Source organism: Dioscorea cayenensis, chromosome 15 (genome assembly GCF_009730915.1).
Source record: "Dioscorea cayenensis subsp. rotundata cultivar TDr96_F1 chromosome 15, TDr96_F1_v2_PseudoChromosome.rev07_lg8_w22 25.fasta, whole genome shotgun sequence".
Lineage (NCBI taxonomy): Eukaryota > Viridiplantae > Streptophyta > Magnoliopsida > Dioscoreales > Dioscoreaceae > Dioscorea > Dioscorea cayenensis.
Window position 1 is genome coordinate 21,921,747 of NC_052485.1, and position 63,129 is coordinate 21,984,875.

A 63,129-nucleotide genomic window follows, 5' to 3' on the forward strand; every position below is an offset into this window, starting at 1 on the left:
TTACATTTGTTTACAATTTTATAAAATTTTATAATGTTCATTAAAATAATTTTTTTTCTTATTTGAGATTCGTTGTAATTCTTTTCTACTGTAGTGTAAAGGCCAAATGAAACCCCTAAATTGAAAAAAATTGACAGTTTTAAAAATTACTTGAATTATTAAATAATTTTAAAATTCTGTTAGATAAAATGTTGATAAAATGAAAAAGATTTTACAAAAGGATTTTAAAAAGTCATACTAGAACATTAAACTTAGAAAAAAAAAAAAAGTTTAAAAGACTAGACCTCAATAAATTATTCTTTTTTCTATATCACTTCCTCCACTTTTTTTCCTTTCGCCAATTGAATATATATGGAATCATTATTGGTACATATTCAATTTTTCTAGTTACCCTATGTTATCAGGTGAACTGTGGGAGTCTTGAGGAACAATCAGGATCATGTGATCTAGGCACCTAAGATATTATCTTAAGCTATTATATGGAATATTTGATTGAGATAAAATCCTTACATTTTCAATTCTGAATTACTTACACCAATTTTGATTTTCAATAAAACTAATTACATCTTTATGCTATGGGTCTCTACGAAGCAAAAATAGCCCAATTTGAGGACTGAATATGCCCGTAATTCATAAGGTCCCATGTGAGCGATCCTAGGAATCTGACGAGTGACTAGTTCCGGCTAATCCCTGACATATTATTGCCTAGTTGTGCCATTTGGATGAGTAACGCCTTTTGGCCTCCTTGTTTATTCTCTAGGACACCACTGATGTCCTTGTTAGTGCAACCATACTATTTAAATTGGCATGATTTGACACCAAGGCAAGATGACGTGGCAACCATGGTGACAAGGCATAATTGATGACATGAAAATCTTGGTGACATGGCAAAAAGACTTGGGGTGCAAGGCAAATCATCCTAAATATGGTGGAGCTATTTTTAGTAAGTCGATAACATGGAGGAAAATATCTTGAAGATCTTGGTGGTATTATTCTTGGTAACTTGTTTAAAGACAAGATCATATCAAGACCATACTTAGAGAGATATGAGTGAAGACTAAATATAGTGGAGCTTATTTGAAGAAATATCTATTCATGGTATGAATGAAGGAGATATGATTTGAAGAATCCTTGATGATTAATTGAAGATCTATTATTGGGAAGATTTGAGGACCAAACTTGGGTTAATTGAAGATCAAGTTTGGAGAATCTTTGAAGATGGAATAAGCGCTCTTGGAGGCCATGAAACAGTAACCAGAACTCAGTCAAGTCAGCAGTCAGGGCCATGTTGCAACTTATGTTACAACAGGAGTTGCAACAGCTAATTTCGGAAGGTTTTTAAATTAATAGCCGCGGAGATTCTAAAAGAGGTATGTGCTATATTTGGGACGTTGAGGCGTCTATATAAGCTACCTTGCTCGTAGATTGTATGTGTGACTCTTGGAGGAGAGTGGGTGAGCACTAGACAATCTCGAGAGGGTAGTGTTCTTTATTGTTGAGTGAGTAAGTGACAAGTGTTTGTACTCATCTATTTTTACCTCTTTTAGTGGATTGTTTATCTCCGGGCTTGGCCCCCTAGACGTAGGCGAGTTGACGCCGAACTGGGTTACCAATGTCGTGTGTCTCTTTCTTTGTTGGTTTGTGTGAGATTTTTATGAATGCTTGAGTGTTCCCTAAAACCCACAAACCACACCGGCGGAACTAACAGTCCTGTTGCTGCTCCTAGTTGGACTTCATGCCCAATGGATGATGACGATGTATCTCTTCTTTGTATTTCCTTTTGTCTTATCAGTTGAAGTTTGGGTATTACAAGTATTACAAACCTTAAGACAATCAAGATAGACATAATGGCTGAGAATGCCTTTAAATATTTGAATTTTGATAACAAATATTGTGTTGAAATCACGAACTCCAAGTATGGGAAATATGGGCCTTGAACTAATGCTATTCTTGCTGCTTGTTCCCGGCTTTTAGAGCTTTGTATAAAACAGCTGATATTATTAAATTGCATATGAGGATCAGGTGTATTAACCCTAGTTACACCAGTTTGATTGATGATCCATAGTGCTTTGATATTCTTTTGGCTTTTAAACTAATAGTCATCAATATAGATGTTGATAATTACAACCTGGTTTTTCTAATTTTATAAATGATTATAGTTCTGACAATGCTAATTTGGTGTTTTTTGCTTGGCCCTGTTTGAACTCCCTTATTCTTGAGCAAGTAACAATTGATGCAGCTTGCAACTATCATTGGGTTTGGTTCCCTTTCTTAAACAGTAATAATCTTGCATCAGATATTTACAGTTATTTTTTTAAATGGCAATCAAGAACATGGATTCATTAAATTGACCTGGTTTGCTATATTTGTGGAATTTGAAGGTGGCATCAAGAGCCAAATTTTTTTTGCTTGGCTACTGTTGCACAGTAGAGTTAAAACATGCCTATTTCTCTATTCTCTTAACATTGGTCCTATTTCCTGTGTGTGTTCTATGGTCTTGAGGGGGAAGATTCTGAGCACCTTTTCCACACCTATCCAAAGTCTAGATTAATATGGAATTCAGTTAATAACCTTCTTGGGTTTACTATCAATTTTGGTAATGGGCTGTCCTCTGGGTATTAGTTATGTAACAATAGTTGCTCTAATCCCAAATTTATTACCTCTTATAACTGCAACCATTTAGTTCATCTACAATGTTAGATGTAATCTTGTTTTCAAAGACATGAATCTGGTTTTCATGCTAGACGTGGAGCATGCAATGGAATTAAGAGATGCAAGGAATTCCCAAATGAGATAGTTCTTTTTAAACATTAGAACCCAAACGTAAGGGGCCTCAGCCTGTATATATACAAATGCATCTTGGTTATCTTACACTACTGCAGGAGGTCCTATCACATTCATGCTGCTTCATAGCTTGATTGCTGAGGCTGTGGCAATGAGGTTGGCATTGTTTGTGTTGTGCATGGCTTATATACACAAGTACAAGAGCAGATGTGGGAACATAGTAGAGTGGCGCAACAACATTTGTCATATTGGGGGAGCATCAGTTTGATAGGTTGGTGGTGCAGGGGAAATGCCCCTGCGGTAGGATACAAGAGTAATTTGTATCTGGTTAGAATTATGATTTGATAATCTTGTAAATTGTATCCGGATAGGTTTAGAATCTGGATATGTTTAGGATCCAGATAGGGTTAGGATCCAGATAGGTTTGTATCTGGATAAGTTTAGGTTTTTACCTATAAATACTTGTAACCTTGGTATTTTGTCTCAATTGAAAAGGAGAGACGAGTGAATAAGAGGAATACGGCCGCTCCACTCCAGAAGACGCAGGTACATTATTGAACCTCGTAAATTGTGTGTGTTTTTTTATTGTCTCATTGCTCTCTTTATTTCCCATGCGGATCCTCTATTTTTCTAACAAATGGTATCAGAGAGAGGTTTCGCTGGCAAGATGAACTCTATTACAAAATTCAATGTGGAAAAGTTTGATGGAACTGGGAATTTTGGATTGTGGCAGTAGAGGGTAAAGGATTTGCTAGTGCAGTAGGGGATGTTGAAAGCATTGGAAGAGACAAAGCCCCAAGGTTTGGAAGACCAAGTCTGGTTGGATTTACAAACAAGAGCGGCGGCACTTATTCGGTTGTGTTTGGTGGATGATGTTATGTATCACGTCATGGATCTCTCGTCTCCGGTGGAGGTCTGGAGGAAATTGGAGAGTCGATATATGTCGAAATCTCTGACAAAAAAGTTGTATCTGAAGCAGAAACTGTATGGCTCAAAGATGCAGGAAGGTGTAGATTTGGTACAACATATCAATTTCTTCAATCATACAATCAGTAATTTGCAGAAAATTGAGGTAAGGATTGAAGATGAAGACAAAGCTATGATTTTGTTGTGCTCTTTGCCGCCTTCATATGAGCATCTGGTGACTACACTCACGTGGGGGGAAGATACGCTCAAAGTAGATGAGATCACTATGGCATTGTTGGCCCATAATCAGCGGAAGCAAAATAATGCTGAAGGTTCTCAAACGGAAGCATTGTATGTGAAAGGGAACCAGGAAACTGGGAGAAGGCAAGGGAAAGATGGTTTTAGTAAAAGGAATCCCAGAGTCAGAAGGTCTATCAAATGTTATAAGTGCCAACAGATGGAACATATTAGAAAAGATTGTCCGAACAGGAAGCAACAGATTGATGAAAGGAACAGTAATTCATCACAGTTTGCTAATGTGATCTAGCGCGGTGATTCAAATTGTAGTGATGGGATCTGCTTTCAGTTTCATCATGTCAAACCTCAGATTCATGGATTTTGGATACAGGATGTTTGTTTCACATGACATGGAACAAGGACTGGTTTGATTCAAACAAATCATGGGATTTTGATTTTGTCTACATGGGCAATGGTAAAGCGTGTGATATTGCTGGAAAAGGGCAGATCAAGATTCGGATGCATAATGGTGTTGATCAGACTTTGTGTGATGTTCGACATGTTTCAGAATTAAAGAAGAATTTGGGTACTTTACATGGAAACGGTTTTGGCTATAAAACCGAAAAAGATTGCATTGCGATGAGTAAGGATGGTTTGATAGTAATGAAAGGAGAAAGGAGTGCAAGGAATATCTACACGCTGATGAGAAATACAGTTGTAGGTGGAGTTGTTGTTGCAGTTACAAAATCAGATTAAGGCAATCACTACAGGAAAGTTCAAGCTTTGCTTGGACTTGTTCAATGTCTCTAATGCTAATGAGACATGTCACTCAACCTATCTAGATGATGAAGAGTTCCCTGGTTTATATCTTCATGAGGTATATTCGCCAAGGTGGAGATTGTTGTGTATGGCTCATATACACAAGTAAACGAGCAGATGTGGGAACGGAGTGGAGTGGCGTGACAACATCTGTCATATTGGGGGAGCATCAGTTTGTTAGGTTGGTGGTGCAGGGGAAACACCCCGCAGTAGGATACAAGGGTAATTTGTATCTGGTTAGGATTATGATTTGATAATCTTGTAAATTGTATCCGGATAGGTTTAGAATCTGGATATGTTTAGGATCCAGATAGATTTGTATCTGGATAATTTTAGATTTTTACCTATAAATACTTGTAACCCTGGTATTTTGTCTCAACTAAAAAGAAGAGACGAGTGAATAAGAGGAATACGGCCGCTCCACTCCCGAGGACCTAGGCACATTGCCGAACCTCATAAATCTTGTGTGTTTTTTATTGTCTCATTACTCTCTTTATTTCCCCTGCGGATCCTCTATTTTTCTAACAATTTGAAGCCGGCAAGTTGCAGCTGATGAAAACTGAGTGGGTGTTCACTGACTACGCAAGATTGAACCAAGCCTTAAATCATATTGATGCTTTGCGCTAACTTGCGACTGAATCAATTAAGAGCTCAAGTGTATTCATCATTTCCCTTTAAAAGTTGGCAATGCAAATATTCAATCAATCACAAGATAATGGAATGATTAGCAGACAAACTTGCAAATTACAATAGATGTTTTCCTAGCTAGCGCTCATCCCTATTTTAATCAATCATGAGGTCCCAGATCACTGTGGGTTCTGGTCCTAACTAAGGATTTGTTATGTAATTTGTTTTCTTTAAAATAAAAAAAATAAACCAACTTGAGAGGCCATTTTAAATTGCAAGTTCAACAGAGCACAAGGGATGAGAATATAATATATCATCAGATTAGTGGCTGCCAAGTAAATCTTAAAAGCCGTAATTAATTAAGTATTAGAATCAAATAAATAAATAATTAAATAATTAGAAATCTATAAGTTCTGAAATAAGGATAGATACAAGATCTTAATTAAAACCTGTGGGCTTTTTTTTTTCACCCCGGCCTTTGATTAGGGTCGACTGGATAAAAATAATGGATCACAAATCAAATTTAATTTTTTTTTATAACTTTAAGAGATTATTGGTTCTTGACTTCCATTAGGGGCAATCCTTTAATATTAATTACCCTGGACATTGTCGCAGGAACCTCCGATTAAGAAATAAGTGTGAACAAGGAAAAAAGTTGTGACAATCAATTTCATTTATTTCCATAAATATGAATTCATAGATTTCATTGAAAATACAAGAAATTTGAAATCATCTTGACTTATGGACTTGTATCCGAACTTGTGTCTTGGACGTTTTGCATTTTGGATTTGATTTGCATCTTGAGTTTGATTTGAATTCTTGACTTATGGACTTGTATCCAAACTTGTGTCTTGGACGTTTTGCATTTTGGATTTGATTTGCATCTTGAGTTTGATTTGAATTCTTGTTATGACTTCTCCATGTTGATGAACCATAGACTTGATTTTGACTTTTCATAAGCTTCGGCTTTTATGCTTGTGAAGCTCTTTTCTTGACTTGTGAAACTCTTTAGCTTTTTGACTTCTAATGTCTTGAAACTACTGAGTTCAACTATAAATTTATATGGATTTTTAAATATTGACTTGCGAAGCTCTTTGAGTCCTTGAATTTTGATGTCTTGAGACCATTGAGTTCAGTTGTCGATTTATATGGGTTTTCAAATATTGACTTATAAAATTTTTTGGGTCTTTGACTTTTGATGTCTTAAGACCATTGAGTTCAATTGTCGATTTATATGATTTTTTAAATATTGACTTGTGAAACTCTTTGGGTCTTTGACTTTTGATGCTTTGAGACCATTGAGTTCAATTGTTGATTTAAATGATTTTTTTAAATATTGACTTGTGAAACTCTTTGGGTCTTTGACTTTTGATGCCTTGAGACTGCTGAGTCCAATTGTTGATTTATATTGATTTTTAAGTCTTGACTCTTTTCATATTTTAAGTCTTGACTTGGCTGCTTTGGTTTTGATTTTATATATCCATACATACATTTTTATCACATCATATATATTTGAACATAACCACTGTATATGCCTCGTCACTGCGTTGCGTGCCTCATTGACGCCTTGAAATAAATATTTCATGACCGCCTTAAAATTTATAATTTTTGTTGCCGTTTTGAAATGAATAAGTCACTACTGTTTGTACCTTATCACTATGTTGCATGCTTTGCTGTTGTATGTGATATGCATCTCGTTATCGCTTTGAAATTTGTCATTGCCTTTGGGACGGTAATTTTAATCATTGACTAACCCATGGTACTTCTTTGGATCGAAAGAAATGTTGTTTAAATACCAAACCTGATATATATCCATACTTATATTGTCCCTCTTATGATGGGCCATGCACTTTTGAATTTATATATAATTGTGTGTGTGTGTGTGTGTGTGTGTGTGTGTGTGTGTGTGTGTGTGTGTGTCTATTTTATACTTTCCAAATGACAATGAATGCACAAATGAAAAGTGCACGTGCATGCATGCATGCATCTCTTAAGATTTATTCATTCTCATATGCATGGTGATCCTGCCTTTTAGATGTGTGAGCATGTATGCATACATTCTTCTCATTTTGAGAGCTCCATGTGTACCTCTTGTGTAATGGGACCCATTTTTTTCCTAATAAACCATGTACGTATGCATATATACCATTGCACTCTTTTCAAATTATTATTATCATTTTTTTTATTTTCTCTCTTTTTTTATACCATACAACATCACGTTCTCAATGAGACACGTGAATTGAGATTTTTTTTAATACTAAAAGGATGGCATATTCCAATTGGTTTCCAAGCTTGATAAAACCAGTGACTATCAATAAATATATTAAAATATATGTTAAAGCTTTCATTGCTCCATTTGGATTCATAGTAGCAACTGATAGACTCCAGAAATTTTAAATATGAAAATTACAATCAACCCAAAGCTTGCACAGAAGCCAAGTAATATGCAGCTTTTGCATGCTATCTCAATTCATATATATATATATATATATATATATATATATATATATATATATATATATATTCTCTTCTGAAATGCCTGGAACTATCCACTCATTTTATTTTATATTTTTTTAAAATGGTGTACCCGCCTTTAAATATATACTCCCTCCGTTCCTTTTTATCTGTCGTGAATAACCGAATCTCATATACCAATAAATTTAGTTATTTCACAAATTTTTATAAAAGGTTTGTTATCTTTCCAAAATTACCCATATTTTATATTTTCACATTTCTCTTTCATATTTAATTCCAAGAAGAGAATTGAATAAAGTATTAGGGTAGTTTTGGAAAAAAATAATAATAAATGCTTCTTGATAATAGAAAATGACAGATAAAAAGGAACATGGGTTTATGACAGATAAAAAGGAACGGGGGAGTATATTTTTATGCACTTGAGCATTTTTCTCATTTTTTTACTTTTATTTATCTTCTTTTATTTTTTTTATGTCATGCATGCTTCTCATTTTTTTCAATTTTTTTTATTTCTATTTTTGCATGCTTCTCATTTTTTCTATTTTTTTTATATCATGCATGCTTCTTATTTTATGAAGGTTATCATTCTGAAGGAGATCCAGACATTGTTCCTCGTAGTGCAAATCCTCCAGAATCAGATGATGATGCTAGATCCTATACTTATTCTTTAGACTGGATGGGAAGTCATCATAATTCATCAAGCTCGGCCTGCATACATCTCATTATTTATTAATATTTATTAATATCAATGTGCATGATGGTCCTGGCCTTTAGGTGCGTGAGCATGCCATTACATGCATCTCAGTTTTTTTATTTCTTTAATGTTTATTCATTTCCATGTGGTGGGACCCATTTGAATCTTTTTTTTTAGTCAAGTGAATCATGCACGTGAATTCATATGGATGGTAGTGTGTACATGCTTGCATACATGCATGTAGTGCATGTTATGCATAGCCATAAAGACCACAGCTTGTGCATGAATGCAACTGACTATGAAAAGAACTTTCTGTAAACAAAGATTCATTAATGCCAAACCATTGAAAATCTTAACAGAAATTAAAAGGGACATTATCAATAATCACAATATTCATATCTTTATGCTCCTTTATATGATAAAATATCATCTAAAGCAAATAGGAGTGGCCAGGGACGGAATCAGGACTTGATGGTGGGGGGGCTGGAGTCTAAAAACAAAACAAAAATAAAAAATAAAAAATAAAAAACAATCCAACAAAATAATTATTTTAAATGAATAATAATGTGCTAATATAACCAAAATTTGAATACACATATTAAAAAAATATAAAGTATAATTTAAAATTTTGTTATTACCGATAGCAAATATATGAGATTTTCAATAATTCAACTAATAAAAACTCACACAATGGCATCACAGATGATCCAGAGCTACCGTAGCGGTGCTGAGATATACAATGGTGATGTTCTCTGCAAGAAGAAATCCATTCAACTGCTCGAAGAGATTGGCCTTCCAAATGGTTTGTTTCCATTGGATGACATATAAGAGTTTGGATACAACCGTGAGGCGGGGTTTGTCTGGTTGATTCAAAAGAAGAAGAAGGACCATACATTCAAAAAAATCAAAAGGGGAGTGTCATATGCTCCTGAGGTGACGGCATTTGTTGAGAATGGGAAGATGAGGAAGATGACTGGAGTGAAGACCAAAGAACTCATGCTTTGGCTCTCTGTAGTTGAGATGTACATTGAGGATCCTTCTTTAAAGAAGATCACTTTCAAGACTGGTACTGGTCTTTCAGATAGCTTTCCCGTGTCTGCATTTGAGCTTGACATGTATTGAGTCTATAGACAGAAGAGTTCCAGTGCTATCAAAGTTTGCATCTCAAAATTCCATTGTTCTTTTATTATAATAGCTTTATGTTTGGTGAGGTGGTGTCATGCAATGTTGAAATGTATCTAATGTAATGTAATAATTGGTCATAGATGAATAATATAAGCTGCATTTTCTTCAAGACCAGGATGTACATTTGGGTGCATTATTTACATTATATATGCATGGTAGACTTCATGGAAGTAAAATCGACAAACAATAATGAAGACATCAGTTTCTAATTGGTATTGACCATTGTAAGTACCACAAATAATGGTGAAATCAATGCAAGTGGAAAATATGTACAAATAAGCAGGTCCATAGCAAGGCAGAGAGTTGTGGCATTGATGCAGTCTGAAATTGCAATCAATCTTCAGCAAGCTTGATTATACTGCAACACAAGGCGGCAGAGCATCATATCGTGGTCCAGAAATCCAAATTGCAGTATAACAACATTTACTTTTGAAGATGATAAGACACTCGTTGGATCAATGAACAAAACATACTCGACAAAGAATAAAACATCAAGATGTAGAAAAAGGAGAAGAAAAATAAAAATGACAAAAACAAAAACAGAAATATGTACTCTGCAGATTACAATCACGATTAGTTTATCATCAAAATCATCATTGTCTGAGAAAAGACAACCCTTTATTTGGACCTTTAGTTTATCATCAAAACCAATGCTTAACCATGATGTCCTGTTAAATTTCAGACAAGCATCAACAGATATTTATATTGTCATAAGAAGAAGCATTGTTTAGAAGTTGTTACCAACATTGCAATGTGACTAGTCTTACACCGCCATCTTCTTCAGTGAAATATTTTTTATGGCATTCAAATCAGTAAGATTTTCTTAAAAACACGAAGTTCTTAAGTGAAAATCTGAGAAAAATTGGCTGGCAAGGCAGGTCTACAAATATGCAAACAAGCAGCGAGAGAACAGAGCATATTTAACAAGATCTATTATTAAAGCAATTTAAGTCACATAATCGGAAACCAAGAGATAAAAAATGGGAATTTTTTTATTGACTTTAATTAGTTTTCATCAGTTTTTTATAATAAAAGTATATCTACCCAAAGAGCCATACAATTGAAGTTCTTAGCATTTGGGTTACTTGAGTTATAGAATAAATTTTTTTTAAACTTTGCGTTTAACCCCCCTACCAGAGGATCCTGGTTCCACCACTAGTTGTGGTGGAAATGGTCACATTTAAACACCAAAAATCACTGAATGATGGGTATGATTTTATGTTATATCAGTTGTGCACGCAATGTGTTTGATATAATGTCTGAGTGAATGTGCCTTTATTTTTCTGATTGTTTTTCTACTTGAATTGTGAAATAGAGTGTCTCTGTAAGAGAGGATTCCACCACCATGACTACGAGTCTTTGGATGTCCAAGCATCAGAGATTTCAGATCCAGAAATTACAACGCTCCAAGTTAGAAAATGAGCAAAGAAAGATGTGTTGTTTGCTTCCTTTTAACAAATGGGTTCGAGTGACAAATGCATGACAGGCAATAGAAAACCCACCAAACATGGGTAAAGTAAAAAGCCTGAAGGCCAAAGAATCCAGCGCCCTCGTAATATGCAAATATGGATAAGAAATACAAATGAAGATATAGAAGATTTTCACATGATCATAATCTATTATATCAGTGTAAAAAAATCAAATATTCTTAAAAACTACAAACAAAAATATCATTATTATTTCTCAGTGTTATTATTTATAAAAAATAGCTTACTTGATCATCGTTATTATTTATACATTTCTCCCTCGCTGCATCATTTAAAACTGCAACTAAAAAATGTGAAACTACGACCAGAAAATATAAAGATGAAAATGTGCAATATTTTTTAATTCGCTTTTATTTATAGGGGTATGTATATCAACAAATAGAACTATGTTGTCGGCATATATAAACAAATATGCCAATCATAAATGTATACAAATGTATCTTAGCGATTACTTGTTTTCATATGGAAAATGAAAGAAATCTCCAAGAGTACATGACATCATAAGGTTAATATTGTATACACAATTAAATTAACACAATAAAGTTGGGTATTTGGATTTTTTAATGATGCTACTATCTACCTATTTGCTCTGTGAGTGAGATATCATTAAAAGTATGCGAGTCATTTTGATTTGAAACCGCATCATGCTTAGTGGAAAAAATAGCTTTAAACCCCGGTTCTTTAGGCTCTAGTAATGGGGCATCATCGTTGCTTAACATGACAACTACTGATGCCATGGATGGTCTATCCTTTGGTTTTTCTTGAACACACAAGAGACCTATATTTATACATCTCATAACTTGAGTTATTGAAAATGAGTTGCCGATTAATGGATCTAATAAATCCAAGACCTTCCCTTCATTCCATAATCTCCAAGCCTGCAATGATTGCTTAATTATTAGCCACACTAATGATCTTTTTTTTCCTGGTAAACAATGGCTAAAATTTAATATATTAAAATAAATAGTTCAATATATACATATATTGCACTACTTACTTTCCCAAGAAGGTAAAGGTGTGGATTTGAGAGTAAAATCCTATTTCTTTGGCCACTTATGATTTCCAAGATTAACACCCCAAAGCTAAACACATCTGACTTCATTGAGAAAACTCCATCCAATGTATACTCCGGGGCCATATATCCACTGCATTATTGTCATTTATAATCATTGATACATATAAATTTTGATTAATATAAGAAAATATAGAAATTGTGAAAGTGGACTTACTATGTTCCAACTACTTTTCTTGTCTTTATCATTGTTACAGATTCTCCAAAATTTCTGGCTAAACCAAAGTCTGAGATTTTAGAATTCATTTCAATGTCTAGAAGGATGTTACTTGCTTTGAGATCCCTATGTATAATTCTTAATCTCGAGTCCTGATGAAGGTATAAAAGACCTCGAGCAATACCCTCAATGATGTGGAAGCGTGTTTGCCAGTCCAAATGATCTCCCTTTTCTTTGCCTAATAAAGTGCAAACAAAAAATCAGGGGATGCAAGCTTGTGGCTATTGTAATGAAGAATATTGATATTTCAAGAGAAGCATATTAAAACTAACCAAATAGACATGCATCCAAGCTTCCATTGGGCATATACTCGTAGACAAGAATCTTTTCATCTCCTTTAATGCAGTATCCTAAAAGTCGCACAAGGTTACGGTGTTGAAGCTTTGCAATAAAAGTAACTTCATTTTCAAACTCATCAATGCCTTGAGTTGAATTCCTTGAGAGTCTCTTAACTGCAATTTCATGTCCCTCAGCCATTTTCCCCTGTAGGCAGTCAATGTTTTAATCACAAGTTCTTATATTATAAATCATTTAATCTGAACTATATATACATGGATACCTTATAGACAAGGCCAAAACCACCTTTTCCGAGAATATTTATCTTAGCAAAGTTCTGTGTAGCCGCCATTAAAGTACTCCATTGAAGTTGTGCTAGTTCAAATTCACCATTTCCTCTAATGTCTTTCTCAAATTGATTATGTGAAACAAATGCTTAATGTAAGGATAGGTAAAGGAAGAGATGAATATATATATATATATATATTACAATAATGGCATTTGATTTAATTTCTAGGAGAATATAATTAGTTTACATACCTTTGTGTATCATCTTCTTCCTTCCCCATGGATAGAAGTATATTAATGGAATTATCAATGGCACCGTTGAGAAAAACTATGATCAATACCACTCGATTTGGATCGACTTTTTCTTACTAGACTTGTTTGAGATTGAGGCTGTTGAATCATTGGAACATAATCAAATACACTGCTACTTTTCAGATGAGAAATTATTGTTTGTGATTGAGAACAATGAGATCGATCAGAAAAAAAAAAATTGATTTTTCCAATGCAAGATGTGCTCAAAGAATTCAAATTTTGAATTTACCACCAAAGAATGTATAAGATGGCTATATTTTTTATTTTCTAATAAATACATAGTTTACCCACTTTATTAAAGAGAAAAAATATATATCACATGAAAAAATTATTTAAGAGTTATGTCATAAAGCCCAAATAATTTCTGAAAAGGACGTAATGTTTATAAAAAAAAAAATTGGAGTCACCAACCATTGAGTTCATTATCTAATGATAATTTAATTCATTTATTTTTATAATAAAATTAAATTCAGTAATAATTATTGCGGAAATGATTAGGACATCTAAACCAAGCATTCAACCTATTATACGTCAATTCTCCTCATTACATCATCAACAATCAAGAAACTTAACCAAATTTGCTGTAGTTACCCTCAACATCCAAACACGTATTCTAAATTTTCCAATTTTCGCTCGTTAGATTCGCTTTTATTGCTCCAATTAGTCGATGGCAATTAATGACTGAAGTGGTGTATTTTTATGGAAAGAAATGGTCAAAAACGCCGGCAAGATCTAATCCACATATAAATAATAATAATAATAATAATAATATAATGACCTGAGCTTAATCCAGCAATCAAACTTTTCATTCGCGTACTGTCAGATGATCCCTATGGTGTTCTAACTCAAGTTTAACAGTGGACTAGCACAATATTAGCAGATACTTAGTTGGTGAGGGAGCTTAATTACCTAGATCAGCAGCGGCAAGCCGGACAAAGACATCCTGTGTAGGATTAAGGGACATCCTCAGGTCTATGATCTCCGTCACCCAAATAACGCACCCGAGTCCTGCACCATTGATGTTGGCTGTGGCATAGGCTGTGCACAAGCAATTATTCAAACACCTTGCGCCGCATTCATTCAGGCTGATGTTTGGGTAAAGGATGGCATGTGACGTTTCTGGCAGCGCCGCAAGGGTGATGGTCATGAACCCGTCGGACATATTCTTGCAGTCAAGCTCCGTGAGGCGCTCACAACCGGACGAGGCATCCCTGAGAGCCCACTCCTGTGGCAGCTTTTGCTTGAACCCTTGCATGCAGCTGCATATGGGCCAGACATTCATGTCGCACAAACCGCAAGGCCCGCATTTTGAGTACTCCTCGCACTGTTTTCCAGGGTAGTTCAAGATGTTCTTCCACATGCCAGCGCTCTTAATCCATGTAAGCCGTTTCACCATGCCCGACTGGTCCACCTTCGTCCGCGTCACAAGATTTGCCTCTGTTGTGTTATACGTGAAGCAAACCTCATCTTTGTTGCTAACAAAATCAAAGCTGACACCACTGATGCGGGGTTGTTCTACGTTACTGAAAGTGGTGCTCATTCCATGGCCCAGAGCGCCACATTTTAGCCGAACCAGACCATAAAATTAATTGAGGAATCCCTTCATGGTCCATGGATAGGACGTAGCGCCCTGGAGATGGATCGTCGTAGCTCAGCCAAGAGGTCAGATTGCGGTTAAGACCAGTTCTCAAGTCCCATCCAAGCTTCATGCCCGAAAGATGAGTGTCTGTCGGGTAGTCAAAGCTCTGCCAAGCAAACTCGCTGCTGTTGGCTTCTCTGATAACAAGGTTGCCGTCATCTAAGATCTGTGCCACCGGATTAGTAAGGGTCACCGTGGGCATGGGCAAGAAAAACTCATGGAGTTGATGGTGAGAGTTCCATTGCCATTCAGTTCCAAGCTTCCATTGGTGCCTGATACTGACTGCGGCGGTTGGCAACCCATACTATTGTTTTTTTGCCCCTGCTGGTCGTAGCTTGTTGTACCATATCCCGACGTATCGGTTCTTTGATGATCCGCCGGGGCTGAAGAAGCCTAAGGCAAAGTTTTCTTTGGCTGAAACTAAGATTTGGTCATCACGAAGAGGTTGATTAGGGTTCAAAGTGTCGGCTGCGATGGAATAATGGAAGATAACCAAGAGGAAGAGAAGGCGGGTAACTAACTCGATGCTATTACCATGGAACTTATCAGACTACTAGTCTTCAAGTAACTTGACGAACAAATGGATTGGTATTCATGTTACTTACACAAGAAAGAGAGAGAGAAACAAAGAACGATAACATGAATTTTCCTGAGAAAAAGCAAAATAAAGAACTTGACTTTTGACGGAGAAAAGTAGTGCATTAGTTTGAACAGATTTTTTTCAACCTCACGACTTCATTCTCTCTCTCTCTCTCTCTCTCTCTTCTATATATATATATATATATATTAATTGATAAATAAATTAAAAAAATGAAAAAAAATTTAATTGCAAAAACAGTCTCTGTATTTTTCTCACAGGGGCTGCACTTTTAAGACGGGTTAAATCAAGTCCAAATTGTTACTATTTTAGTTGGAATGGTTTTTTTATAAATAAAATATTAAAAAATTATTAAAAAATCAATAAAAACATAATTAAAAGAACTTAAATTTCAGATTTAGACCCAAATTCGAATCCAAAAATCAAGTTTCTTGTTTCCACCTTTTCTCTGCCCTTCTCAGTCACAACAACCATCCTCTCATCTTTCACCATGACACCTCATCCTTTTTGACGACGACCATCCATTGTTTCATCTTTTTCCACAAAATCATTTAGTCAAGCAATAAGCCAAAAAAAAAAAAAAAGTTTCAAAGGCATTGGCATGTCAACAAACAATTTGTGGGTATAAATAAAAAACTAAGCAATTAGACAACTTGGCAAATAAAACACATGCTATCAATACAAACCAACATCTCTTACTAGGTAAGCAAACATGAACTAACAAACTGGGCTAATAATAAGAAACTAGTATCTGTTAGGTGGAAAAGATTAATTAATTTTCATTACTCAAAATCTACAATGTACAAGGTATATATAGATACACAGGTATATAAATAAGGTAGCTATACAAATATAGATATACAGCTGTATACACAGCTGTATTCCCTAACACACCCCCCCCCAACAAACTCACGGGGGATCAAACATCGAGAGGTTGGACAAGAGAAAATCATGTTGTGCCCGTGTCTGAGATTTAGTAAACAGATCCGCAAGCTCGACGCCGTAAGGAACAAACCGGGGAACCGTAATGTCTTTGGTCAGATCGATCACGCAAGAAGAAAGCATCAACACCAATATGCTTGAGAGGGAATGTTTGACATGATTCAAAGTGATCTCGAATGGCACCGTGTTGTCACAATGTAGAGGAGTAGGAGCATGCGAGACAACACCAAGATTATGCAAAAAGCCAACGCAACCAAACAATCTCCTCAAGCAGAGTAGCTATAGCGCCAAGCTCGCTCAGCATAGATCGAGAACACTCAATTTGCTTCTTGGACTTCCAAGCAATGAGAGAAGAGCCCAAGAACAAACATGTAAGCCAAGAATGTAATCGATGATCGATCGATCACTAGCCCAAGTAGCATCAGAATAAGAACGAAGCTCCAGAGAACTGTGTTGAGAAAAAAGAAGGCCTCGAGACGGAGTTGCCCGAAGATAGCGCAAAAGCGTCAAAAGATGAGCATAGTGAACAGAAGTAGGTGCACTAACAAACTAACTCAAAACATGCACAACATAAGCAATGTCTGGACGAGTGAGGGTAAGATAGACCGCACTCTCAACTAAGTGACGATAGCGTGGTTTGGATCGTATAAGGGAGTCCCCTCATCAAGACGCGAATCAAGATGTAGCTCCATAGGAGTGGTTACAAAGACAAGAGTCGAGAGACGCCTGCGCGAGGATATCCGATGTGTAACGCTGCTGGGACAACAGAAAACCAGTAGAAGTAGAAGTGACCTCAATACCCAAAAAATAGCTCAATCGACCAAGATCAATCATCTGGAAATGTTGCTCAAGGCGATGCTTGACAAAAATCCATACGAGCAGTAATCATCACCAAAGTGATGATCATATCATCCACATAAAGCAACAACAAAGTCCCGACCACGAGAGGAGGAGTGCACAAACAAAGCGGATCATGCGGACTAGGCCGAAAACCAAAGCAGAACTACAGAGGGAACTAAAAACGCTCAAACCAAGCCCGAGGAGCCTGCTTTGAGACCATAGAGAGCCTCCGAAGGCGATGCATCAAAACCGTAAGGAGAAAAACCGTGGGGAAGCATGTAAACCTCCTGCTGAAGATCCCCGTGAAGAAAAGCATTCTTCACATCAAGCTGAAAGAGGGACCATCGTCGAACAACAGCTACAGCAATGAGAGCTCGAATGGTAGTCATATGAGCGACGGGAGCAAAAGTCTCATCATATTTTGCCTCGCTCATGCTAAAAGCATGAGCCACAAGGCGAGCCTCTGTACCGCTCTACGTAACTGCCGAGCGAGTCTTGACTTTATAGACCCACTTGCGGTGTAATGGGAACAACACCTGGAGGAAGGGGAACCAAATCCCTATGTAGAGGTGCGCCGAGCGCCCAACTCAGCAGACATAGCTAGCCTGCCACTGTATTTTGACAGCCTCTCAGTAAGAAGATGGCTCGAGGGCCATTGAGGGAGAAATAGGTAGGTCAAGAAGTCGAGAGGCAAGATTAAGGCGATCGTGGGGATGACGATCTACCGAAGAGGATAGCGACGCGCTGGGGATCATCCAGCTGGGAACACATCGAGGAAGCCGCTGCGCCGGGGTGACCGCCTGGAAGAGGAGGAGCGGGAATAGAAACATGGGATCAGGAGGGTCAACAACGTGAAACAGATGGAGGAGAGGATGGATGAGATACGGTGGAGGTGGGGGATGAGGAGGTGGTGAGGACACAATGAGAAATCAACATCGGGTCGATGTAGTGAGAGGAGTGAGAAGAAGAGGAAGGGGAAGGGACAAAGAAAGGACGATCATCAACAAAAGAGACATCACGCGAGATACGGAGGCGACGCGGTAACTAGATCATAACACCGATAGCCTTTTGTGCTCGTGACTATAACCAAGGAAGACATAAGGAACAGATCGAGTAGAAAGTTTAGTCCGCTTCCCGAGGCATACAAGGAGGACATAACACAAACAACCAAACACACGAAAATGAGAATAACGTGGTGGGTCGGAGAAAAACATTCTCCCGACTACAACCCTCAAGAAAGGGAAGAGGGTTGAAGATTGATGAGGTAAAATGCTAGAGATGCACCTCACCTCAAAAAGTGAGGGGAACATGGGAGGCAATGAGAAGAGTACTGAGCGGTTTCAAGAATATGACGATAGTTCTTTCAAAGATTGCCATTCCGAGCATGGGCACCGTGACAAGAGAGTCGAGGAAGAGTGGTGTAGGAGGCAAGAACCTCACTAAACTCATGAGAAAGATATTCCTCCCGAATCGTAACTGAAAGTACGTAATGGTGGCGTAAAAATCGATACGCACTCATATTAGAGAAATCAATATAAACCTTTAAATACTGAACAAGAACGATAAAATAAATCCAAGTGTAACGGGAGAAATCATCAACAAAATAACATAATAACGATGTCCACCTTTTGAAACAAACGGGCAGACCCCAAACATCCCGAATAAACCATTCAAACGGAGACCCCGCACTCCAGACACACTGAGGATACGGAGTAGTAGCTATTTGCCAAGCTTACAACCCGAACAAGAATGAGAATTATCAACTAAAACACGACCTAAAACGCTCCTGATGAATAAGAGAAGATAGACAAGAACCACTAGGATGGCTAAGCCGACGATGCCACGATGGAAACCAATAAAGAGAAAAACAATCAACAGAGGTCGCTAGTAATGTAGAAGAGGATGGAAGACGAAGATGATCGAGCACATACACCCCACTATGGCGATGGCCAACTCCAATGAGGGTCCCTGTAAGACGAGCCTGCACACGACAACCAAACTCATCAAAAATAACAAGATAGCCAAGAGAAGCGAGTTGGCTAGCGTAAATAAGGTTCATGGAGAGCTCAGGTACAAAGGCAACATCATGAATATGAAATGAGTGGTGTGTAAGAGGCCACCATCACTAGGATTAGGGAGTGTCGCGCTATTAGCAATAATGACACGAAGATCGGAAGAAAAAGTGCGTGAAGAGAGTGAAGGTGGGTAGCATCATAGGTCATATGAAAAGAAGCTCCAGAGTCAAGTAACTAAGAGGATGAAGAAATACCTGTAGGGGCGGAGGCGACTGATGGGTGAGTGGAGACGCTGCGAGGTATCCCGAGTGAGTATCAACAAGAAAGAGATATCCGACTCGAAAGCCGCCAATAAGTTGTCAAACCGCCAGCAGACAACGGACCACTTTGAGTAGCCGAGGTGGGGTAGGGGCCGTGCCGCTGCAGGCTCGCCATCTCGAGCCCACCGTAGCTTCAGTGACACCAGCACGTAATATGGCCAGAGCATGGCAAGAATGACACCGAATCCACCGCCGAGGAGGTGCACTAGAAACCGTACCGAGACCGAGATAGAGGACTGACAGACGCTCAGCTGTAAGACCAGAGACGCAGATCAAAGGGAGCAATGGCTCAGACCGGTCTCCGACTGGGAGTAGCAAGAACAAAGTGAGAGGAGCAAGCAGTGGTGGAACCACATCTAAGGACCGAAGACGCAGTCTCCCTCAAGAAGTACATATGCCGAGTATCACCAGCGCATTTTGAGGTGTAACCTGCAGTGAGTCGAGCTCCCGAACGGGCCTCAAACTCGTAGCTAAGACGCATGAAAACTCATAAATGCGAAGATAATCACGATCTCGAGCAATGGCAAGACACTGGGCACAGGTCGGAGAAGGAGAGGGTGTCATCTCATCACACTGACGCCATAAATCACTGAGCACGGCAAAGAAATCCGAGACAGAGGTCTCACACTGATAGGTAGATATGAGAGTCTGTAGCAAGAAGTAGCGCAATGCCTGACTGGAAGGAAGATAGAGTGCGCGCAAATGATCCCAAATCACCTTGGCTGGAGAAAGATCACAAACAGCCAAACGAATAGGAAGCTCACAGGATCGAGCGGATGATAGCACAATGGTACGAAAGATCATCCTCAGGGCCCACTTGAGCAAGTCGAGACGTGGAAGAGGACGCGCTACCGGTAATCAGAGACGAAGAGGAGCCGTAAGAGGCGACTAGAAGAACATGGAGGCGGATCGGGTACCATCAACATAACCCCAAAGATTAAGTCCGCTGAAGGAGCACACGAAGTGGGACGCACTATGCTTTTATAATTTTCGCCATTGAAAGCATGACGCCCGCCTTTTTGCGAGCAGAAACCCGGGCGTAGGCTATGGAAAACACACCGCTGGTCGAGGGGCGCGCGGCTGGCTAAGGGCAACACCGCGCGCGGCGCTTAGGGCCGAGGACGGCGCAAGCGGCGCCGCGGCTGGGGCGGCATCGCCTGGTACGCTACTGGCGGCGGGCGGCTCGGTGCGCGGGGCGAGACGCTACTGGGCGGCCGGGGCGGAGGCCGAGGGCGGGCGCGGCGGTGGTCGAGGTCGGCGCGGGCGGCGCCAGCCAGAAAAGCCGAGAGGGGGCGCGAGGGCGGCGCGCGCAGAGACCGAGGGGCGGCGGGTAGCGCTGGGTCACGCATGTGAGCGCGGCTGCCGAGGACGGCGCGCGCGGATCGAGAAGGCACACGCGGATCGAGGACGGCGGCGCGGAAAAATTAGGTTTAGAAAAACCTCTCTGATACCATGTTAGGTGGAAAAAGATTAATCAATTTCTCATTACTCAAAAACCCATAAATGTACAAGTGTATATATAGATACTTGTATATAAATAAGGTAGTTATACAATATAGATATACAACAGTACACAACAGATTCTCTAACAAAGATCAACACATCATAATACCCACAAGCTTAGTAGCTAAACCACAGAACAAGAAGAATCCACCAAACAAAAACCTTACATGGCTAGATGTAGCAAATTCACCGAACAACAAGCCTTGATGCCGTATACTTTTGATGCCCTAAAAGTTCGAGCTGAGCCGGTGGTGTGGCATGTGGAGAGGGGAAGCATGGGCTTTTAGGTGGGAGAAGGTGAAAGGTAAGGGAGAAAATAGAAAAAATTGCTCACGGTATATTAATGAAGAATGATGGTGTGTCGGTGGGGGTCCATAATCTTGCACTCTCCACGAGGTTGGCATCATGTAAAGCCTCGAGCCGCAATCAAGATCGAGATCAAGAAGGTTAGTCGACATCATACTATCACTTATTTCCTCGAAAACAATGAAGTAACTAGTAATTAGTACGTGAGTCCGAGACAACATCGATAGATTACGTAAAGACTTGGTCTAAGGAACTCACTGCTTTTGACAATGTCCAAAAAGTCGCAATTCCATTTGATACTAAATAAATCAATGCACTTGTTCTAAAGCCTGTCTCCGTTGACATTTTCCATTGATTCCATACAACACCTTATTGCAAAGGAGTACCAGGTCAAAGTCTTTTTATGTGCCTCATCTCATCACGAACCTTATGTAACTATAAATATTTCCATTCCATCAAAGACCCAAGGCACCCATTCTCCAAAAACCTCTCTCACTTTGCTTCGCTTCTATCGCCTCGTGAATCACTCATATAAAACTCACACAATGGCATCACAGATGATACAGAGCTACCGCAATGGTGTGAGATATACAATGGTGATGCTCGCAAGAAGAAATCCATTCAACCGTCAAGAGATTGGCCTTCCAAATGGTTTGTTTCCATTGATGACATAGAAGAGTTTGGATACAACCGTGAGGCGGGTTTGTCTCACGTTGATTCAGTATGAAGAAGAAGGACCATACATTCACTGCAAAAGGGAGTGTCATATGCTCCCCGAGGTGACTCGCATTTGTTGAGAATGGGAAAAATGAGGAAGATGACCGGAGTGAAGACCAAAGAACTCCATGCTTTGGCTCTCAGAGTTGAGATGTCGACATTGAGGATCCTCTTTAAAGAAGATCACTTTCAAGACTCGGGTAATCGGGGTCTTCGCGATAGCTTTCCCATTTCATCTGATTCGAGCTTGACATGTAGTGAGTCCAAGACCAAAGGGTTCCAAAGTATATCAAAGTTTGCATCTCAAAAATTCCATTGTTCTTTTTATTATAGTAGCTTTTATGTTTCATGTGAGGTGTTGTCATGCAATGTTGAAACGTATCTAATGGGAATGTAATCGAGTCATAGATGAATAATATAAGCTACATTTTCTTCAAGACCGTGATGTACGTATATTTGGGTGCATTATTTACATTATATATGCGGTAGACTACATGGAAGTAAATTTGACAAAACACAATGAAGACATCGGCTTTAATTGGTATTGAGCATTGTAAGGGCAACCGCAAAAGCTTATCACAACAATGTCAAACGCAATGCAAGTGGAAAATATGTACAAATAAGAAGGTCCATAGCAAGGCGTAGAGTTGTGGCATCTGACGCACTCGAAATTGCAATCAATCTTCAAAGAAGTTGATATATCATCGCAACACTAGGGCAACAGAGCATCATATCGTGGTCCGTAAAATCCAAATTGCAGAGATAACAACCTTTACTTTGAAGATGATAAGACAACGTCTGGATCAATGAACAACATACATCGACAAAGAATAAACATCAAGATGTAGACAAGGAGAACAAAATAAAAATGACAAAACAAAAATAGAAAGTACCGCAGATTAGAATCACGATTAGTTTATCATCAAAATCATCATATGTCCGAGAAAAAGACAACCCTTTATTTGACCTTAAAAACAGCAGGCATGCCAACCAATTTTTAACCATGATGTCCTCCGTTAAATTTCTGATAAGCATCAATGCAGACATCATTGTCATAAGAAGATAGCATTGTTTTGTAGAAATTGTTACCAAGATCACAACGCGATTAGTCGCATATGTTGGAGATTGAAAGTGATCGTGAGTATCAATGATACAGGTTCATCTCCGTGCCAATTATCCAGTTATGTTTGATTGTGTTTGTTTGTTAGTTACTTGTTTAGATGCTTAAACGATAGTAGACCGTATTAGAGTTTGTTTGTTTCAAGATGTATGCGTTAGTGTGATGCTGACAAGTATGTCTCATATGTGTTTGTTTAAATGTCTCAGTATCGACTATTGAATGAATGAGTAGAACCGCGTCTTTAGAGCGAATTACAAAACTCTCTCATAGTCCTCTTCATTGTTTTTCGCTACTCATTGACTAAACCGCTTGAGAGACTTCAAAGGGGGACTAGAGTCAGTGGAGATCATAAAGTGTACCACGCGATCTTGATAAAGACAATCAAATCTTCTTTCTGAAACATTTTGTATGGCATCCAAACGTAAGATTTTCTTATGAATACTGAAGTTCTTAAGTGAAAGCCTCTGAGAAAAATTAATCGCAAGGCAGTTCTACAAATATACAAACAAGTAGAGAAACAGAGCAAATTTAACAAGATCTATTACTAAAGCAATTTAAGTCACATAATCGAAATCAAGAGATATAAAATGGGATATTGACTTTAATTTAGTTTTCACAGCTATAATAAAAGTATATCTCACCCAAAAGAGCCATACACTTGAATTCCTTAGCATTTAGTTTACTTTGAGTTATATGACAATAAACTTTGCCTTTAATCCCTCATCACTGAGGATCCCGATCCACCACTAGTTGTAGTGGTCCTCACCATGGTGGAAATGGCTCCATTTAAAACACCAAAAATCGCGATGATGGAAGTGACTTTATGCTATATATGAGCAGTGCATGCACAATGTGTTTGATATAAAGGTCGAGCGAATGTGCCCTTATTTTCCTCGCATTGTCTCACTTTGAATTGTGAAAACAGAGTAACCACGTAAGATGTGGATTCCACCACCACGATCATACGTAGAGTCTTTTGGATGTCCAAGCATCAAAGATTTTAGATCCGTAAATTACAATGCTCCAAGTTAGGAAAATGAGCAAAGCAAAGACGAAGTTGTTTGCTTCCTTTTAACAAATGGGTCTCGAGGAGCAAATGTATGACAGTACAATAGAAACCCTAGCATGGTGGTAAAAGTAAAAAGCCTGAAGGGTCCAGGCAGAATCCAACGCCTTCGTAATATGCAAAATAACATAGACAAGAAATATAAATGAAGATATAGAAGATTTCTACGATCATCATAATCTATTATATCAATGTATCAGATATGCTACTACAAATCACATTGTTAGTTATTTCAGTAGTTATTATTTTCATCCAAAAATAGCTTACCCGACCATCATTATTATTTATACATTTCCTCCCGGCCCGTGATCATTTAAAACTGCAACTAAAAATATGAAACTACAACCATAAAAATTAAAGAAGAAAACATGCAATATTTTTGAATTCGCTCATTTATAGGGGTGCTGTATATAAACAAAATAGAACTGGTGTTGTCGGAATATATTAGACAAATATGCATCGTTATAACTCTAGTATAAGATGTATCTTAGCAATGCATTTACATTTTCATATGGCAAAATGAAAGAAATCTCCAAGAGTACAAGATATCATAAGGTTCATATTGTATACACAATTAAATTAATACAATAAAATGGGTATTTAGTTTTTGATTTTTAAATGATGCTATCTACCCGTTGCTGTGGAGTGTGATATCATTAAAAGTATGCAATGTCATTCTCACTGAAATCGCGATCATGCTTTGAGTGGAGATAGCATTAAAACCCCGGGTTCTTTAGGCTCACGAATGGGGCATCATCATCGCTATCATGACACTCACTGATGCCATGGATGGTCTATCTCCGACTTTTTCTTGAACACACAAGAGACCTATATTTATACATCTCATAACTTGAGTCATCCGAAAATGAGTTGCCGATTAATGGATCTAATAAATCCAAAAACCTTCCCTGTCATTCCATAATCTCCAAGCTCGCAATGATTGCTTAATTATTAGTGCAATGATAATATGTTTATTCTTAGAAATAGTGGCTAAATTTTAATATATTAAAATAAATTGTCCAATATACATATATATATATATATATATATATATATATATATATATTGCTACTACTTACCTCCCAAGAAGGTAAAGGTGTGGATTTGAGAGGAAAACCTATTTCTTTGGCCACTTATGATTTCCAGAAGATTAATACCCCAAAGCTAAACACATCTGACTTCATTGACTCCATCCAATGCATACTCTGGGGCCATATATCCACTGTGCATTTTTACCATTTATAATCATTGATATATATAAAAATTTGGTTTTAATATAAGATAATATAGAAATTGTGAAAGTTGACTCACTATGTACCAACTACTTTTTCTTTGTCTTGATCATTGTTTCCACGATCTCCAAAAATTTCCGCTAAACCAAAGTCTCGAGATTTTAGGATTCATTTCAATGTCTAGAAGGATGTTACTTGCTTTGAGATCTCTATGTATGATTCTTAATCTTGAGTCCTCGATGAAGATATAAAAAGACCTCGAGCAATGCCTTCAATGATGTGGAAGCGTGTTTTCAGATCAAATGATCTCCTTTTTTCTTTGTCTAATTATGTGCATACATCAAGAGATTCAAACCTATGGCAATTATAATGAAGAATATGTATATTTCAGGAGAAGCAAATTAAAACTAGCTAAATAATTTAAACACAAACACACACACACTAACCAAATAAATGCATCCAAGCTTCTATTGGGCATATACTCATGAGACAAGAATCTTTTTCATCTCCTTTAATGTGCAAGATCCTAAAAAGTCGTACGAGGGTTACAGCAGTGTTGAAGCTTTGCAATAAAAGCAACTTTCATTTTCAAACTCATCAATGCCTTGTGTTGAATTCTTGAGAGTCTTTTTAACCGCTTATTTCACGTCCCTCGCCAGACTTCGTAGCAGGGAGTTAATGTTTTTAATCACAAGTTCTTATGTAATAAATCATTTAATCGATCTATAGTATACATGGATTACCTTATAGACAAGGCCAAAACCACCTTTTCCTAGAATATTTGTCTTAGCAAAGTTGTGTGTAGCCTCCATTAGAGTACTCCATTGAAGTTGTGCTAGTTCAAATTCACCATTTCCTCTAACGCCTATCTCAAAATGATTATATGAAACAAAAAGCTTAATATTATTAGGGATACCTTAGTGAAGAGATGAATATATATATATATACATATATCTTACAATAGTGGCATTTGATATATAGGAGAATAGAAATTAGTTTACCTTTGTGTATCATCTTCTTCTTTTCCCCGTGAACAGAAGTATATTAAAGGGAATTATCAATGCCACTCATTGAGAAAACTATGATCCCAAAACCATTGATTTGGATTGACTTTTTCTTACTAGAACTTGTTTGAGATTGAGGCTGTTGAATCAACGGAATATAATCAAATGCACTACTATTTTTCAGATGAAAAATTATTGTTCACGATTGAGAATAATGAGGATCAATATTGATGTTTTTCCAAGATGTGGTTTAGGAAAAAAAAATTATTCAAGAGTTATATCATAAAAGCCCAAATAAATTTTGAAATGACATAATGTTTTTCAAAGAAAAATTCGTGTCACTAACCCTTGAGTCCCTTGTAATTATCTAATGATAATATATATGATTCATTTACTTTTACAATAAAATTAAAGTCAGTAATAATTATTGCGGAAATTAATAGGACAACCAAACACGCATTCAACGTGTTCACATGTCAATTCTCTCTCATCACAACCTAACATGCAATCTAAATTGTCCAATTTCATGCCTCAGATTCGTGTATAGCTCCAATTAGTGGATGGCAATTAATGACTGGTATATTTTTATGGAAAGAAATGGTCAAAAACGCCGGCCAGATCTAATCCACATATATATAATAATGACATTAGTGAGCTAACTTAATTAATCTAGTAATCAAAATTTTCATTTGCATACTGCTGTCAGATGATCCCTGGATATTCTAAATTAAGTTGGTTGGTTAGGGGAGCTTAATTACCTAGATCAGCTGCCGCAAGCCGGACAAAGATATCCTGTGTAGGATGAGAGGGACATTCTCAGGTCAATGAGCTCCGTCACCCAAATAACGCATCCGAGTCCTGCACAACTGATGTTGGCTGTGGCATAGGCTGTGCACGAGCATTTCTTCAAACACCTACCTCTGCATTCATCCTGGCTGATGTTTGCGTATACGATGGCATTGAAGTTTTCTGGCAGCTCGGCAAAGCGTGACGAGTCATGAACCCGTCGGACCTGTTCTTGCAATCCAGCGCTGTGAGACGCTCACAACCGAATGAGGCATCCATGATAGGCCACTCTTGTGGCGACTTTGAGCTTGAACCCTTGCAAGCACCTGCATATGGGCCAGACATCGATGGCGCACATGCCGTAAGGCCCACATCTTGAGTACTCCTGGCACTCGTTCTTGGGGGTAGTTCATGAAGAAATTCCACATGCCAGTACTCTCAATCCACAAAAATGATTCGTCATGCCTGAATGGTCCAATAGCACCCAGCCCACAAACTTTGTGCCCGTTGAGTTATACATGTAATAAACCTCGTCCTTGTTGTTGACAAAACCAAAAGCGGAGGCCGTAGGGGCTGCGGCATGTCTTCTGTGCTGCCGAACTTGACATCAATCCATGGCCGAGAGCGCCACTTTTTAGTTGAAACAGACCATAAATTAACTTGAGGAATACCTTCAAGGTCCATGGATATGACAGTAGCTCCCTGGAGATGGATCGTCTTTGCTTCTCCAAGAAGTCAGATTGCGGTTAAGACCAGTCCTCAAGTCCCATCAAGCTTCATGCCGGAAAGAAGTGTGTCGGTGAGGGTAGTCAAAGCTCTGCGAAGCGAACTCACTGCTGTTTGCTTCTCTGATAACAAAGTTGCCATCATCTAAAAAGCTGTGCCACCAGTTGGTAAGGGCCACCATGGGCATGGGCAGGGAAGATCATGGAGTTGATGGTCAAAGTGCCATTACCATTCAGTTCCAAGCTTCCGTTGGTGCCTGATAATGGACTACTGCGGTTGGCAACCCATACTACTGTTGTTGTTTGGCCTCCTGGTAGCTTGTTTGTGAGGAAGAAGAGCGGACGAGCCACCAGAGCCCAGGGGCGTCGCTGACGCCGGTGGAAACAGTGGGGACAGGCGCACGCTGGGCAGCTGACACACCAGTCTGTGATCATCATATGTCGACTAGAAATGTCCCAGCCAATGAGAATCGAACCTACCGACTCGGTGAGGAGGCTCTATCGATGACCCGTGTCTCAATGGGCCGAAGGTCGGTTGGCCCTTATCCTGGCACCAACAGCTTGTTGTACCATATCCCCACGTATCTGTTTTTGATCTGCCAGGGACTGAAGAAGCCTAAGGCAAAGGTTTCTTTTGGCTGAGACTAAGATTTGGTCATCGCGGAGAGTCTGATTAGGGCTCAAAGTGTCGGCTGCGACAGAGTAACGGAAGATAACTGAGGAGGAAGCCAAGCCCAGTAAGTAACTGTGCCATTACCTTGGAAATTATCATGGTATTAGCACTACTAAGGAAAGAAGAAGAAGAAAAAGTAGAAGAAGGGAGAGAGAACATTGACATGAACTTTTTCGGGGTAAAAAGAAAAATAAAAAAAGCATGGCTATAAGTTCACGGAGAAAAAAGTAGTGCATTAATTTGACAGATTTTTCCTGTGGTGCAACTTCGTTCTCTTTTCTCTTTTTATATGTATATAACTTATACAATATAATAAATAAATAAATAAATAGATAAAAATAAAAGTGAATAGTTTTTCTTTTAAAATTCGCGACAAGTGCAGTCCCATAAAAATATTAAAAAGACGAAATAAGTATAAGTAGATACATCGATTATAATAAACTTATGCTATTATCTAGGATTTTATCGTGTAGGAGTTGATTAACAGAAAGATCTTTGACACGTAATCAGCCTCGTCCAGAGATAATATATTATATATCATACATCACTGACAAGTGTGAATTTTATATTTTGAGATTTTGTTATCCTCAAACCTGACATTTATTTACACCGAAATATAGTATTTTATAATATACTATTAAATGTTTTTTGATATTTATAATAATTTTTCCTATTTTTATGTATTGTAAAAAGCTAAAATAAAAAAATCTTTGAATATGTAATGAATAATGAAATAAAAATAAAATTACCAGATGACTTTAAAATAATTTAATAATACAATCAAATTTATATTAAAAGAATTGAAAAGTCATATTTGTGTGATAGACTTAATGAAAATCTTCGTTACTTTTTTTATTAATGAAATGGAAGACTAGATAAGTAAATCTTTTGTGATTATTTTTATATTTACTTGTCAAATTATAGATGTTTTGACTCATAGTTTTAATTTTTCTTATACTTGTGCATATTAGTCAAAAATGATGGGTGCTATTAATTTTAATATGTTTTATTATCTCTGCCATCAACCTTCTTTTTATAATTATAAATAAATAAAAATAAAAGTGGATGCATCAATTTCATTTACAATTGTACTTTTGTTTTCTCAAATCTTACATTTGTTTACAAATTTATAAAATTTTATAATGTTTCAGTAAAATAATCTTATTTGAGATTCATTGTAATTCTTTTTCTACTGTAGTTTAAAAGGCTAAATGAAAACCTAAATCATTGACAATTACTAGAAATTACTTGAATTATAAAATAATTTAAAAATACTGTTTGATAAAATGTTGATAAAATGAGTTTATTAAAGGATTAAAAAGTCATACTTGAGCATTATACTTAGGAGTTAAAAAGAATAGACCTTAATAAATGGCTCGTTTTTACTAGCTCATTTTCCTCCAATCCTTTCACCACTCGAATAGCAAATCATTATTGGTACATATTCAATTTTTCTCAACTCCCCATGTTATTGGGTGAGACAGTGGGACTTTTTGGAGGAACAATTTGGTTCAATTTTTAGTCCCAAGAGTCTAAAATTGTCAATCCATAAGATTCTCCTTGGCTTAAAAGTTAAAGAAAAATTAATGGACATGACTAATTAATTACCAGTACATGACTACATGATTTTTCTTTACTAATAATAAAAAGTCAGCTAGTAAACTTCCCTCAAAAGGTGCTAAAAGACTATGTCGGTAACAAAAACTAACCAAAGCAGGATGTTCGAGGATACAAATCAAAAGCTATAAGTTAGATTGAAACTGACCCAATATTTTTTGTCACAAAAAAAAAATCCAAGAAAGAGAAGGGGGCATAGTAGGAAATAAATTCCCATTGTAATTTGACTCTCTAGGTTCAAGTTTCCATAATATTACAGGTATAAAGGTTCTAGTTGACACACTAATATCATCAAAAATTTAACTAAAAGCTCTAATACCACTAAATTTGTCACTGCAAACTAAGCTCATGCGACTTTCAGTCGCTAATAAACGACCGCACTACACTATGGGGTGGAAGAACCCGATGGCTGCAAGTTCTCAAAAGCGTTCTCACAGCATAAATATAACCTCAAATTTTTCAACTTTAAATACAAACTCAATATAAGAGGAGTTCGAATACAAAGAGGTTTCTAAATCAAAATTCACATACTAATACAAACATAATGATAACCCATTTAAGCAGGGAATACAAGCTCTCGCTAGCCTACTTAAGTGGCCACGAACTATTGACTCATAATTTGATCTACGACAAATTATGAGAAACTTGATAGCCCAGTAAGTAACCCATTATAACTAGGATCGTGCAAGGTTCATACATTCAAAATCATGATTGAATAATAGAAAACATAGATAATATTTTCAAATCATAGTTAAGGAAATCAGACTGAGTCAATGAAATACAAATTATAAGATGTTCAAAAAATATATGTCTCCCAATTTAGTATGTCCCAGAAACAAATATCAAGGTCATTTGTCTGAGACTCGGTGACCAGTCAAATTTTCAAAAGTTAATTTGTTTACGCTTCGGTGACCCGAGCAAGATTATCGAAAACTATTATTCTTTCACTGACGAGTGCGAGTGTAAAAACTAGTCTCTTATCAAAGTTTCATGCCGACATGATCAATGCTTTAACTACTGATGGGTTGGTGCAGTAGTTAATTAGAGACTAAATGTATTTATGTCAAAAATAATTTAATTGTTTGAAAAGCTAAACAAAAATCAAAATTTCAGATAGAACAGGATTTGCAAAATAGGATTTATAGAATAATTTGTTGAGCAAACATATAAACATATGCATGATCCCATTCTTTTATAGTAAAAATAATCCGAGTTATATTGCAAAACAATTTACAAACATAACTGATTCAAGATTAACAAATATAATCAAAAGTGGAAGTTGATGCTTCAGATGAAAGAGTAGGAGTTAATAATTTCATAAAATAATAAACAATAATAGCCACAAAGCCAATTAAATATTATATGAATAGTTAAAAACTAAAAATAATTAAATAATTATGTAAATAATTGCCAATAATCATTTCATATATACATATATACAAATTTATATGGTGTTACCTGATTAACGCGATAACCTTCCAATTCTTACACCAAAGTCGAGGCTTTTGGCATGTGCTATATTTGGAAGAAATCCCGATAGTTTTCACTAATAATATCTATTTTACAGCTTCAGGGTATGTAAAAGAAAATAATTTCAAAGCCGATGATGCTACAAATGTTAAAGAGAACTAATAAGCAATAGTAGATTACTATAAAATGATAGTTTCAAAAGGATACAGTAAAAATATAAAGCTCTTCTACGCTCGAAACATTGATCCTTGCGTACAATAGCAATCAACACTATAAAGACGTATGAACAATTCCATCATGACCATTGAATGTGATCCTCAACAACTTTACATACAAATTTTCCAAATCACAAATTTCAAGATTATGATACGTCGGACACACCAAGTACTATGACATGTCACGAAATTCACATTTATTGTTTCAGGTGCTACCCAATTACGACGGTTCGTTTGAATCTCTGGATTCACTACTAGAGACTTATAAGTCGAGACGTGCTTTTGCCAGTATCTCTCGGCCCTGCTACTCCAAAAGCAATGATGTTTTCTTGACAATCGGATAATTTAATAAAGAATTTTACTTGTCCTATTTTTCACCTTATCACGATTCGATCTCATGACCATAAAAAATACCCATCAATTTTCATGATTACGCACGTGATTCCATCGAGACAGTGTTATTAACGAGTATATCTTGAAAACTATGGATATATAAAATCTGCGAAATTTTTGCATGTGCTTAGCTAACGTCAAAATCTAAAATTTTCTTATTTTATCCTCAAATTGCTTTTCTACGACCCCTAAAATTGAAAAGGGGTTTGAGCTATGTCTAAAAGCAAAAATCTGAGACCTATCAAATGAAATTAGCTAATAATTTCTCTCTCTAAGGCAATTTTACAATCACCTATAAGGGCATACCAACATAATTATAGTTTCTATGGTATGAGAGAAACAAGAGGTTGGAGATTACAATATCAAGATTCAAATTAAACATAAATAAGCATTATGATTCAAAGCTACAACATGAGCCACAAAGATCAAAATGCCATCATTCAAAAATCTGAAATTAAAAACAAGAACTTAACTAAAAACTCCTCACAAACACTAACAACAGGAATTTCTCGACCTCACCACGAGTACAGGGAACCAAAACTAAAATTAAGGGGTCTTTGAATTTAGAATTTATAATTTTTAAATAATTCTATCAATTCAAACTTGAGATTATAATAATTAATATTTTAAAAATATAAAATATATATCCATCTAAAAATTTTGGTTTATGTGTAAAATTGCTATCATATCTATATAATTAGGGATTAACTCAACTAATTAAGCACTAAATTAACAAATAATGCAATTAAAAAACAACTTTAAACAAATTTATATATAAGTCAATTATTAAATACAACAATTATTCAACAAATAATCTAATGAATATTTAAAATTTTCATAACAATTAATCACAAATATATAACATTTTTTCACAATAATTTTCATAATGAAACAAATATTTAACAAATATCTCATGCAATCATTCAACAAATCTAAATATTTTTACACAACAAATTATCACACAAAAATTTAAAAATTAAATTAGATATAAAAACAAAGCAGGGAAAAATAATGATAAATCCCTATAATGAAAAATAAAACATAATCTTGGAGATAATTGATCAAAAGAAACTCATCAATCCATGAGATTTGTGATGTTTTTGTTTTTAGAATTTAAGCTAGCAATTGCATTTTTAGATTTTTATTTTTATTTTTATATTAATATCCTAAATATTGATAATTATGTATTGATAAGTTCAATAAAAAATCTATATATATATATAAAATTTAAAAACAAAAAAATATTTGATGATTTATGTTTTGGCTAGCCATATTATTTATTATCACTTAACATCAAATTTATTTAATATAGTAATTTTATTATTTTTATTTAATAATTAATATAGGTAGAATTTTTAAAAAATATAGAGTAGCATTTTTCCATATGAATTTATAATGATTAATATTTTTAATTTTATATATATATATATAATGGGGTAAGGGGTGCTTGAGCCCTCCTTGCCCACCCTAAATCCGCCCAATGCTCACCACCCACTCTGCGAAGGTTGTAATGAGAAGAGGCAAGAGGAGGGCTTTGTCCTTGATTACCCTCTGAGCATGAGATGAGTTAACATAGAAGGAAGGCAAAGCTGCAATCACGATCTCGAGGTGGGGATGAGCTAGAATCAATAGGATTCGGTCAATAGGATTCAACATAATAAGATAAAATTAAACAAATAGGAAATAGATAAACATAAGCATTTAAAAATTTGAATTTTAAGTTTTAAATCTAGTGGCTAAAAATTTAATCAAGGAGTTGAGTCTACAATGATCATCAAGATTAACATCATATGAGATATTGGGAATCTTTTATTTGATTTCTAATGACAAGCACAAACGGCTCATGTTATGTCTCTGGACCCCACTCTTTTTAAATTATCTTCCTGTTTATCTTTTTAAATTTAATTTAATTAGTTTCTTTTCGAAAATTTTTATATTATCCTTTCCATAACCATCCACCCATAGTTTTTAGGCAACCTCCCACTGTGATCTTTTAAATTTTAATAAAAAGGGATAACCGCTGTCTTCTCACTATCATCTCTATAAGCGTTGTGGTGGGGAGATCAATCGAGAGGTTCTCTTGTTCGATTGTCAAATGAGGGGATCCCAGCGACTTCAAATTCAAGGTTAGGCTATCATCTGTTTTTGGTGCCTTGTGGTTTGTCTTGTTAAGCTATGTGGGATGTTCTTTGGTGTAGTATGTTAGAGGTTCTCTGTATGTAGGTTCTTCTTGTTCTTTTAAGTTCTTCTGTTAAATATGGCTTTATAGTTTTTAATGCTAGTGATGTTGAAAGCATGTTACTAGAATGTTAAACTTGCTTGTGTTACAGCGTGGTGCGTGAGTCATGCAAGCTTTACTTCTCTATGTTTCGACTGGTTATGTTTCATATAAATCCTTATTTACATGGAGGCTAAGTTGATGTATATGTAAGTGCTTTAAGCTATAGTGATGTTTCATTGGATATGTATGCCTTTATGTTAGTACGGATCTGATGACTATCAAAGCGTAGTTTTCCTTTTTATGGTGTTAGCAATCCCAACTTTCACTTTTGATGGTTGTGTGTGTGTGTGTGCTGTGTACACATGTATATATGGATGCTGTTGTGTATGTAGATGTATATTTTATCCTTCAAGGGTTAATTAGTAATGTTTTAGCAATTTAATTATCTTCTTGTTTACACTTTGTCTCTTGTTTTGGGTTAGGGAGGTCGATGTTTTTAATTGAGGTCTTATGTTATCCAATAATATTTATTTCTTGATCCTTTATAAGAATAGGTGTTATACTTAAAATCCAAGAATCATAGTTAACTTGTAAAGTTAGGGGTTATTGAGCTGATTTTTATGTCTATAGGTTCTTTTGTGGAGAGTTAAGTGGGAGTCAATTTGGATTTTTGGGGATTTCTAGAATATCATGTAAGTATCCTACATATAAATTATGCTATGTATATAAGTTATTTGACACTAGCTAAATTTGTAAATTTAATCATTTTAATTATTCATTTTATAAAATTAGATTACTGTTCTGAATCTGATTTTATCCTTTCAAGTATAATTAATTTCGAATTTATCATTTAGTTATTTAAAATATTTTGGATTAAAGACGTTTTAAACTAAGAGATCTGGAAATTATTTAAATGTTAGTTTACTTAAATTTTGAATTATTATATACCCTATTTAAACTCTGATTTCCAGCTATCAAAGCAAATCTGATTCTTTTAAAAACTTTGAATTTTCAAATAATTCGTTTGTTCATATACAGAGTATTTGACTTTTGAATTTGTGATATTTTATTTAAAATCTGAATTTTTTTATTCATTTCATCAAATGCAGTTTTTTTTTTAATTTCTGAATTTCGGATATTTGTTTAATTTATGAATAGTTCATGTATTTAAATTCAGATTATTTATTTATTTTGAATTTCAGGTATTTTATTTAATTTTTGATTAACGAATATTATTGTTTTCATTATCTGTTCATGTTTGTATTCCATTAACTGGTTTATTTTGATATGATAAAAATGGGATCACATTACTGTAAATTTCTTGTAATTTGTCCGATTAGTTTATTGTTTGTGAACAGAAACTATTTTTTGAGCATAAAAACTAGTCCCCAGAATAACTCAGATAGCTCACATCCTGGGGTTAAACCGTACCATGCCGAAACACGTATTTTGTTATAAAAACTATAGTTTCACCGCCACTGGGCGGGTGAAGAATATCGACCTTTGATAATTTTTGGCCGTGTCACCAGGGTAAAAATATGGTTTTTGATAATTTTTGTCTCGAGTCACTGAGGGTAAATATATGAATTTTTGCGATTTTGTTTTTGTGATAGTTGTTTGGGGACCTATATGCTTAATTTTGACATCTATGTTATGTGAATTAAATTTGTGTTGTTGGTTTTGCAAATTGTTAAATTAGTGATTTTTAATAAGTGATCCCTATATTTTTATCAGTGGGTGCTTCTTCCAAGCTCATAAATTTTGATGATATCGGATCAGGGAGTAGAGGTCGGTGACGAATAAGCTTAGCAGGGGATCGTTGGGCAACGTCGATCTTATTGGCATGTAATAAGTCCCATTTGTTGTGGGCATAGGTTTTATTTAAATAAAGTTGTATTGACTGTGCAAACATTTAGTTTGTTCTTTTAGTATCGAGCTCTATTCGGCTAATTTATTAAAATAATGTTATTTTTTTTATTAATTCCCAAAATACGCATTTTTGTAGTATTTACGAATGCGCAGTTTTGTATTTTTTTATTATTTTTAAATTAGCGGTCCCACGGTCATTTTTAATATTTAAATTTAATAAAAAGCAGAGGGGCCCGTTATATTTTTAATATTAAGTTTTTTTATTTTAAAACTGTGGAGTCGAGTAGTTTTCTAAATTAAACATTTCACATTCAAACCCTTATAATTTTTATTAATATAATCACTTCTATCTATGTTATTTTTACTTTCACTAATTGTAGCTGGGTCGTAATAATTTAAATAAATAATTTTTAATATTTTTCATAATAAGGTTGTTGAAATGAATTATTGGTGGCGTGTAGCCTCACCACATTCGTGAGGCCGTTGGATGGAATTAATCTTAATCGTCCATTTGTTAGGGTGGAGCGTATATAATCTCTCAAATTCTTTTAAAAACACACTAGTCATGCATTTGTTATGTAGGGCGTATATAAAGCTCTCAAATTCACTTCTAAAAACAACTAACTATTAATTTCATCCAGATGGGCTCGTGAATGAGGGTAGGTCTTAGCGTCTCGATAATTCGTTTTCAACAACCCCTTATTATGGAAAAAATATTAAGTTTATTTATTTAAAGTTTATTAACGACGTTCTGATTAGTGAAAGTAAAAATAACGTAGTAGAAGTGAGATTATAAAAATTAATAAAAATTATAAGGGTTTGGATGTGAAAATGTTTAATTTAAAAAGCTAGGGACTCACGCAGCTTTTAAAAATAAAAACTTAATATTAAAAATATGAGCCCTCTGTTTTTAAAAAATTAAATTTAAATATTAAAAATGACAATGGGATCCCGCTAATTTAAAAAATAATAAAAATAAAAATGCGCATTTACAATAGTTTCTGAAATGCGTATTTTGGAAATTAATAAAAAAAATAACATTATTTTAATAAATTAGCCGCTCTATTCTCGTTTTTAGTTTCCCTCTTTGTTAGATGTTTTATGTTTTGTTGAGAACGGGAGTTTTGGGCTTGCGTACTCTTAGGGCTATCGGCCCCGGTTGGTGAGTGTGCGAGCTTTCCCTGTCTCAATTTCGGACAAACAAAAAGCAAAAAGATTGTAATAGAAAAGATAGCTTTTATTTTGTTTAAAAATTGTGATTAACAAAATTGTGGTCATTTTATTTAAAAAAAAATTATTATTATTAACATCAAAATGAGGCTGGTCATCATTGAGACCTAAAAAGAGAACTGTGCGAGAATTGTTTGGCATTCGAAGCAAGATTTTCTTGATACTGAGGTTCTACAGTGAATCCTAAAGCGAGAGAAAAAGTTCCATAAAAATATTATAAATAAATAGGAGGAAAAACCAAACAAATTAGACAACTCTTAGATGTGTCAAAACAGACATGTTCGGAGTCAGTGTCTCATGTACTCTCATTTTAATTTGATGGGGTCTATGGTAAAAGTTCTCACCTCGGCGTAATGGGGTTTGTGCTAGGAGTACAATCTCTTCATCTGTTTTCCATCTTTTTATGATGTTTGTTTAAAGATTTTACACTCTAAAAACTAAACAACTAATTTATCCAACAAGAACGGAAAAACAAATTTCTCCATTTTATTATCAATTATTTTTTCTTTTGTCCTCATGTATCTATACGATGTTGTTTAGAAGGGAAATTAGTAAGATACTACAGATATCTTTAGTGTAAAAACAATTTAAAAAAACACTTGCAAGAATGACTACTAATATGATCTTTGGGTTTTATTTGCTCATAATTTTTCGCGTTTACTCAGTTTTATTTGGTGACAAATTTTGCAAATTATAAGACAGCAAACACATTAATAAATAAAATAATTGAAAACAAATTCATTCTGCACCATTTTTTTTTTCTGACCGTAAATGATCATCAAATATGTAGCTAGATATGTAAAGAACAGTGTAAATTGAACAGATATATCAAGGTGACCTTAAAATCAGAACAGATATATATATATATATATATATATATATATATATATGAATTTACACACAAATGCAAAGGTATTTCACCAAGAACTTGAAAGTGCCAAAAAAACAATAGAAAAAAAAGGAAAAAGAATAAGAACCTTTAACATAGCCCAAATGTACAAAGATTTAAACTACAGCCTATGAAGTTTTAACTCTACAGCTGTTGTCATCCGTGGACCGTATAAAATACGAAAAAAGTGCCCATCCTCCTACATATCATACAATCTCGAGGTTCATTCTTCCTCGGCCAAAAACCAACGCAAGAAGACAATCAACAGGATTCGGGGAATGGCGAGCATGGAACAAGTTTCAGGAGAATACGGAAGAATGAAGAGTACCCTTGTCCACATAGAATTCACCGCAGGAATCTTGATCACTCCGCCACAGTCCCTCTGTCTCAAATAAGTAATGAAATCATGCAGCTGCAAAACATATAGCCATTGTGTTTCAGTTGTCAATGGCAAACAAGCTAATTCTTAAAAACTTCCTCACATAAAGATGCCATTCATCATATTAAACTTCACAATTATTTTTCTGAACTACCCTAAGAACTTCTTCCATTGATATACTACTTTGGATACCAAAATTTGATCGGATCATCATATGGGTGAACCTATATGAAACTTCTAAGATGTGTCTAACAAGCAAAAGGAGATTAATACGGTCAGTTAAAATCCATTTTGGATTAACAATTAGACACATAATATTGAATCTTACCAAAGGAATGCATGATTTATGGCAAGTATTATATGATAAAATTTGCATGGGTCAAGAGCGTTAAGTAGAGGAGTATGAATATATACAAGTATAGTAGATATTATTCACAGTAACAAAAGAAGAGGGTACAACCAATAAGGGTTTATCTTCATTGTGAAGGCTCTAATAATAGTAAGGACACAGGAAAATTTTGACAGAAGTCGGAAGAAGATTAGAAAGTATTTGCACCAACTAGAGATTTAGTACTTGATATGAATAAAGAGAGACAAGATTTGAAAAAGTTCCCGGATTCCAATAGTTGATACTTATAAATATTATAGGTTAGAATTCTCTAAGACTACAGAAATAATAACTCAAGCAGTGACTACCTAAGTCAAGACATTTATCCATGTTTAATGAATCCAATTATGCTCACAATTCGATGAGTCAAATTTTTTTTCTCACTCAAGTCAGGTTAAACACAAGTTGGTTCAAGTTTTGCTAGAAATACCAAATAATAACTTATGTGCCCAATATTGTTGATTAAATCCTGTTAGCAACGTCCCAACAATATAATGACCATTCTACCAACAAGATGCATTATACAAGAGTGACCTGCATGTGTGTGCTCACACACACAAAACAAAAGAAACCAGAAATTGATTATTCATAGGTTGAAAATGACATTTCTCACCAGTATGAAGCAATTTATGTGAAATTTAATGCTAGATGAATAAAAAGGGTATATTATCCACTTTTGGAATCAATAGCAACCATTCAAGGATAAATTACATTAAAGGAGAAACAACTTACACCCTTATGGTCACCTCATAGCGGATGGGAGACAACCGACAAACTTCTCTCTGCAAAATAAAAATACCAACCGGGAGAAATTTAGCATAAGAATCACTAAAATGAAAAACTTTCGAATTCATCAAAAACAGAAAAGGAAAAAGAACCATGTGGCATTGACCTCTATGAAGGTAAACACTAGGTTCCAGGTAGAATGGCATATCAATGCACAACTAAGCCAGCGACTTATAAAACACTACCTGAACATAAAAATATCTCTTCAAGCACTTTCCATAGATCTTTTGGGTGAAATAATAAAGATATACATAGAAAAGACTAAAATCACTCTTCTCCAGTGTTCACTAGAAAGCAGGGCTTCTGAAAGCATAATTCAATACGATGAGAAAGTTTTTTCATTACTGTCACCTACTGAGTGGCCTCCTGAACAGAATGGAGTTTCATATCTATAATGTATATTATAAATAAATTTTAGTACATAATTGAACCTTATCACAAACAGCTGAAGAAAATCTTTATTATATGCCCTTAATGCAATAAGATATACATCTTTAAAAAGAAGCTTCAGTCAAAAATAACCACCAACATGTTTGAGCAAAGAAATTACGCAACTAGCCAATTATATTGTTCCACAGTTCTCAAACGAAAATGCATATGAATGTTCCCTTTAGGCTATACCCAACCTTATGCAAGCATAAGTACTTTGTGATGGGCCCGGTTCTCAAAGACTCTAAGATAATAGCAGCCATTATACCTTGTAATGAAATATAACCTTTGTCTGGAACCTGTGAAAGTCACATCTAGAATTGTCTGATTCTTTTCTACTACTTGATGGGCTAGTATTTTTGGCATGTACTTATTGGTAAGAAAATGCATATGGCATCTTACACATGCCATCATTTAGATTACCATCTAGCAACCATGCATGAAATTACACATCTACTCGGACATCCCTATCTACGTTTTCATTATTTTGCACCAATTCCATAAAAAAATCTATTTCCAAAATTCCCTAAGGCCATATAATTCTGTGTAAATGCCATTTGGAGGAAAGAGGCAATATGGTGAGACCAGGAAAAATATATCCTACAATCAAAATGGACCAAAAAATGCCATTTTTTCTCTATTCTTAAGCACAAGCATCAAAAACTCACTTTGTGAGATGGTGTGTTAGCAAAGATTGTCTTCACATGATGAAATACTGCACGCTTTGTTACATCCAATCGGGCAGGCCAGCTGCAAATATGATGGATAACACTGGTTCATCAGTCAGATTAAGAAAAAAAAAAATCATTGTCCTCCATATATAAGAGAAGGTGTGGTTCTTACTCGACAGGTTCTGATGCAGCTACTGTATACTTGCAAATATTTGAGTCCTCTCTGACAGCATAAATTGTACAGTAGTGGACCCCACTCTTAGAAAGAGAACCTTGCCACTGATAATGAGGGTGCTGTTCACTGGCTCTTGTGTTAGAACTTTCAAGAGCAGATTGAGGATTGTGGGGGCTAAACCTCGGGGGAGGTGGTATAGAAGGTGGCTGGGATAGAGGCAATGGAGGAGGAGAAGGCAGTGGAGGTAGCACATCAGGTGGGGGAGGATTTGGTCTGTTTGGAACCTTTTGATCATATCGTTGACCAGAATTTTCAAAAAGCTGTGATACTGGGTTGATAGAGGAGGGGACAAAAAGGCATTCCAGGAACATTGACATGACAATTATCTGGACCCATCATGCCATGGGAAATTTGACTCACCGGCGGGGGGCGATTTTGATGATAGTTGTCCCAAGAGCTGTTTTTGAGTAGGGATAGAAAAGGGCGTGGATATGAGAATGGTGGCATTGGTGGTGGGATTGTCGAGCCTCCATATGTGACAGGAGGTGGGCATGGTAGCCTCCCAGGACCTGACACTGGAGGTTCGGTTTCCAGCTTCTTATATTGCCATGAATGTTCACCGCCGTGGGAGGTTCCTGGAGCTTCTGATAAATCATCCAATAAAATATTTTCGGTCAGGCAATTACATTGATCAGTGAAATGAAAAAAAAAAAATGGAAAAATTTTGGACAATACCAGAAAATGAAGGCCTGGCTTCCATCATCTCCGCACTTCCTGCAGCAGACCAGTTTGAACCATATGGAGGCCTGTTGTGTACTTGACGGCAAACCTTTCCGTGTCTGTTCTTGGTGAAACAAGTTCATGGGTAACAATATTTGGTTTTATCTGAATAAGAGCTGCGATACTGATTGCCAGGTTTACTTTCCAAAGAAGAACAGGTCCATGAGATGGCAAGATGCAGTTGCAAACTGTAGCTCATCATGATCTGAAGAAACTTTAGGATTTCTACATAAGAGAACAGCAAAGAAAAAGAAAAACTTGTGCTAATGATCGTAATCTGAAAAAGATACCTAGAAATAATATGCATGAAAAACGAGAGCAATTGTCAAATGGATATTTTGTTAATACCTAAACTCAATTTGCAGGAACACACCAGGACAATCCGAATATATTTTCAATGCTGTAGCCGCTGCTTCCACACTGTTGAACTCCACAAGCCAACAAGAATTTTGCATGTTCTCTCGCTTCAATCTAACGATTCTAACCACTGAACCAAGACCCGTTGATGGCAAGTTTGCATATCGAGCATCAACTCATCATCTGTAAGAAAGGGGGAGGGCATAGCGGGCAAACCAATCCATACAGTGTTTATTGGAATTCTATCTTCACCTCTCACGTTGATTGCATAATAATCTTTTAATTTCTGGCAAGCATACGAGCTTGAACTCTGGTCAATTTTATATTTCATACATAAAGATGAAAAATAAAGAAGATAACTGTGATATTCTTTTTCCTGCAACTGTCAGCAGTGGGCTTTCATGTGAAGTCTGCACATGTGGTGATAGTATATTACCATGGGCAGGGGTGGTCTGATCTGATCTCAACCTCAATAGACATAAGCCCAAACCTTACACCATCTAAATGGGATTTAGCTGCATTAGCAGATTCACATGATTGAAAATTTATTAAGCAACATCCATTTTGTCTCATAAACTGCCATCCAGTAAGCTCACCAAATCTTGAAAAAGCATTAATCAACTCTTCATCAGAGACAGAAGCATCTATTTGGCTCACCATGAGCTGACAACCAGAAGCAGGCCTTTCCCCCTATAACTGTACTTATCGTCAAGCTTTTTATTTGATAATACATTGCGCCTGAGTCTCTTTCCGGCACATCCTGATGTGAGACATTGAAATGGTTGCCTCCTCAGAAGAACAATATTCCAAAAAGTAATGCACTTTCACTTGTAAGGTCAGTAACCATGCGGGGATTACTTAACCTAGCAGCCATTAACTCATTGAAAATATCATCCTTTGCCTGTTTGGATGGTACTCTTCCAATGTAAACATGACAACTCTCACCAATTGCAACACCATTAATAGCCCCTCTACTACCAAATCCTGTGTCTAAGAATTTAATACAAAGGCAGCCACCCCACAGGGAGGATCCCTTGCATGTACTCCCGTGCTTTTTACAGCATCCATAATATTTCTATATTCAATCAAAAGCAAAGTCTTTGCTAGAAAAGAACAGAGAATTGCTCAATGGGGCCAAAGTCTTCAAGTTGCATTCTAACTACAGATTCAGAGGCATCATGACCAAGAGAACCTAACCAGAGCATCTTAGAGGCAGAGAATACATCCATAGCTGCAGGATCTCCATCAGAATACCAATGAACTTGACTTGGAGACGCAAAATATTGGGTGGCTGCAATTGGCTTTGAGATGGCAACTATATTGGGTGCAACTCCAGAGACAGAGGTGTTTTACCAACAACTCATGATCAATATTAAGTATCTGATCTTTTGCAGCTTCACCACCACGAACTTTATTATGAGTATCGTCATTTTCATAGTCTGATTGCTTGCTATTAATTGCAGATAGGTGTTGCCTGCTCAACAAGTCCTCGTTAGAATTCCTTTCTAGCTAGAATCTTCCAAGTCACCCATCTCTAAACTTTTTGCTGACATGGACCGTCAGTTAAATGACTTTGAACCTCTTTTCATGGGCTGCAAATTTGAACCCACCGGAAATCTTAATCTTGCAAATTCTGCCATTTGGCCTGCAACTCTCTGGTAGCACTTTTATCCCTCACAATGCATGTCAGTGGAAGATGCATCAGGTTTTCTCAGCAGCAATTCCATATTGGACAGGGATCTTATCAGCCAAATAGCGATGATTATTAAATTTTGAAGGGTCAACTTTTATCCTCCCTGTGGTCTTTAAGCTCTAATCTTTCTGAAGCTTCCAAAATGGGATTAAAAATCTTTTCCAGAAAGGATGGCAATTCTGGATAAGCCTTGAAGTCGATGAGATCACTTAAGTTTTTAAATCTGGCTTGTATCCACCCTCTCAATGATATATATCCTTGCCAATAGCCTGCATGTGAGAAACCAGCATCAGACATGCAATTTTGAGATAGCTCAGGAGTCACAACAAGAAAATGAAAAGCAGTGTTCTCAGAAACAAGGAAAACCTAAATCAAATTCTTGCTGGATATTACACTTCATCAGCTCTGCAGATCTTTACACAATTGTTCATAAGACACAAATAGAGATAAGAGGCCTAGAGTTTGACTGACAGTTTCCTTTTTATTAACCAAACAAGATATGGTTTTGTGCTCATACACACAAGTCTACTATATGAGTCAGTACTAAACCATCGATTAGCACATACTCTGTGGTTAAGCTAATCTACACACTTTTATTCACTATAAAATACATAAAGTAGTTATGTAACTATTCTGGCTTACACATATGCACATGGACAACTGAGGCTGAGCAGAAATTTGAGATGAACATGCATCTAGCATTCAGCATGTGTACACAACATCAATCACATGTACAAAAGTTTCAAACAGAAGGCTTGAAATAGAATTTGAATTTTAATCATTCCATCAATAACTACCTAAGTAAAATATGATTAAAAAGAAGGCTCATGCAGTGATCTCAAAATGAAGAACTTCCTTTAACCAGACTTATGAAATCAAGACATTATTAAGAAGGCACACTACACTTAATAAATCCAGGAGGACTTGCAAGAAAAGGAAAAATAATAATAAAAAGGAAGAAGGAAGTACAGCATATAGAAAAACAAAATAACCAGCAAGAATAAAAATGGTCACTTACTGATGATAACAAACATTATTCCATCCTCACAATCCAAATAGTTAGTATAGACTTAAATGCACTCAAGATATGAATACCCTAGGCTCAATAAAAAGCAAAGATCGTGAAGCTCATAGGCATAGACATATATATATATATATATATATATATATCTAAAGGAATGGTCACTTATAGTTATAGATCATACAAAACCATATTCCATACTCAATGATCACATGGTTTTGCATAGACTAGAACCCATACAAGATATGCACTCTAGGTTCAGTGAAAGCACAAGATGTGGCGGAAGAGTTCACCCCTTATTGAGAAATTTGATAAAGCAAAAGCAACAATTATGTGATGAAGCAAAACAATGAAACTGATAACAGTAGCAATTACAATGTCATGAGCGTAGAAGCCTTAGACATCTTGTTTGAAAAAGGAAGTTACCCTCTGCTTTTCAACCAATAAAGAAAAATATTAATAAATAACACTTGAAATTTTAAACCTTCAAGCAATGTAAACTGCAACAAAATATATATTTTAAACAAAATATTGCAAAGAGATGCAGCATATAACTCTAAGCCTTAGCAGATTGTATATAGGAGAATGTTTGAGATTTACAATGAAACTGCTACAAGAAGGCCAAGATGCAAGAATAAGAATGGCAACATGCCTACAAAGCCATTTGTATGGCACCCAGAATTAATAAGCTAAAAAACATTCATCAAAGAGGCAAATCACAAATAAATGAAGTAAACATCACAAAGGGTCCAAACATATTAAGCTTCTCCAAGCATTTCAAAGCATAAATCACTAAAACATATATCTTAAAACAACAGACAAACTTTAATACTTTTTGAGAGAGACAAAGCCCCCTTGGTAAATATTACTTTTCTTGATCTCGATTCTCCAATATCTTGTATCAGGTATATAAATTGTAATGATTCATGCAGAAGGCAAAGCAGCTGTTACTTAAATACATAAAACTGAAAGATATCAACCATAGACCCATCTTTTTAGTCTGGACAAACAGGCATGTATGAGTAAGAAAATATATGAATAAAAGATCTTGCTAGAATTGACTTAAACCACATTAACAGATTACCATTCCCATGAAAGAAATCTTAGATAGAGATTTTTCTAGAACAGTGCCGTCATTTGATACATGTGTAACTTCATTTGTTTCTTTCATATGTGTGCAAGCCTGTGAGGAATCTTTACATAGTGAAATCTCATCTTTTGTCTCATCAAGAGCAGGGTCACCAACACTCAAGAAAGTTGTCACCTGAGTGAGAAAGTATCGGCCTTTAGCAAGACCATCAACTCCATCAGAAACAAGAAGTTCAAAGCAGGCTTCAAGCAAGTTTCTTGGATAAGAAAAAGAAAATATGCAGCAGACTAAGTGCCCTGAAGTTGAATAACTTATATGACGCCAGTTCAACATCATCTGCCGGGTTCTTGTTTAAGGTCAGAGAAGGATTCCATGGATTCTGCAACTTCATTAGTTGCTTGCCACCAATCTCAAAAATATCCTTCTCCCTCAAAAACTTGAAGTGAAGAAAGTAAGAACATTTAAGAAAACAGCAGAGCATATGCCCTGTATGACTGGATGATGTTGGTGCTTCATGTGAGGCTGTGGAGCATATATCAACTAGGGCCAAAAAATACATGCTTTAGCAGTCTGATATGCAACACCATCTACATCCTCTCCTCTTATTATAATGGCCAAGCTCCAATTATACATGTTAATGGAAACTTTAGCAGCTGCTTCAAGAGCAGTTGGGCAATATGATGCATACCGAGGAATAAGCTCAGCTACAATACGTTGTACACTTGTGCAACCTGAAATCCAGTGAAAGCAGGGACTTAAGCATCTTTATTTTGTTTTGGAAAGATATAAAGATTGGCAGTTTGTATTTTTCTTGAAAATTTTCAGCAAGATTTCTGCAAGCAGTAGAACATATAAACTGGTAGCACATTGCAACAAATAAGAAAGTATTAACTAGAGATAAAACATAAACAAATAGAAAACTCAGACTGAGTTAGCTAAAACAGCTAAATTTTATTCCACACTGTGTGTGGTGCATGGAAAGAACCATATGTGAGGCATCCTGCACCCTTAAGGAATTAGTCAACCATGACTGGAAAAAGGTAGTCCATATAACAATAATCCAAGCCATGACAGAGACAGAACCATTTGTTTCCTTAGACCAGCATAATCTGGACAATTGTCAGTAACACGAAACAACATCAAATCCTATTCAGGGTACAGTTACATTTTCCCCAAAAAGATCATAGCCTGGAGCAAGGCCATAGGGCATGAGAAACACACCACTAACTGCTTATGCTAATATCACATGCCCAAGACATGAGGACTTGCTAATCTTGCAATGCCTTTCATTGCAGGAGCATTATACCTCAATACCAACCTTAACAAGGTGAGAGATATCAAGCATGTAAAGTACTAATAAGATGTGATAAAAACAAATTCATAAAAAGAATAGAAGAAAAATAAAAAAATAATGTCCCTTTTAGGTACAACTTAATAAACAATGACTAAAAATTTAAGGAAGAACCATTTTCTAATCCTTAACCATACTAGTAATAGATTATAGTCACTGATAACAGCCCTGAGATGGCCTACTAGATGTCTATCAACTGCCGTTTTGTTCGTGGGCTTAAACAGACTATTACAAACTATTATCCATAAAGCCTGAAAAATACATGTGGCACTGCAGTTCCACTGCACTTTTACATGTGGACAGTGAAATTCAAGAGCTCAAGAACATAGCTTTTCGTATAATGTCAAAAACATCAAAAAAAAAAAAAACTGTGAAACCATAAAGTTCAAGAAATTCAAGCACAAAACTTGGAAGGTATCAAGTACAAGACTTTATAATTCTATATACGCCAAACACTAAAAATTTCAAGAGCATAATTTTGAGGCACCAAACCCCTAGAATTTCAAGTCCATAACTTTCGAACGGAGAAATTCAAGTATTTCATTGTCATGACTTTGGAGCGATGAAACCAATCATGTCAAGAGCGAAACAACGGAGACGTGACACTCAACAACTTCAAAACCATAATTTAAGACGGGAACAATTTCGGAAACACAATCTAACCAGAGAGAGAGAGAGAGAGAGAGAGAGATGACCTCGTGAAGCGGAGATGAGTGATAGATACGCCTGCTCGAAATCCGGCATGAGCCTCGGATTCTTCTGGGCGACACAGTACTTCATGCGCCGGTAAAACTCGTAAAGGTTTCTGGATCTCATCACGATTCTTTTCTCTTCTGAAGGATCTCTCCTGGGAAGGAGGAGGGGAGGGGCACATTGTTGGGCTCGGGATTGGGGGACCTTGGGGTTCCAAAGGTGCAGAATCGTAGAGCTTGCGCTTCTTCAGAGGTTGCTCGAGGACGCCATTGAGAAGCTTTCGGCGTCGGCGGCGGAGGCACCGCCGGGAAGCTCCAGTTCAGAAGTTATATCTCTGCGAGGTTTCGAGGTTTCTTGAATCGACGGTGTGGATTGCTGGTAATATACGAGGGCTCTTTTGCAAAACAAGCCCCGTAAAACTTCATAATTAAAATAGGGACTAATATCAACATTTAAAAAGGGTTTCTTTTGCAATTAGCACAGGGTTTGCATTTTTTTCAGGGGTGTCCTTAAAAAGAATCCCAAAAATTTATAATTTTTTCTTCATATTTACATTCTGCCCCTTCTAAACTTTGTATTAATCGTTATATCCTTCAAATATACATGAAACGTAGTAATTTTTGTTAAACCATATGAATTAGTTTTTCGGTTCAATAAACAAAGCACAAACTTCAGAAACAAGACAATTGAATTCATTACTGCACAATAAACAGATGATACACTGAAATTCTCACTGTTAAGTTCAATGAATTGGATTATCAATAGTTTTTCAGAATTGATGTCCAAACATAAGATCATGTATTTGGCAAAAAGAACAATGGAAAGGTAAAAAAATTACAGGCTAAGCACAACAGATGAGATACAGTACAAAAAGCAAATTGTGGGTGATGCAGGATCCAAGCCGAACTATAGAGTGAGAACTATTCTGTATAAAAGAATAAAACACACATGAGCAATGGTAAAACTTCGACATGGCTCACTGAAGCTCCTCCTCTTGATGGTTTTCACTAAGGATCTCGTTGAGCCAAACGGAAATACAAGATGCCCAATGTTGTCATGCAAGCTCTGCAAAATAAATACAAGATTGTGATAATAAGCTTGCTTGCTTGCTTGCATGAATTTTCTGTTCAAACAGATTGATTACTATATGGTAGGAAGAATGCCAAGGGATGGCAGAACTTGTAATATACAACAAGAAAGCAAACTAAGGAAAAATAATGCAAGAATATATTTGGATGAGTATATCAACTGTTGACTGGCGATTAGGAGAGCAAATTTTTCCACAATCAATGGTTATAAGATATAAAAAGTAAGTCTTAAGCACTTACACGATTGCCATGATCAGTAAGGCTTTTCTCGGGTTCATACGAGATGATTTCTGATGTCGTGGCCGTCCTTCTACACCATCAGCTTTAGTAGAACTATCTTTTCGTGTAGGTGCAGTAACCGGTAGAGTTGGCAGTGCATTTGACCAAAAGGGCAACAGCATCCTGAGAAGTTTATGTCGGAAAGGGCCTAATATACAACATTGGCATATATGTTAAATCTATGTGAGTTTTGAACATAAATGGTGGGAAACCATTGAAATTCCAAGACTAACATATAAAAACCAAAAGCTTATAAACCATACTGCAGAAAGTCTAGAAAATGCTAATAATAACAAAGCATTAAGGTATCTAAAGTCTTATAATCAGAAGTAAATTGGTGGAGTTACCTCTTCTAGTATACTTCTTATGGCTACCGTCTTCATCATCGGCATAGTAAGAAACTTCTGAATTTTGCCTATCAACATGGAAAGCACCCTTCCTTGTTGTAGCACCAGGCTGCAATATGCAGAAGATCAGGGAGTCTACTCACTTCCACATATACGTCCAAGTAAACAAAAATAATAGAAAGCAATACAATAACAAAGTTTAAATTGATTGTTTAGCTGCGAATCACTTACACCATCAGGACTTGTGCTTTTCATTATACTGGGGATCATCTATTTCAACAATCTCTCCCTCAGGAAGACTGGAAGAAGCTTTTTCCTCCTGGTGATAAGTTTATCTTGGTAGAATACTCCCTCATCAATCTCTGACAAATTTACAAGTGGGTCTGAAGCAAAAGCAGGAGGGATTGGATTCGGATCAGCTGAAGGCAAAGAAAACCACGTGATTTCCAAAAACATATTTCTCAAGCCACTCTGTAACAGAAGTAACACTTAAGAGAGTGAATCTTGCAGATAGATGTTTCTTGCTCAAAAGGGAAGATGATAAACATAAAGAAGAATGGATCAAAAGAAGTTCAGAGTATTCTGACAGTACAGTAAGAATTCATCCAAAGACATTAAAGCCCATTTCCTGAATATTTCAGAGAAGGCATCAATGTTCAGCCATCAAAAATGTAAGATTGTCATCACCATTGTGGTTATCATAAATTTCAAAACCACAGTCAAACATACCTCTTCTGGCATGATTGATTCTGTTATGAACAGTAGTTTCTCAAGCCCACTTACGAGCAATACTCTAAATATGCTTATAGAACTGATAATTATAGTGTCCATGGTTGAAGAGAATACTGAATTTCATATTGCATAAAAGTTGCATATTTGTTATGGCGGTTGCACAATAATAACCAAACCAGAGCATAAACAACAAAATGAACAAATAATTCCTACCAGAATAATTGCTTCCTTCAGTTTTGAGTGAAGCCGTGATCCAGTTTCTTTGATGCTTTTAGGTGGCCATATCTGCAAGCAACAATATACTACTTAAGACACAGAAAACACTTCATACAGCATGACTTTTCCAAAACTCATAACTTTATATGTCTATCTAGAAAATATTTATTAGCAATACTACAGGAAACTAAAAAGAGAAGGAAAAATTTTTAAAAATTTTACATTAATCTTGTAAGATAAATATAGACCATATCCAACTTCACTATTAAAAACCACAGGAAAGTCATGATGATAGTGGAAGTCCAAATGTAGAGACACTAAACAAGCAGGATGCGCACATTTACCAAAAAGTTAGTGACAGTTAATAAATGTTCACTACTTGAGCTACTTTACGATAATTAACAGACAATAGCAGTTTTTGATTCTCCTTCAGCTAAGTGGAAACAGACAGATTCTTCAGCAAGGAACATATCAACCTCAAGAGGACAACAAAAGAACATAGTATCTTGTGAAATTCTGGAAATCCTCTCTACAGAAGAAGAACACAAGGGCACACATATCCTGCTGGAGCTGTTTGAGGTGGAAAAACTTCGAATATGTGATACCAAGCACTCAGTATGCATGAGATCTGCAACAAAAAGAACATGAACAAGCTAGTAAAACAGCTAACCCTCAGGGAGAAATTATTTCATCAATAAATAAGCAGTAAATAAGAGAGCGAAATTTAGAATTGCAGTCCACATACGCAAACAACCCAATCGAGTAGTTTGGGCATTGTTTCCATCTTCAAATGCAACATTGCATAGTGAACATGTGGAGGGCCAATCATACTCTCCATCAATTACCCAATCAGAATACTTTTTTACCTATACAATAGAGAATTTGCATTCATCTTACTGTTAACACAATCTAAGAATAATGATAATGGCATCAGAAGGCAAAAAGTCATTCGAAATCACTATGAAGCTGATTTATTTAACAACAAGAACTAGCGTTTAAAAACAAAGATAAAGATGCATCAATAGAATCCAAAAAACCTAATCCAAAATACAACACGAGGACAATTCCATCGGAACATTGCAATCAGTAGTACAATGCAAAATGTACACAACAACTGCATCAGAACACTGATGGCACTATGAAAATGTGTTTCCGCACGTATTATGAAAAATTTTGAAACAATTACCACACAAATCTGGTGCTCAGAGAAGCATATGCATTCTCCACAAACAGGAACCTTGTGCACAAAGCAATAGAGCCTAGTCGCCTGAAATCAAGAAACATCCATATAATCAAAAAAAGAACGAAAAAAAAAAAATTCAATGTTAGATAACAGACACTACAACAAGCTATCAAAAATTCCTCCCGAAAACCCAATCAAATTCTCACCTTTAACACCAATACAATCAATCAAACCCCATTTGAACCAAATCTACAGAAATAATTAAGAAATCACCCACATCGGAAGAATTCCAGAGCTCCCAAAATCTAAACAAAAAACTAATGCCATGATCTTCCAATCAGACTAATTTTTTCCACAACTATCAATCCAAAATCTTGAAATTAGAAATCTATAAATCTTTACAACACCCTTTTTACATACCAAAAAAAAAAATATCGACTTCGATTCGAGAGTACCTTACGGCATTTGCAGACAACCATTGCACCAATTAAAGGATCGAAACTCCAAGAAATGCAACAGGGATCGTAAGCAAAGGAGAGCAGCAGAGAGTAATTTCGTTGAAGAAGGGAAAACAACAGGCAAATATATACGTATAAAAAAAATCTAAAATTTATGATTTACAATAATTAGTGTTTTATTTAGTACAAAGTTTAAATTTTGGTTTTTTTTATTATTTTTATTAAAAAAAATTATTTTCAGTTAATTAGGAAAAATCTGGGAAATTTTAAAACTGAAAATTATGATTTTTTGAAAAGGTGGATAAACCACTAATATATTAATAAGCAGAAAGTACAAGGCTCCCACAAGACCAGTGAGAGCAAAACAAGACAGATACTGAAAATAAAACACCACTAGAAGTGGAAGACGACAAAACACACCCCACGAGGGGGCCCCAACCTGAAAGAGCACCCCAAAACCCTCACATCTGCGGACTAGCGGGCTACCGCTCCCGAACATCACCCGAGGAGACCCCACTCGGCCTCCTCCACCCTCCGCCAAGAAACACCAGATCGCAGATCGTGGAGATAGAATCTTTAAGCTTAGCTTGAGCCCCATCGGGCAGCCGAGAACTAGGGAAATAAGCATACTATTAATCTTCAAGATAATAGCATGAATAGGGAATCACAACACCATTAAAAATGCAATCATTCCTAGCCAACCAAACATTCCACACAATAGCCTTTTAATCACAAGCAACCCTAAATCCCTAATCGAGTGCCGTAACCCAAGTCCGCAGGATCCCCAAAACCGCACCAATAGAGTTCGGGACGCCAGAGACGGTGAAGGAGGTCCACAAAAACTCCAAATTCGAAAGCAGATGAAAAAGACACAATAAAAACAAAATGATCAACTGACTCAATATCCGAATGGCGAGAATCGCAGTAGCTCAGAGGGCCGATTCCAGCTGCCTACTGCTAGCACCTCCAAAGAAAAGGATTTTGTTCTTCCACACCAACCAGCTTGAACAAGTTGATTTTCTTTAGGACACGCATTCCTCCAAAAAAATCCTAGTAGCAGCACCGTAATCCCACGTCATAAGAAAAATTATAGAAGGATTTGACCGAGTATATGCCATTCCCGTAAAAGGCTCCACTTTTTTTATCCCTCCCAAACTCACTCGAAGAACACGGTTGAGCCCTCAAGCGGCACAAAGAAGGGAAATTGCAAAAAGGCGCACGCTCCAAAACACAAGCTAGCTCACTGAACTGCACTCATTAGGCTCATTGCTGGCATGGAACTCTTCAGGCCATAAGAATCTAGGCGCTCTCCCTTCAAACCAATGATCCTTCCAAAACAGGGTCTCGGCCCCAGAAGCAATTTTATGCACGACACATCCTCTCAAGGCCGAAGGCAATTAAGCACACCACGCCAAAAAAGAGCTAAATACGACCCGAATGCCTTTTAAACATATTCCAACACTTGAATCCCGTAGTTAAATTTAATGACGTATAGCATCCCGTAGTTAATTATGATAATTTTTTTATATTTTTCCGAAGAAATTGATATTTAACATCATATTATCATTTTTAGATTAAATTAAAAATACATTGGATTGAAAAAAATGATTAAAAAATTATATATTAAAATTAATTACATAGTCACAACCACAGTTATTTGAAAGAGGTAAACCAAAAATAAAATAAAAATAAAAATATATAAAACCATGTTCATACAAAGTTCATAATTCAGACTAGAACATGTATTAGTGTTGTTTTTCCCACAAGCTTGGACATCAAGATGTTCAGCACAGCACCGGTCTGAGGCAGGAGAGATAGTGTGCAATTTGGGCCGGACCAGGCCTTCTCCTGCCATGCCATGGCCCACCAATTTTGGAGTTGGTCCAACATGGGCCATGACACGAGTGCGGCTGGGCTAGTGCAATGCTGTCTTAGTGTTTTTTATAAAAATTTTTAAAAAATTATTAATAATAAATAAGTAAAATTTAGAAGCATTTATTAAACAAATATTTAAAATAATCATGCATCTAAAAAATAAAGTAAATAATGTCATTTTTATAAATATGAAAATAAAAATAGTATTAATTTCAAAAAGTTTAATATATTTGGGAGATATTTTTCACACATTTTATTAAAAATTAGTTAATAAACTTAGCTCAAGACATATTTTTTTGTAAGGTGTTTGTCTTTCATATATCGTTTGTCCATATTTTATCCGATATATATATATATATATATATATATATATATATATATATATATATATATAACTTATCTTAATATTTTTATATTTGCTCATAGTTAGTTGCAAGCCTAGTGCCAATCTTGAGCATGATCATACAGAAGCAAGGTCTTCAATGTACATCTCGACAATATCTCACCTTTCTCTGCAACTGCAATCTCGAAGGATATGACATGTTTTTTTTTTATTTTCTTAAAGTTATGGCCCTTTTTTTAATCAACCAGACAAACCTAACCTGTTGGTTATATATTCAAACTCTTTCTGTGGAGCCCACCATCAGCACTACAGAGGCTGGTTAGTGGGGAGATTAAGATGCTTGAAAAACTTTTATTTTTTTCCGCTAACGACCTTTCGGGTCTATTGGTACACGGTCACTCGATAAAGTTTTTCACCCGAGTGGTGAGAGTTCGATTCTCAGTGAGGCGATATTTACGGGAGTTGTGAATAGTAGTTGTGTATAGGTGGTTCCGTAGCCACGTGAGTGTGACCCATCCCCATTTATTCCACCGAGGCTTGTGCACATCCCCGGGTCTTTTAGTGGGTTCACCCTCGCCTCCTCTTTCCCAAAAACTTTTTATTTTCCTTAATCCCATCTCCTTTGTCAACTTGCTTTTTGAAGTTTAGTGAAGTGAGGAATTCTCGGAAGAATTTTTGGGCTTCCATCACATCCCCTGTCTTCAGATGACCAAGCTTTTAACTCCATTTGTTTCCTTCTTCTTCATTCTATTGTTTTCATCTCTCTCATTTTCTGGCATTGAAGTAAGTCCCTAACCATGCTTGGATGTTTTACTAGTAATGTTGTTTTTGTAACTATAATTACCATGTCTTTTCTTCTCTATCCTAGCTTTTTCCTGTTAGCTTGGTTAGATAAGCTTTCTGGTATGTCTTTAGTGCACTAGATTTTTGACAGCTATTGAACTTCTATCCTTTTTTTAGCTTGCCATGATATGTTGATAACTTCATGAGTGTGTGTCTCCGTAGTAAGATTAGTGTGAAATTTCATGATCTGCTTATATATATATATATATATATGTATGTGTTCTTCCAAGCATACTTAGGTGTCAGCTTGTGTACACATAGGTATATATAACCCATCTTTAATTTTACAGCCTTAGAATATTAGTGTATATATATAGTATAGGTATAAACTTGGTTGACCAGCAACCCTCTTTCTTCATTTGAGTATTCTCATGTGTTGGATAGATAAGTGTGTGTGTATATATATATATATATCTATATTCAATTAGTACTGATTGTATGTTGAGTGGAGAGAGAATATATGAACTTAATTTTATTAATTATTTGAAATATTTACAAGACACTCTCTTTTCTCACTCTAATTTTTCTCTCACTATGCACTCACTCACTCTCACTATCTTGCCTTAGCTTAGTGGCTCTCTATAACTTGCTTTGCTTCCTTGAATGCATTTACAAATGGAAGGCCTATTTATAGGATGCTAGGTCGGTTGATAGAAGACACCAGATTCATGCTATGATATTTGATCACATTCTAGATCCATAAGTCGGTGTGAATTTCAAGATTATTCTAGGAGGTGCTGCTTTTCATTACTCCCCCTCAGCACCGACTTGCTCAGTATTGTTGATCTTTCTTGAGTATTCCTAACTGTGCTCGTAGATCTTCAAATTTTTTTGTGCTGAGACTTTTAGTGAAGATATCAGCAACTTGCTCTTCTGTGGGCGTTAGCTTCATGTGGATCTCACCTTGCAACACTTTTTCTCTTAGAAAGTGGTAGTGTACCTCAATATGCTTTGTCCTTGCATGAAACATTGGATTTTCTCGCTAGGGCACACCTGCCGACTGTTATCACAATGAAGTATGACCTGCTCACTTCGGGCTTTATGAAGATCTCTCAGAATCGTGCATCAACCACGTGCTTTCTTGTCTTTGCCATAGCTCGCTGCCTATACTCGCCTTGGTGGTGGAGAGAGATACGTGAGGGTCGCCTCATCGCACTCACTGACATCGCTCCCGATCCCAAACCGATGATATAACCCGTAGTCGATCGCCTTTGTATCACAATCTCCAGCAGTAGTCGAGCATCACAATATCCAATTAATCGGCATCCTTCACCTTTCTGATTATAGAATACCGTAATATGTAGTTCCTTTTAAGTATCGCAGTATCCGCCGAACTGCTTCCAAATGTGGCTTCTTTGGATTTTGCATGTAACGGCTTTCTACTCTAACCGCATATGCCAAGTCGACTGAGTAAGGGTTAAATAGATAAGACTACCTACCGCTTGTCAATACATCCTTGGATCTTCCAAGTCTTTCCCTTCTCCAAACGACGTAAGCTTGATGTTTGGCTCCATTGGTGTAGATAGTGGCTTGCACTTCACATCCCATATGTTTCTAGTAGATCTTTTGCATACTTTTTGTTGACATAGGAACATACCTTCCTTTTGTCTTCTCAAGTTGAGCCCTAGGAAATGCTTCACTCTCCAAGCTCCTTCATCCGGAACCCGGATTGAAAGATTTTCTTTCGTGCACTGGATTTCTTCAGCTGAGATCTCCGGTTAAGATGAGGTCATCAACGTACACCAAGCATCTCATGGCCATCTTGCCTCAGGTGTGCTTTCGACGTAATAGGCTCGAGTCCGATCTTTGTCACAACCCCAGAGCCACTTTGTACAAGAAATTCTACTAATTTTTCCCATACCATGCTCTTGGAGCCTCGCTTTAAGCCATATAATGCCTTCTTGAGCTTGCACACATACTCGGATGAGCCTTGCTCTCAAATCCTTGTGGTTGATCCATGTAGATGTCTCTATCAAGCTCTCCATGTAGAAAGACATTCTTCACATCCATCCGCTGAGCTTTCCATCCTTTCGCTTACGCCTAGTGCCAATAGTACTCGGCTGGACTCCTTTTTCTCACCCCGACCTTTAATTAGGGGTTGGACCGGTTGAAATAAATGGATCACAAATCAAATTTAATTTTTACGACTTCAAGAGATTATGGGTTCACGACTTTCCATTAGAGGCAAGCCCTAATGTTAATTATCCCGGACATTGTCGCAGAACCTCCGATTAAGAAATAAGTGTGAACAAAGAAACAAGTTATGACAATCAATTTCATTCATTTTAATCAATATGAATACAATAAATTTGAAATCATCTTGATTTGATGAACTTCAGGTCCGAAACCGTGTCTCGAGACATTTTTACATTTTTGATTTGTATTTCAAGTTCTGGATCTTTTATGTTGATGAATTATAAACTCGATTTTGACTTTCCATGAGCTTTGGCTTTTATGCTTGTGAAACTTTCTTCAAGTTTTGACTTGTGTCACTCTTTCGGTCATTGACTTCTGATGTCTTGAGACCACTGAGTTCAATTGTCGATTTGTATCCTGACTTGTGAACTCTTTGGGTCTTTGATTGAGGATGTCTCGACTCACCCGAGATCAATTGTCGATCTGTATCTTGACTGCATGAACTCTTTCGGGTCTCGACTCGATGTCTCGAGGCCCACTCGGGTTCAATTTTCGATCTAGTCTTGACTCATGAACTCTTCTGGGTCTCGACTCGACATCTCTGCAGCAGCCAGGCTCAGTTCGATTGTCGATTTATATATATTCTTTAAGTCTTGACTCTTTTTATATCTCGAACCTTGACTTACTACTTTGGCTTTGATTTTATATATATATATATATATATATATATATATATATATCACATTATATATGTGTATATTTGAACATAGTGGCTGCATGTGCCTCACCACCACATTACACATGTCTTGTTAGCAGTCTTATATGTCTCATTGCCATCTTGAAATATATATCTCATTATGTCTTGAAATCTTGAAATCGAACATATTAATATTTTGACATTGCTTCAAAATGAATATATATATATATATATATATATATATATATATATATTTTGAATAAATCCATGCTTGTCATATTCACCTCCATGTGCATGGACGGGCCCACCTACTGAAAATTGCCCTCTTTAACAAATGATGTATGTGGATATATATGCATGTATACCATTACATGCTTTCTCATTTTTTTTTTTATATCATTTATTCTTTTCTAGGTATATTTCCCTTGCGGTGGGACCCACTTTAATTTTTTTATTTTTATTTTTATTTTCTCTTTAATCATACACATTAATATACATGCATGCTTCTCATCACATTTTTTTTTTTTAACATGCACGTGAATATGATTTCTCACTTCTCATCAATTTTTATTTATTTATTTATTCATTTGCATGTGTGTTTCTTTCATGGTGGGCCCATGTATTTTGAATATATATATATATATATATATATATATATATATATATATATATATATATATACATATTTGGGCATGTCACGAGCATGCATGGAGGAAATTAATTTGCATACTAGCATGTACGTGGCTTTGAGAGAGAGCCTGACTGGTTTTCATTGGTGCAATTGCGTGTATATCATTTATTGTGAGGTGCCATTACAAAAAAATTGGGACGAACAGAGGTCTTCATATCTATGACTCATGGATACCCTTGTATCTAATATATATTTCCTTTCCATTAAGTTGGCAGCTTTTTATTCCATGCAGAACAAGCTAATTTGCACAGTTGTTGGCTTGAATTATACAAATCAGAAAGAGATGAGATTGATGCAATATCCTTGCAAGATGAACAATGTTACTTTGGTACAAGAGTATATATATATCATGTATTCATTTATTTATTTATAGTGTTGCATGGTCACAGGATTAATATAATGACATAGTTCTCAACATGCTTGATAAGGATGCACTAAGCCTCTTCTGTCCAGTTGTCTTCTCTATTAAAGTCCATAACTCCGGCCTTCATGTTCAGACTTAATGTTGCAGACTAAATTTGAAAGAATTAAGTTGGTCCTTAGATATTGTGAGTATTGATTCCAAATTCTTGTCCCAAGTCGTCTAATGATATAAGCTTAAAGTAGAGCTCATTGTTGGTGTGAGATAACGTCCAAAACCAAAGATCCGACAAGCAGTGACGAGATCGCTGAAACAAGAGTATATGGGATTAGCTTCAAAGCAAGCTTGGCAAAAGAATGGTTCAGATCACCAATGGTTGGTGCAGCGAGCTTGTGAGTTCTAAAGAAGATATCATACATAGCTTCCTTTATCGAGGACCATAAACTTTTTCAGCGCTTTCAACAATTTGATGAATAGGAGGTGCAGCATTATGAACATCATCCGGTCAGAGTACTTCCTCATAAAATAACATAATTGGAAACCTTGTAGGCAATCGCAGTTCTTGACCTCCTTGAGAATGATATCAAGCACCCTAATCAATAAGCTCAGCACCCTCCACGTAGTGATCCTTCACTAATTTGTTGCTAGCATAGAGATCTCTTTGCTTCTCCGGAGTCAGATTTGAGCATGGGGTCAATGACGGGAAGAACCGAATCGACAACAAGCGGCGTGAGCATAGATGAGTACTGACTGACAATCTTGCAATTGAGGAATGTTGCAGCGAATTTGTTGAGGGATTTGTGGTCAAAGAGTTCGACTGGCATCACCATTGGTTTTGGCCAATCTCAAGTGCTTTAAGAGAGGGAGAGCTTGTAGGAGGTAGCCGGAGGTAGTTCCATCACCGGCAACAACATCCTTGAAGATCTTCATGAAGACAGATGGCATTGACTTGGATCATTCAATTGATGTTCTTGAAATCTCGTGACAAGAGCCTCCTTCCTTCATCTCAGGCAGCAGTAACGACGATAACGGCGGCACATCAGCGAGGATATTATCAGCGACAATGACTTTGGGTGGCAGCAGCGACAGCAACTTTCTTCTTCTTCTACGCTTGCTGCTTTCTCTGCTCTTCGTCTTTGCTTCTTGCCTCCTCTGTTCTTCTTTTTGCCTTCTTCTTAATATTTTCTTCTTTTCTTTGATGGAGAGACGTCGTTTATTGCCATCTCCGGTGGCGGTAGCAACAAGGATTTTGACGATGACGACGACAGCAACTATGATAGTGGTAGCGATGGTGAGAGCTCTTCTTCTTCTTCTTCTTCTTCTTCTTCTCTTTCTGCTCTCCGGTAGCAACAGAGAGCTTCCTTCCTCCATCTCCACACAGACGCGACGACAACTGCAGTGGTGATGGTAATAGCAGAGACGGCAGCGACAACGACAGCGGCAGCAGGCGGGATCTCTACTTCTTCTTCTTCTTCTTTATTATATGAAATTATCTTCGGCCGAGAGGAAAACCTTTGAATCTTTCTCTTCTCCAGTTCGTCCTCTCTCTCATCTCGTTTTCTCTCTAGGTGCCGTTGACTTCTTCCTGGTCCCAGGTTTTCTTCTTCTTCGGCTCCCTCCTCGTCGTCTTCTATTTTCTTTTTTATATGAGTATCCTTTTGCAGAGAAACCAGCCTCTCTTCGCTTCTCCTTCTGTCTTTCTCCCGTCAGTCCTCGTCCTCTTCTTCTTGAATATCTTTGGCCGAGAGAAGCCCAGAATCCCTCTTGAGAATCCCAGGATCTTCTCCTTCTATCGAGAAAAGCCCGGTCCCTTCCCTCCTTCTCCGGTTCCGTCTTCCTCTTCGTCTTCTTTTCCTTTTCATATAAGTATATGCTTCGCCGAGAAGAAACCAAAATCCTTCTCCCCGTCTTCGAACCACTCCTTCCCCTCTTTCTCGCCATCTTCGGCCCCTTTTAAAAACATCAAATGAACATGGGTAGTTATGAAAAATCGTGAGCGAGTTGGGGAGACGCGTGGGCGACCATGCAAATCACGTTCTCATTCACACCCTCCCCACGGCTCTCTTTCTCTTATATTATATACATATATACAATATTTATTATTTTATTAATTTATTACCATTATATATATATTATCTATCTATTTTATCTGAATTTGAATTTTGTATATAACATATATTCATAGGATATGTATTTTTATTTTATTTTACTTGATTTTGATTGATTGATTTATTGTTATATATATATATACATATACATATATATATATACTATTTACATTTTTATATGTATATATTTTATTTTATTTTACTATTTTTATTATCATTATTATTATCTTTATCTTGACTGACTGACTGACTATTCTATTTTATCATCGGATCTTTATTCCCTATCTTAACTATATGTATCTTATCTCCATCTTTATTCTATCTCCCATCTTCATCCTCATCTCATCTAACTCTGTCCTGTCATTCCATTTCCATCCAACATCCTATCCAACCGTATTATTATATCTTTACTACTATCATTATCTTTATTTTTATCTTTTTCTGTCAATCTAAACCTTATACTATATATCTATACACATGCTCCCGTGATTTGCTATCACATGACCCGATCTTGGTATTGGTGGTCCTCGCCAAGATCGGTGTTATAGGCCGGCCCCTTTGAAATTTCGAATGCGCTCGAGATCTATGCTCCGCGTATCTTGATATTTGAGTATTTTGATCGCCTCGAGATCGTTGCCTTTTTGGCTTATTTAGAGATTTGAATATTTAGATCGCCTCGAGATCCGCGGGTTCGGGCGATCTTGATATTTGAGTATTTTGATTGCCTCGAGATCGGTGCTCTTAGCTAATCTTGATATATTTTGATATTTGTGTATTTTGATCGCCAGATCGGTGCTCTTGGCTTATCCTGAGATTTGAATATTTAGATCGCGCTCGAGATCGGTGCTCTGCTCGATCCTGAGATTTGAGTATTTTGGATCGCCTCGAGATCTGCTTTTGCCCATCCGGAGATTTGAATATTTTAGATCGCTAGATCGGTGCTCTCAGCATCTCGATATTTGAGTATTTTAGACCGCTTGGAGATCCGGTAAGCCATCTAGCCTGACGATCTTTGGACGTTTAGATCGCTACAGATATGTGGTGTATTCTTTGAAGTGATCTTGAATATATCCATATATTATAAAATTTATTTATCTCATCCACATGCTCACTTAATTTGATTATGATTGGGTCACATGTGGTTTTAAAATTTTAATTCTTGATTTGAATTAGGACACTGCATGTATAAA

The 63,129-nt window shown here is 36.4% G+C and overlaps 3 protein-coding genes, 1 long non-coding RNA gene and 3 pseudogenes across 4 annotated transcripts; 1 reads left to right on the forward strand and 6 right to left on the reverse strand.

The window, feature by feature from the left end:
• The first annotated feature begins 9,232 nt into the window (after nucleotides 1-9,232).
• Nucleotides 9,233-9,664, forward strand: LOC120277802 (annotated as a pseudogene).
• Nucleotides 9,665-11,687: 2,023 nt separating this feature from the next.
• On the reverse strand, nucleotides 11,688-17,832 carry LOC120277803 (annotated as a pseudogene).
• A 22,593-nt stretch (nucleotides 17,833-40,425) lies between these two features.
• On the reverse strand, nucleotides 40,426-41,945 carry LOC120277975. Its single transcript, XR_005541532.1, has 3 exons — nucleotides 41,595-41,945; nucleotides 41,420-41,501; nucleotides 40,426-40,507 (listed from the first exon to the last, which is right to left on the reverse strand). It is a non-coding gene; the product is annotated as an uncharacterized LOC120277975 (long non-coding RNA).
• Nucleotides 41,946-44,669: 2,724 nt separating this feature from the next.
• Nucleotides 44,670-46,874, reverse strand: LOC120277804. The gene is made up of 2 exons (XM_039284640.1): nucleotides 46,533-46,874; nucleotides 44,670-44,696 (listed from the first exon to the last, which is right to left on the reverse strand). Exons 1-2 carry the CDS (start codon nucleotides 46,872-46,874, stop codon nucleotides 44,670-44,672), a joined length of 369 nt encoding a protein of 122 aa, XP_039140574.1.
• Nucleotides 46,875-47,078: 204 nt separating this feature from the next.
• On the reverse strand, nucleotides 47,079-48,705 carry LOC120277805. Its single transcript, XM_039284641.1, has 2 exons — nucleotides 48,585-48,705; nucleotides 47,079-47,269 (listed from the first exon to the last, which is right to left on the reverse strand). The coding sequence occupies exons 1-2, from the start codon at nucleotides 48,703-48,705 to the stop codon at nucleotides 47,079-47,081; spliced, it is 312 nt and encodes a 103-aa protein (XP_039140575.1).
• Nucleotides 48,706-49,589: 884 nt separating this feature from the next.
• LOC120277873 lies at nucleotides 49,590-52,989 on the reverse strand (annotated as a pseudogene).
• An 8,390-nt stretch (nucleotides 52,990-61,379) lies between these two features.
• Nucleotides 61,380-61,772, reverse strand: LOC120277806. Its single transcript, XM_039284642.1, has one exon. It carries the CDS (start codon nucleotides 61,770-61,772, stop codon nucleotides 61,380-61,382), a length of 393 nt encoding a protein of 130 aa, XP_039140576.1.
• Between the last annotated feature and the right edge of the window lie 1,357 nt (nucleotides 61,773-63,129).

Bases quoted from the DNA above. Each gene is read 5' to 3' on its own strand.
- LOC120277805 (XM_039284641.1), bottom strand. From the start codon at position 48,705: ATGAGATCCAGAAACCTTTACGAGTTTTACCGGCGCATGAAGTACTGT. The intron at 47,270-48,584 runs GTCATCTCTCTC...ACTGGATTTCAG, and splicing joins ACTCATCTCCGCTTCACGAG to GTTGCACAAGTGTACAACGT.
- LOC120277804 (XM_039284640.1), bottom strand. From the start codon at position 46,874: ATGATGTTGAACTGGCGTCATATAAGTTATTCAACTTCAGGGCACTTA. The intron at 44,697-46,532 runs GTAATCTGTTAA...TCTCACATGCAG, and splicing joins AGATTTCTTTCATGGGAATG to GCTATTGGCAAGGATATATA.
- LOC120277806 (XM_039284642.1), bottom strand. From the start codon at position 61,772: ATGGCGAGAAAGAGGGGAAGGAGTGGTTCGAAGACGGGGAGAAGGATT.